This window comes from Puma concolor, chromosome C1, assembly GCF_028749965.1.
Source record: "Puma concolor isolate L17-30 chromosome C1, mPumCon1.1.hap2, whole genome shotgun sequence".
NCBI classification, from domain to species: Eukaryota; Metazoa; Chordata; class Mammalia; order Carnivora; family Felidae; genus Puma; species Puma concolor.
In genome coordinates this window covers 136,577,081-136,649,169 of record NC_141674.1, presented here as the reverse complement: position 1 = coordinate 136,649,169, position 72,089 = coordinate 136,577,081, and the positions used below count along the sequence as shown (strand labels likewise).

General features: G+C 37.3%; 1 long non-coding RNA gene across 1 annotated transcript; it reads left to right on the top strand.

Annotated features, from left to right (window-relative positions):
- The first annotated feature begins 44,847 nt into the window (after positions 1-44,847).
- LOC147578454 (uncharacterized) lies at positions 44,848-54,240 on the top strand. The gene is made up of 3 exons (XR_015255208.1): positions 44,848-44,990; positions 49,294-49,383; positions 53,348-54,240. It is a non-coding gene; the product is annotated as an uncharacterized LOC147578454 (long non-coding RNA).
- Positions 54,241-72,089: the final 17,849 nt, after the last annotated feature.

Sequence of the window (72,089 nt, the reverse complement as noted above, 5' to 3'; positions counted from 1 at the left end):
TTAAATTTTAAAAAGTACTTCTATAATTGGCTTTTTTCTCTAGAACAGTAACAAAAATAGTAGGAGTAATATAATAATATTATGGTGCTTTCTGGAATCTTTAACACACACACACACACACACACACACACACACACACACACACCCTTTGTTCCTTTGAAACATTCTTCACAGGCAACTTTTCAGCTGTGTCATTTTATTATTATAAATCATTATAACGCTAAATATTCTTTCACCATCCTGTTTTCTTAACACTACTAAGAATTCACCAATAATTGTGGGCTATTAGAAAGCAAAAATAAATATTTTTCTAAATCCATTTTTCAAAACAGAAGTGTGCATTTTCCTGAAGGGATGAAATAGAAATGTTTGATTAACTGACACTTAGAAATCATTCCTAAGCAATCTGTTAGAATTTCTTTCGCTTTACAATGTTTTCTGTTCTATGCTATCAAGAACGATGAATCATAATTTCTGGCAGCTAAAACCAAAGAGGGTGATAGGCTCTATTACCATCCTAAAAATATGCATGTCCTAATGCTCTCTTAAAATATGTCTTCTCAGAGATGTTTCAGATTTTCTCAGCCAAGCCAAACGACATTAACTAAGACCCTGGCATGAAGATTTGCTTATTTTAGTTTGCTTCACAATGTAACCATAGCAGAAAAATATTGCTACTCAATGGCAGATAAGTTACTCTGTCACATTCTGACCTATTGTTTGTTAACTCCACATGATGGATGATGGAATTGCTTATGATCACTAATCACTTTGATCATTCACATATGAAGACAAGAAACTAAGGCCACATTAGAATCCGTTCTTTTTAGGAGAAGGGAGAGCATTCCCTCTTTCTGTTTTAAAGAAATCTGGTTAAAATGAATTCAGCCCAACATCACTGGGAATAATTGAGAATAATTAACAATTTAAAGAAAGACAGCATAATGTGTCTACTTCAATAACTGATAAATTTCTGGGGAAAAAAAGTCAAAAGTGCTACTAACATATTTCTTGTGTTCAGCATTCCACAGGGAAATTTGACTTTAGTTGCCTTTTCCCTCTGAAAGCTTACTACAGGATTCCAGGAAGTATCTCCTAATAGAGAACAATATGTAGCAGCCTATTTAGCGGACTCTCCTAAAGGATGAAGAGAATATGCAGCAAAGGTCACTCTGAAGTCAACAGAGGGTGTCTTGTCATTCTGATGTTACACCTTTGAGGCAAAGGTCTTAATACCTTTTCAGAAAAGAAAAAGCAACAAAATGGATACTTTTCTCTGCTGGAGACAGAAAGAGGACAGGGGTCATGTAATTGCATATCTCTTGTTTGCATTGTTTCACCCATTTTCTCTTTTTTAATAGAAAACAAATTGAGCAAGGAAACACTGCCTACTGATTTATTTTAGGTGACTAGCATATTTAAATACTTCCCAAAACATAGGATTCTTTAAGCAAGGCAAAATGGAAATGTTTGATGAATTCAGTGGGAAAAAAAATCTAAAGAGATTTTTTTTTTTAAGTAGCAAAGGACAAACACAGAGAATTCTGGAAATCATTCTAACCTGATAGATAGGATAGGAAAAATGGAAAATAAGAAAAAAAAAAAGAGATCTCCAAGAGAGTCTAGATTTAGAGTCTAGAGAATAAACTCCAATCAGCAGAGTGAGAAACAGGGACAAAATATAAACTATAGACAAAACCCTATTATTTTATGCCAGGATCATGCCTAGAAACCAAGGTTTACTTATTGAATTATATCAGCATTATCCAAAGATGTTTCTTGAAACATGAATTTTATTGTGGGATTATAATGTAATGTCAGAACAACTAATTTCTATAATCAAAAAGTTGGGATACACTGGATTAAGCAATGTTAATGGGTGTCCTAACTATCAGACTTTCAGCCTTTAACATGCTAATGAATTTTATGACCTTCCAAGACAAACACGTGCCATGTTTCTCAAACTTATTTCACAAAGAAAATTAGAGAGAATGAGAGAGATGCAGAAATACAGCAGCTCTAGGGAGTAAGAGCCCATGGAACACTGATTGGGACTTCCCAAGAATTTGTCTGTCCCAACACATAAAATACACACATCATACTAACAAGGAGAAATAATTGTTTTTCCTTCAATTCATTCATTTAAATTTTCGTCATTTTCTGCATGAGTACTCTCCACATAGTATCATTATTCAATTAATTACATTAGTAATTATAATTCCTACATAATATTTTACTACTATTTTTATAGTTCCTTCTCTTCAACTCCTTCATAAATAAAAACATAAAAAGTGCTAAACGTACGATGCTATGTTAACCCTTACTTATGACAAAGGTCACAAGCAGAGTGACTTGGGAATACACGGCTACCTGTTTTGCTAGGAACTTCAAAACATGGCAACCAAAGGAACTTGCTTGATTCAAAATATGACACAAAGCATGTGGGTTAATTGCTTATGTACCTAAGACCTCACTTTTTTAAAGGTAATATACATATTTAAACTATTTTAAAACATCATCAATTGAGAACATTGTGACTTGAGAGATGTCAAAACGTAGGGAGAATGCATATCTAAAGAACAACAGGCTACAATATATATACCTGCAATAACAGAACAGGAGACGAGCCGTATGAACAGAAACCACATCCTAGAATATATACACAAGGAACTGCAGTCTAGAAGAAAAACAATCTGCAAAGCAGAATTCTAATAAATCTGAGCTCAGAAAAGTCAGGTAGGATGGATGGGAGGGGAGGGAAGAGAGGAGAGAGTACACCAGAAGACAGGAGGCAATGATGAATGACTCTCTCCCAAAACCGTACACAGAACTTCCAGAAGTGGGCATTTTCAACCCCTAGGCAAAACAGACAAATGGAGAGAAACAGTTCATTGCAAAATAGAATGAATGATCTCTTTGGGAAGAATGAGGGCAATTATTCTGGGTATGTTAGAATGCTAATTAATTACCGAAGAGAACTTTAATTTTTTTTTAAAGAAAGAACAGAATGATATTTAAAAAAAAGTAAATAATTATTAGAGCTCTTCAAGACAATTTTTAAACTTTGTTAAAATAAAAAAGTTTATAGTAGGTTTTAGCAGAAAAATTAGAAGAATAAAAAACAAACCAAAAATCCTCTCATATTTAATCTAAAAGAGAAAAATATTTAGATATAAAAGATCGATCCAGGAATAGCAACGTCTGATTAATGTGGATCAAGGAAAGAAAAGAAGGAAGGAAGGAAATTATTAAAGAAATAATAGGAAATAAAATCTTAAGAGTTATCAAGAGTAAGACCAAAAATGCCCACCAGGTGCCTAGCACAATTAATACAAAAAAAGTAAACCCACTCTAGACTCACTAGTATGAGAAGCTAGAATACTAGGAATAAAGATTTGATTCTAATTATGTTCACAGAGTCATTTAAAATGAGAAATGAGATAAGGATCAGGTTAGCATCAGACTCCTCACTGGCATCATAAGACGCTGAAAGAGAGTGAAACCATATTTTTAATCTGATTTTTATAACCACCCAAAATAGCTCAATTTATCACAGGACAGAATAAAAACATTTCCCCAACATTCAGACATTTAAAGAAAATGGATAGACCCTTTTGAGGGTATACATTTAGCAAAGTGAAATAAAAAAACAACCCAAAGGATTAAGGAAACAGTGCATTTAATTGGGAAGAGTCTTGATGCATACTCCCAGGCCAAATCAGAGCAGCAAGATTAATGACTCAAAAAGAATTCTCAGAGGGAAATGAGTGTGAGAGGATGTGTACAGGTAACTATGCACTATCACTGATGAAGGAAAACCCTAAAGATTGAATAAAGTCAGTTGGTGAAGGGTATAAAAGAAAAAACTGGGAAAAAATATCCAGTGGGAAAAAGACAGCCTCTTCAACAAATGGTTTTGGGAAAACTGGACAGCAACATGCAAAAGAATGAAACTGAACCATTTTTTTCAGCATACACAAAAATAAATTTAAAATGGATTAAAGACCTAAATGTGAGGCAGGAAACCATAAAAATACTAGAAGAGAGGACAGGCAGTAATTTCTCTGACATCCACTGTAGCAACATCCTTCTAGATATGTCTCCCGAGGCCAGGGAAATAAAAGCAAAAATAAACTACTGGGATTACATCAAAATAAAAAGCTTCTGCACAGTGAAGAAGACAACCAATAAAACTAAAAGGCAGGTTACTGAACGGGAGAAGATATTTGCAAATGACATATCTGATAAAGAGTTAGTATGCAAAATATATAAAGAACTTTTATAACTTAACACCCAAAAAGCAAATACTGTAATTTAAGAATGGGCAGAAGAAATGGACAGACATTTCTCCAAAGAAGACATCCAGATGGCCAAAAAACACATGAAAAAATATTCAACATCACTCATTATCAGGGAAATGCAAATCAAAACCACAATGAGATTATCACCTCACACTGTCAGAATGGCTAAAATCAAAAACACAAGAAACAACAAGTGTTGGCGAGGATGTGGAGTAAAAGGAACCCTCTTGCGTTGTTGGTGGGAATGCAAACTGGGAACAGCCACTGTGGAAAACAGCATGGAGGTTCCTCAAAAAATTAAAATAGAACTACTCTCTGATTCATATCCTAGAACTGCTTATTTACCCCCAAACTACAAAAACACTAACTCAAAGGGATACATGCACCCCTATGTTTACAGCAGCATTAGTTACAACAGCCACATTATGGAATCAGCCCCTGTTCATTGATAGATGAGTGGATAAAGACGTGATATATATACACAATGGAATGTTATTCAGTCATAAAAAACAATGAAATCTTGCCATTTGCAATGACATAGATGGAGCTAGAGAGCATAATGTTAAGTGAAAAAAGTCAGAGAAAGATAAATACCATATGAGTTCACTCATATGTGGCAGTTAAGAAACACAACAAATGAGCAAAGAAATACAAGAGGAAAAAAAAGAAACAAAAAAAGAGAGACAAGCCAAGAAACAGACTCTTAACTGGAGAGAACAAACTGATGGTTACCAGAGGGGAGGTGGAAGGGGGGATGGGTGAAATAGGTGATGGGGATTAAGGAGGGCACTTGTCATAATGAGTACAGGGTGATGTATGGAAGTGTTGAATCATTATATTGTACACTTGAAACTAATGTAACACTTTATGTTAACTAATTCTGGAATTTAAAAATGTTTTAAATATTTTAAAAAGAGAAAACCCATTTAATTTATCCCTGGAAACATTCTCCTTTGAATACTAGAGAGATAGTTGTATTCCATCCATAAATGTGCAGGAGTCAAAGGAATCCTAAGAAGCACTCTATGTCTTTACAATGAATAATTGAGCTACCCCCATAACAACGTAAAATGTGTTCATTGTTTTTCAACTTTTAGAATCAACACATACAGATCACAGATTTAATGTCTTCTGTCAGGAAGGTTACAGAAGAGAAAGTGTGTGTTATAAAGTAAAAAAAAATACAAAAGTAAAGGTAATACCTGTGATGCTGAATTGGAATTGTAGGTATCAGTATTAGGTCATGCTTTTAAATATATATCTATAAATATACAAATACATATGTATTTGTAATTATATATTACATATAAATGTTATATTTGTAATGAATATACATATCTTTATATCCCTATATAAATATACACATATGTGCATATAGATATGTATTTTAAAATAAATATATATGCATATGTGCATATGTGTGCATGTATATCTATATGGAAATATATACGGACATAAATTCCTTAGTTATGACCACTGAGAGGACCTAGAAATAATAACACACCAGGAACAAAGAGCAGACTTACCACCCAAACTCGATTTCCAAATATTATTCTCCAAGAATATATGGTTAATTCCAGACCACATGAGGAAAAGCATAGGATGAGCCTGAAACCTTTGGCCATGGCAAAAAATAGGAAGTCCTCAAAGAATGATGAGAATATATCAAAAGGACAGCTCAAGAGGTTTCCATTAGCTAAAGGTGAGCATTAAAATAATGATAATAGGTGATCATAACTCATATGCTCATAGGTGATCATACACAAAATAAGAATCCATAAATCCAGATTAATATAAACTGATTAACTAATATCTTTTAAGTGGGGATATGACAACCAGAGATAGCAGAAGCTGAGGAGCAGTAAAGGAAAAGGACAGAGTGCCACTGTCTTACAAAATAAAAGCAAGTGATACTGTCTATTAATGATGCAACAAGATATTAAGGTTAATATATTGTTTGAAATTACAGAAATGAGCAAAGGCAGAACTGTGAGTATCATTATATTAGGAATGCTATGATCTGTATTTGTGCCCCCCCCCCAATTCATATGTTGAAATCCTAACCCCCTCCCCCAAATGATAGTAGTGACAGACAGGGCTTTTGGGAGGGGCTAGGTCACAAGAGTAGCACCTTCATTAAAGGAATAGTGTTCTTATAACCAAGGCCCCCACAGAGCTCCATAGCCCCACCCACCATGTGAAGACACAGCAAGAAGGTGCCATCTGTGAACAGAAAGTGGACTCTCAAGATACTAAATCTGCCAGCACCTTGATCTTGGATTTCCCGAGCTCCCGAACTGTGAGGAATAAATTTCTGTTGTTTACTAGCCACCCAGTCTGACGTATTTTGTGTGACAGTCTGAAGGGACTAAGACAAGTAGGGAGAGGAGAAGGACAAGATGCAAACTGTCTAAATCCTTAGGTATTAGGTCAGAAAGTTAATAGGAAAAATAGCAACGTAACCATATTATTTAAAAATATGTACATAATATTTTTAAGCTTAAGAAACTGCAATGATGCAAACGTGTTGCCTTTAAAAATGATTTGCTGAGAGCGAGGAGTGAAAAGTTTTGGGACCACTGCATTTTAGTATAAGCCTGAGCATATAGTTTCATTTTTGAGCTTCTGCATTGATTCCTTTCATGAAAGTTTTAAGAAATGTGGGTATTCAAAAAAAAAATGTGGGTATTCATACATATATCCAAACTCCTACTTCCTTCCCAAGGTCACTATTGTTTAGCATCTTTGGAAGGTCTTAACCATTGTTATAGTTATTTTTCAGCCTTACTAATGGTTGAAATATGAGCGTCATAGGTTTATGGGTTCTTCAAAAAGAATTATGCTGCCTTACACTTGCTCCCAATTTGCCCCATCCAAGCATCAGGTATTACCACACAGCTCACATGTATTGGGATTTGATAACAAAAAATTAATAACTTGGTGAAATCCCCTTTCATCATTACAATCTTCTGGTTAGAATTATCTAAAACTTTTCGTTTTCTTACAGTCTTTTTCTATCTTTGATAATTTCAGCAACTTGTTGGAAAAAAATTACTCTGTATTATATTTTTTGTCACTTTGTGTGCTTATTTTTATTATTTTAATTTTATTTTTAAATTAACAAAGATTGAAACTGACTTTTTTTTAGATGTATACTTCTGAGTTTTAACACATGAACAGATTAATGTTCCCACCATTGCAATTAGGATATAGAACAGTTCCGTCACCTCAAAAAACCCGCCTGCACCACCCATTGGGGCTCATTCTGGTGCACTCCTAACCCCTGACTTTCCACCAATATACTTTTGCTTTTGAGAATGTCATATACATGGAATCCACAGTATGTAAACTTTGAGGCTGAATTCTTTTACTTGGCATAATGCCTTTGGAATTCATCCAAGTCGTTTGGTATCAATAATTAACACCTTTCTAGTACTTAGTAGTATTCCAATATATGGATGTACCACGATTTGTTTTTCCTTCATTTGCTGAAGAAGATTTGTGCCGTTTCCAGTTGGACACCAATATGAATAGAGTCATTACAGACACCCGTGTACAGGTGAACTTCTGTGGGAACATAAGTCTTCATTTTTCTAGGAAAAATACCTAGGAGTCAGATTGCTATGACAAACAATGCAGGCACGCTTAGCTGTTTTCCAGAGTGACTGTATCATTTCACATTTCCACCAGCAGTGTACAAGAGTTCCAGTTGCTCTACTTCCTTGTCAATGTTTGGTATTGTCAGTATCTTTATTTTATCCATTCGAATAGATGTATACTGATATTGCAGTCTTTCTGCAATGTTTGGTATTCTTCAATGTTTGGTATTGTCAATATCTTTATTTTATCCATTCGAATAGATGTATACTGATATTGCAGTCTTTCTATACTGATGTTAGCTTGTAGGTGTCCCATAGCAAGTTGAAGAAATTTCCTTCTATTCCTAATTTGCTGAGAACTTTTATTATGTACGAATATTGAATACTGAAAAATCCTTTCTTGCATTAATTAATATCATCACAGGGGCGCCTGGGTGGCGCAGTCGGTTAAGCGTCCGACTTCAACCAGGTCACGATCTCACGGTCCGTGAGTTCGAGCCCCGCGTCGGGCTCTGGGCTGATGGCTCAGAGCCTGGAGCCTGTTTCCGATTCTGTGTCTCCCTCTCTCTGCCCCTCGCCCGTTCATGCTCTGTCTCTCTCTGTCCCAAAAATAAATAAACGTTGAAAAAAAAAATTAAAAAAAAATATCATCACAAGATTTTTTCTCCTTAAACTATTAATAAATGGTCTGTACTATTTTTACTTCCAAAACTTCTGACACTAAGTATGTGGGGTTTTTTTCTCACACCAATCAATCCTCCAATGTTCCAGGCACCAACTAGGTGCCCTACAATTCAATTCAGTTCTGACTAACTGTTTGGAGTTAGCACTGGGAACCATGGGTTTAAGGGCTCAGTCTCACAAGCCTGCCATCACTTCAGATGCCATCACAAGTATTGGGTGCCCAGGGTACCCACACTTCTGTTCAATTTGGCTTCAAAGCAGGGGGTTCCCATAATCCCTGCCCTTTCCGGTTCAGTAATTTGTTAGAACAGCTCATCAAACTCAGGAAAGTGCTTTAGTTATTCTTACAGGTTTATTATAAAGGCTGCATTTCAGAAAAGCCGAATGGAAGAGATGCACAGGGCAAGGGATGGGAGAAGAAGGGTGGTGCATGGAGCTTCTAGTACCTTAATGTGTTCATCAACTCAGGAGTTCTCTGACCCCTGTCATCACATTATGAAGTCATGATTGATTAAATCATTGCCATTGTTGATTAACTCGATATCTAGCCCCTCTCCCCTCCTTAGAGGTTGGGGGGCAGAGGATACAAGACTAAAAGAGCCAACCTAATCATACCTAGGTCTTTCTGGTAACCAGCTTCCATTCTGATGCTATCTAGGGGCATCCAGCCACCAGTCACCTCGTTAGCATACAAAAGATATTCTTCTCACTCCAGAGATTCCAAGGGTTTTAGGAGGGACAAAAACCCAATACATATTTATTATTATACCACAGATGGGTTTCACTGATTGATTGTCAAATACTAAGCCAACCTTGAATTCATGGAATAAATAAATAAATATTCTTTTATACATTACTGGATTTGATTTGTTAGTATTTTTGGTGATATTTTGCATCTATATTTGTGAGAGATGTTGACCTATTATTTTCTTATATTGTCCTTCTGTTTTTCATATCATGGTAATGCTCACTTCATAACATGAGTTGGGAAGTGTGTCCTCATCTTCAAGAGTTAACGTAGCCTTGGTTTTATTTCTTCTGTATATACCTGATAGAATTTAGCAGTAAAAGTGTCTTGGCCCGGAGATTTATTTTTCACAGGTGTTTAATGATGGATTAAGTGGCTTCATAATTATAGAACTATTATGGTTATTTAATTTATCTTAAGAGACTTTTTGGAAATTTTTGGTTTGGGGGAAGTTTTTCATTACACCTAGCTTATTGAATTACATACATTGATCTATTTATATTATTCATTTTTTATCCTTTTTATTTCATCAGAGAGTGTAGTAATAGCCTTCTTTCATTCCTTACACTGGTAATTTGTTAAAGTTCAACAGTTTGATTATGATTTTTCTGAGTGTGAATTTCTTTGAGTTTATCCCTTTTGGAGTGCATCAAGCTTCTTGAATCTTTAGGTTTCTGTCTTTCATCATATTTGGGAAATTTCCAGTTGCTATGTCTTCAAATAATTTGTTCTATACTATACTTTCTCCTCATTTTCTGGGACTCCTGTAACATGAATGTTAGACATTTGGTATTATCCCAAATCTCTTTATTTTCCCCCCTTTTTTCTCTATTCCTTAGATTGCATAATTTCTTTTGATTTATCTTCAAGTTCACTATTTCCTCTTTCATCTTTACTGACCGCATACAGTGAGGGTTTCATTTGTTTATTTATTTGGGGTTTTTCTTTTTGCTTGCTTATTTTTGTAGAGTCTGGGTTATCATAGCTTTAGTTCTAAAGTTCCCATTTGGTACTTCTTTATATCTTTTAGTTTTTTGTTTAGACTTTCTCTATATTTGCTTCAAGAGTGTTCATCCTTACTTATTTGAGCACCTTTATAATAGCTACCTTACAGTATTTCCCAGATAACACCAATTTCTTAACTATCTTAGTACTGGTGTCTGTTCTTTGTCTTTTCTCATGTGAATTGGATTTTTTTTTTGAGGGGGGAAGGGGCAATAATTCATTGCTTGCCAATGAATTATTCATTATATTTAGACACTTTGAATGTTATCTTATGAGACTCTCTTATTTAAATCCCATAGAAAATCTTGATATTTTACTTTAGTAGGCAATCAACCCAGTTGTTTTAGACTCCATGTTATAACCACCTTCCTGTGGTTTGTGTTTTCAACATACATTTCAGTTTTCAATACCTTTGCAGCATTATTTACATCTGTCTTCTGTGTTTGCCACTCAGTGGCCAGTTTAGGACCTGGGCAGTTGCCCATCTCTTAGTTCCATTCTCAAAGTATGCTGTATATTGTTCACGATTAGATCCATTCATGGGCAACTCAAGTGAGTGCAGGAATTTATAAACATTTTTGTGGGATTGCTTTCCCAACCCTTGTATATCCATGATCTCTTTGATACTTTGTGATTCCCTAGGACTCCCTTTGCAGTTCCCCAGAAATCTTGGGCTTAAGTTACCCACCCTGACACAAACTTGCCATGACTGTATCTGCATTCAGGGTCAAGCGGAAGGAGGACAAAGAAAGAAAAAAAATATTGAATGTTCTCATCCCTCAAAGTTTAAAGCACTTGTGGGCCCCTGTACCCACCACTGTTTCTACCACAAGACCATTCTCCTTGCCCTGTTCCTGCAGCCAGAACTAGAGGGCTTCACCCCACATTCTCTCTCTCAGTATGACGCTAACTTCCATATCTTGTACTACTTGAATCCAGGCTGGGGTATACTAGAGGGGGAACAAATGGTAAACTCGCTCTTGGTTCGGTGGTACTTCAAATTCTAGTAAGATCCTCAAGCAGCTGTTCCATGCATTTTGTCTAGGTTTTATAGCTCCATTGACTATGAGTGACAAGTTGGACTGGAATCCCTAAGTGCTTATTCTTTCAGTTAAGCTTATGAAAATCATTGTTACTTTAAAATTAGTTTCTATCAACAGCTTATCTGTGTGTGTGTGTAAGAGAGAAAGAGAGAGAAGGGAGGGAAGAAGAGAGGGAGGGAAAGAAAGCAGGAAGAGAAGACCAAGAAGGAAAGAGTAAGGCAAGAGAGAAAGATAGCCATTAATCTCAAACACCTGACTGGAGTGAGAGGAAGGCAACTTCTTTAAGATATGACAAATTGTTACTCTTGTCTGGGAGAGAGATCATTGTGAGAAAACCAAATTTCTTAAATGTACATGTAGAAGTTGTACTCTTCATCACACAATTTTTGCCAAGTGGAGTAAAAGCACCACTTTAGTTTTGAAAAAATAAATAAGGCAAAAATTTAATTTAATGCTTATCCTGAAAACTTTAGAGGTTAAGGTGGAGAATCCTTCCTTAAAAAAAGCTTTCAGGGTGCCTGGGTGGTTCAGTCGGTTAAGCCTTTGACTTTGACTCAGGTCATGATCTCATGGTTTGTGAGTTCGAGCCCCGCAAGTTCGAGCCCTGCGTCGGGCTCTGTGCTGACAGCTCAGAGGCTGGAGCTGGCTTTGGATTCTGCGTCTACTTCTCTCTTTGCCCCTCCCCCGCTCATGCTCGGTCTCTCTGTCTCTCAATAATAAATAAACGTTAAAAAAAATTAAAAAAAAAAAGCTTTTAAGAGGGGTGCCTGGGTGGCTCAGTCGGTTTAGCATCTGACTTTGGCTCAGGTCATGATCTCAACATCCGAGGGTTCAAGCCAAAGGTCATTCCCAAAGGTCATTAAGCCAAGGGATGAAACATAACATAACCTTGGGGAAGGGGTTACATGGACAATTTAAAATGTATTCCCAGGTTTTTCTGATAAACGGCAATGGGCTGAGAGTAGAAGTTTTGACTTTAAAAACTTTCAATTCACATATATCAGATGTTTCTAAGTGTTTAGACATTTACACCTCATCATATAATTTTATATAAAGATTAGAAATCTCTATTCATTATGAATTCCTTTAATCTTAAAAGCATATTTAAATGGTAAACCTACTAAAGCACTATTCATACCTAGAAGACTATTGTGAATAAATGACTTAATTTTAAAATTCAAAACTGATTCTTTTTCTATGTATATTTTTCCCATTCTATTGTGTTCTTCTTAAAATGGGAAAACCAGAATAAAATCCTCAGTACTTCAGAGCTAAACACTGAATAAGGATAAAGTAAAATTTTCATTTTGCTCATCATCTGTAGGTGTTGTGAAGAGGGGGGATTTTAAGAGGTTGTGTTCATACAGAAACCCAGAAATATGTAAATCTTGTCTTGCCCCAGCCACCTCTCATCCCCACAAAATCCCCATGGAAGTACATGTATAAATAAAAATGGCAGAGCTAGGCAAATTAACCTTCATTATTAACTTGGACTTCGGTCCCAATGCCTAAGCAAAACCAGAGCTCTAGTCTGTTGGACTGATCAGTGGAAAACTCCTTTCTCCCAATTATAAGCAAAATAGAGGCATAAACTAAAGCATACTGAATGACCCACAATTTTCTCTAAGCCCACATTAAGATTTCAGAATTTACTACTGACTCAACATGGGCTGGTTTTGAGACTAGCCATCTTTTCTGAAAGGAAAGTTAAGAGTACTTGTCCCAAAAGTTAAGCCACCACTCCAGCGTTCCTGGGCCAACACAAAAGTCAGAGCCTATCTGCGTTGTGGAAAGAGAAGAAATTTTCCCTATAGAAGAAACTGAAAACAACTGCAAAGGCAGGAGTGAGAAGTGAAATGAAAGAGATGTGACCAGAGATAGGCTTATCTCCGATTCTCCACCTATCTCCTCAGTTTTAGATTCTTGAAACTGACTGATCCAGGGCGCCTGGGTGGCTTGGTCGGTTAAGCATCCGACTTTGGCTCAGGTCATGATCTCACGGTCCGTGAGTTCGAGCCCCGCGTTGGGCTCTATGCTGACTGCTCAGAGCCTGGAGCCTGTTTCAGATTCTGTGTCTCCCTCTCTCTCTGCCCCTCCCCTGTTCATGCTCTGTCTCTCTCTGTCTCAAAAATAAATAAACATTAAAAAATTTTTTTTTTAAAAAAGAAACTGGCTGATCCTTAGGGAGAAGTAAAGATTGATACAAAAATCAACAAAGAGAATATTCTTCCCCGAGAGGGTATTCTCCATGAATTGGCCCAGCGTTTTCTTACCTTTTAAGTTTTTTTAATGTTTATTTTTGAGAGAGAGAGACAGAGACAGAGACAGAGACAGAGACAGAGTGTGAGTCGGGGAGGGGCAGAGAGAGAGGGAGACACAGAATCCAAAACAGGCTACAGGCTCTGAACTGTCAGCACAGAGCCCGACGTGGAGCTCAAACCCACGAACTGTGAAATCATGACCTGAGCCGCAGTCAGACACTTAACCGACTGAGCCACCCAGGCGCCCCCTTACCTTTTAAAAACACTCATCTCATTTGTCAGAGAAGTATCCATATAACAATTCTCAGATTCCTAACCTTAATTACAACTGAATGGCCAAACTTCATCTTTAAAAGTAGAGACTGTGTTGTTTCAAATTATATACATGGCCTTGAACCGGCCCATAGTGAAATTAATTGGTTGCTCACTTTTCTGCCAACTTGACAGCCAAGCAAAATCTTGCACCTGTTTTTTTCTTTATAACTGCATTCTGCCACTGTATGAGTTTCCTACTGCTGCTGTAACAAATTACCACACACTTAATGGCTCCAGGTCTGTGAGCTAGATGAGGTCTAGGAATTGAACATGAGGTCATGAATGCTCACGTTGGTGATTTGAATCAAATTTTTGTGAACCAGACTCTTTCCAGGTATGAGAAGCAGCACCTTAGTTAGCTGCACATCCATTTCATCCCTAGAGATTCCACGATAGATGAACCGTTGCCATAAGTCCCTGTGGGTCACTCTTCTCACGGCTTCATCCTGGCAGCTCATTAAGATGATTACACTTATCTTGTCTTTGCTAGATAGGCACTGGCCTGAGGCCCCTATCACTCTGTGAGTCCATGATTCCATTGGAACTTGAGTGCTCCAGTGCCAGTGCAGCCCCTGCTGCTATCTCTCCAGCCTGCAAAGGACAGACATTAGAGAGGTTGGTGTTTTGCCTTACCACCACATTTCTGAATGTTCAGGTGAGGGGGCCTCTTCATGGGGACATGGTGAGTGGGTGGCTGCACAAATTGCATATACTAGACTCATTCCAACATTCACATCTCCCTGGGCCTTTGGACTCCTTCTGCTATAACATTCCAGGAACACTCCAGTATTTCTTCCTCACTGACTCTATACCACCATTGGGTATAGTCTTCAGTTCACCATATTTACATCATTCTCAGGTGGATGAGCCAACACATTAAATCCCAAAACCCAGGAAAAGGTAACTATATGGATGAATTTGACCCAGTTGAATCTTACAGTTTTCCTCTCTGGCTTAAGACCCTTAGAAACTATTCTTATATATGCTACACAGACTCCGACCGATAGAACTTGGCAAGGTGCTGAAACTCTTTGATATAGACAATTTCCTCTGTAACCAGGCACTGTACTTTTTCATTCCAGTGTTCCTGTGTACCCCATTCTACTACTACTGTATGGATTGTATAGCCATAGGCAATTGATTCCACATATATGAGCCTCATCTTTAAACGCAAGTAACAATACCTTCTGCATAGTGTTGGTGCATGAAAAATAAATAAAGCTACTAACACAGAGCCCAGGATGTAAGAAGTGCACAGAACATTGCAGCTTTTTCCCTGCTTTAAGGATCAACCTTGAAGCAAAACCCCCAGATACAAGCAAAAAAAAAAAAAAAAAAAAAAAAATTCAATGGAGAATTCAACCACTTTATTAGATTACTTCTTTTCTTACTTAGGACTAAAGAAATCTTACTACAAAAAAATTACTTCAGTTCATTTTAGCCTATCTCACACATAGCAGGTACTTCCAAATACTATTTGTGAAATTAAATCCTAATCCAAAACTTGAATATGTGTAACTGTCCTTAGAATTCATTCTCCTTCAAGCATCTATGTCTGAAGAAAAAAAAAAAAATCCATAGGATTTCCAGATTTACCAGTAAAAGACAAATGTATCATAAATTGGTATTTTAATTACTCATGAGTGGGATTGATGCTGAGCCTTGAGTGTACTTAACAGGTTTTGTTTTTCATGAAAGCCTTCATTTCCGTTGACATTGGCAATCAGATTATGAATCTTAGCTCCAGTGCGGTAATTATGTCAAACACAGCTTGGGAGGGTAAAAGTGTTCAGTAGAGAGCATTTGCCCTTGTTCAGAAGGAACAAGCACAGAAAGGATAAATGGCTACTTATCAAATTCATCCTACTCGGGGAATGACAAAGTTTCTGTAGAGTCATAGGAATATAACTGCTGTTAGAAACCTAATTTCCAACTTGTACAGAAGAAGGAAATAGAAGGATAGAAACAGTGGACAATAGAAATTCATTTATTCACTAACATTTTATTCTCCTATTGCCTAGAAGAAAGTGTAAACATACTGTCTCCCCACATGTTTTAATTTATACTAATACTTTCACCAATTAAGTTGTTGGGGAACGCCCTTTTAAAAGCTGATGCATTTAGGACTAGCTTGCCATCAACTTGTGATGTCAATGTTAATTGCTTTAAGAACCTACAGTTTGAAGAAATACCCATATATAAGTGTTGCCAGGGCTATGATCATTCTTTTGGGAAGCAACTTCCTTAATAGCAAAAAGGTGCAATGTATAAACACATATTCTCCAGTCATCTTTTAGAAATTCACTCATTCCAAGTACTTCTCCAAAGTGTAAAATTGAGATACAAAATAACCATTCCATGATGTGCTTCAAAAATGTACCAGATGTATTTCTCCATTCTTGTGGGAACCTGTGGATTAGCCTTCCCACGTGAGCTATCCCTATGCAGGAAAATCATTTCCTCTTACTTTTCCCACAAACTCTGTTGCAATTTGCAGGACATTATGGGAAATTTGCCACACTATGTGGGACACTTTGGTCTCTTGCTGAAATTTTGTAGGCATGCACACCCATGGTTTGAAGCAGGGATCAAGATACTTGCTTCATATGATAAGATCGAACATATAATGTTTCATGAGGGGACCAGGAGCCTGCCTCTCCTTTCCAAAGTCATTAGAACTGACAGTACAGCCCATTCATTTAGTCAAACTGCAGAACAGAACAGCATAACCATTAGCTACAGATATCCCTGCTGATTTAACACTGCTAGAGACTGCAACATCACATCTCTGCACTGCCAGGGAGGAAAGGATTTGGAGAACTCATCCAAAATGGGTTCTCTTCTTAAGAGAAACTCAAACTCCACCATTCTGCTTGCTCTGAGTGTCACAGAAGTTTTGAGCTGCTACAAATCCTTGTAGTGGTGGCATTTTATTCCCCTGGTAGGCCTGGGGAGACCTGGAAGCAGGGAGAGAATTGCTTTTAAACAAGAGCCTCAATTGTCTATGTAAGCTAGGTTTCCATTTATTCAAGGAAGAAATCTATTTTTAAGTCAATTTTCTCTTGAGAAGTAACGATTCCACTTACAGGGGAAAATGTTTATGAACCTGAATGTATAAAAAGCTCAATTTTATAAAATCCAAAATTTGCAAAAAATATAATTTACAGAAGCTTTAAGAAACATTCATTGTTTACTTCAGGTGTTTCTATACTTGTTTTGTTTTGTTTTTTTCTCCAAAAAATACCATAAAAAATACATCAAAGTATAAGAAAAGTCCACTGGGTGTATGTATCTAAAAGTAAGTGCCCAATAAAAATAGTTGATTTGGCCAATTTCAAGTAATCAGTCTGAGCTTCTCCCTGTGACTTCTGTGCTAGGACTGTGAGTCACCAGGACATAGAAGTTGTGTCTATATTATAAAAATGACCAGATATATAATAAATGAGATCACTAATCACACTAAAATGTAATTGATCTAACCATGAACTGAGATTGGCTATTAATAGGAAATAATAGAAAAAAATTAGTCTGCACATGATGGTTCAGTGGCAATCCTAGAGACATAGGTATTATCAGAGATGATTCTAATTAAAAAAAAAAAAAAATCTAAAACCCTGAAAAGTTATCACAGTGGTCTTCAAGAATCTCCTAAGACAAGAAGAAACTATTGGACCAATTGAATCCCACCTCTGAGATATTTAAAAAATCTTAATAGTAAAGAAACAAAATGATAAACACTTTGAAAGAAGCCCCAAATTTCCCTAAACAATTGTATAAAATAGTTTTTTTTCTCATGTCTCCCTCGTCCATCAACCCAGCCCTCTCTTGTCATTTGAAGCTTCCCCCCCACCCCCCGAACATAAACACACGAACACACACACTAGTTCCACTCAAGTTACGATAATAAAGATCTACTTAACCTAAATAAATAAAAATCAATAAATTTAATTGACATATTTTTAGTCCTTTTCTTACTTAACCTCTGAAAAATCACAGCCCACTCTTTACTAGTCCCTTCTTGAAACATCCACTTTCCTTGTCCTCCATAAGTGGCCTCCTACTTTCCCTTCTATTCTGGTCAATCTCTGTGAACCATTCTCTTCTCCCTGGATAATGGTGTTGGTGTTAAGTCACCCTCTCTTTTCAATACACACTCTTCCTACATAATCTTTTTAAACTTATGGAGAAAATTCACAAACTTAACTCTTCAGCCTAGACCTCCTACTTCAGGTAACCAACTGCCTTGATGTGTTTATTCAGTTCTCTTACAGAACCACATCTTTAAGTTCTCTGGAACTGATCTCATAGTAGTTCTTTATTCTAAATTTGGTTTTCTTCCAACGTTTCTTGATGGTACCAACAGCGGTCCAGTTGTGCAAGCCAAAAACCTGGGACCACCTTTAACAATTCTCCACCAGTTCTTCCTCATATAACCAATCCATCTGAAACTACTATAAAATTTCCCCCTGATGTTTTATGAGTTCATCCATTTCTGTCCATCTCCGGTGACACTACCCTCAATCACACTATCATTATATGCTATCTGGACCATTAAAATGGTCTCATAATAGCTTTCCACTTCTACTCTTGCCTATTCAAACTAAAGCCAGAGTAACTGAAGTAAACAAATAAATTTGATTATATCACTTAGTGCATAAAACACCTCAGTAGTTTCCAACTGCTCTTAGATAAAGCTCAAGACTCTTAATGGTTTCCCTGTCTACCCATGTCACTAGCATATTTTCTATACTCCTCCTCTCATACTGTCTTCTTCCGGCACACTTACCTCTTTTTCAGTTCCCATACATACTACATTCCATCTTGCCTCAGATGATGTCCCCTCTGCTGAACACTCTTTTCCTCTTGCCTCAGTCAATTTTTCCTACAGATCTCAGGTTTAATGTCACTTCCTTGGAAAAGACTTCTATGACTTCCCTGTCCTAGGACTTGCCCATCATATGTTTTTATAACAATATCCCTATACCTCTACATTGTGGCATTTATCAGTTATAATATGAAAGTTATCTGTGTGATCATGAGATGTATATATAAGCAATAAGCTCCATGAGGTAGGTGAAGGGTCTCGTATTCACTGCTCCAACATACTGCAGGTCAATATTTGTAGAATGAATGAGTGAATTAGTATTTGTAGAATGAATGAATGAATGCTGAATGAATGAGTGATGTATTCTGGGAACTCTTATTAAACAAGGATAGATACTCACTGAAAAACTCGACCAGCCCAACAACAACTAGCTAAAGTGACCATAGAATCTGACATATTGTTAGTAGTGATTAAAATGAAGATGGTGACAATAATACTGATGATCATGGCAATGTTAGTACTCAATGAGCTTTATTTGGCACATGGACAAAATACCAGTGTAATCCTCATCATAACCCTAGAAGTAAATATTCCTGTCCCCTTTTTATAAGGACACTGAAATTCAGAGAGATAAAGATGTTTTGTTGAACTACTATTATTAAAATTTGATGTGCCTCTCAAGTATGTTTTTACTATTTTTATCTTTCAGATAGAAGAGTATTCCTAACTTCTTTATCAATCCAATAATACCAAACATTTTATATTTAGTGCCCTACAGGGAAACTGCTGACCTTTAAAAATAAGCTTATTCACAAACATTTCCAATAATTTAAGTGCATTGTTGTTCATCATTAGTAAGTGGAACTCTGTTTTTCAGTACTGCAAAAGCACTTATTTAGAATGTAATGGTCCAGAAAGTTAAGTAGTGAGTTGACTCGAGTTTTTTCTTACTATAATGTACTCTCTAAAAACCTAGCCAAATTATTGCTATATATATAAAGGTTTAACTTTCTATTAACACTAAAATAGAAACTATTCCTGGTATAGAAGGTAGGACTATAAAAATGTTGATTATAGGTCTATCTAGAAATTAAGAGTGGATTAATTATTCACTTGACTCTGTTGTACATGTCTCTGATAAATGTTTTCATATTTGTGATTCCAAAAGAAACTGTAAAAATGTAACTTCAAAACACACTCTGGTAATATAAAATGTACCAAAAAAATAAAAATCAATAACAATAATTATTCCTTTCTTGTACACCCACCTTCATAGGCCTCTAATCACTTTCAATGACATAGCTACCCTATGGTCAAGCAGAAAAAGTACTGATAAACCAAAGCCGTGACTTCTCAATACAAAGTAAACTCTAATAGTTGCTGAGCTCTGTAAGTGCCAGAAAAGTTCTCTCCAACTTGGACCAACAATCCAGGATGATGTTGTGCAATTTTTCCAAGATAGGTGCAATTTTCCTCCATCTTCCCAGCCTTGGTTGATTATAAATTATTTTATATGAATCTTCTGTCATCTAAATTTTTAGAATATTTCATTTACAATATCAACTATTTGGATAAACCTGTGAAAATGACAGCTGATCCTGTTTTAAGAAACGTGTCACTCTGTCTCACAAGAAGTCATGCAATACTGAGACCTAATGATGGTTTTACAACTGTTTTCCAGCATATTTTTACATTGCATGCATTTTCACTTCCAGCCATGAAGCCAGTACTTAACAAGACAGAAAATTAATAATTCAGCTGAACATGTTTAACCAGGTAATGCAGTCACATGCTAACTCCCCAGATGATTGAGCTTTATTTCATCTTCTAGATAGGGATTTTAAGTCATGTGATACTATGACCAAGGTGACAGGGATTATAATGCGCCAAAAAAGTACAATAGGTATACACCTCAAAAGTGCTTTTCTTCTGTATTTACACCAAATATGAGAGGAGGGGGAGTTTGGGGAGGAGGATGCCAAACTGACACCCCATGCGTAACTTGTTCCACTGTAGCTGGTTTTTTGCAGCACATATGGCTCATACCATACTGATCTGAGATCCCTCCAACACATAGAAATAAGCAGAAAAAGTGACGAATTAAGTGTTAGCCTTCACTTTGAGTTTCCTGCCTTTGGAGATTTTTCTCTAAGAGTATTATTTAAAAGTTGTTAATTTCCTTTTATAACAGTTTTTTTTTTTAATGGAAGAAATTCCTCATAGAAGTGTAAAAGGGATGGCAGAATAGACTATAAAGGTTCTAAAGATGTGTTAATACTTAACTGTGGACTTTTTGAAATGCAGATTATGCAAATACTCATCAAGGTACTTTGAAACATATTATTGATCCAACGGACTCTACTGATTTTATTTGGTGCTATTAGAATCTGCTTCTAAACTGCAGATTGGGTATTTTAAGTAATACTGTTTACCTAGTAGATTAGAAGGATTCCGCCAGGGCTATAAATATATATATATATATATATATATAATATATATTTATATTTATATTTATATTTATATTTATATATATAAATAAATAGTTAGAACATATGTTGAAAATTAGCAGTCCAAGGCCCAAGAAAAATCTTTATGCACAACTCTTCCTCAGAGCAGACAGAAATCAAACTGCAGTTTAAAAACCAGATATACCTTCAGTGACCCACCATCATATTTAGCATTAATAGACACTGTCTAATTTCCCTTAATATCAAGTCATCAGGCAACACTTGAATCTATGGCAAAATGGTTTGGGTCTCTTTCTTCCCTGAAAAAGTTTTAAACAACAGATTCCCCTAGAAGCAGTTAGTCAATTCTAAATTGTCTTCTAGATAGTTTAGAGCTTAAAAGAACAGGTTCTAACCAAGGATGACAAGTTTTACCACCTTGAAATGCAAAAACCACTAGGCTTATAATTTCAGCCCTTATTTATGCTAGGTTACCATGCATGTCAAAAGAGAAATACAGTTTAATCACTTATTTAGAAGATAAAAAAGATAAGATGATTTTATTCACCTAGAATACTTTAAGTGAATGAGTAAACCTTATGGAACATGTACAAAAACCATGTAACTTTTTCTCCTTTCATATGTTAAAATAAATTATAATTTTCAAATCAATGTATTTCATAGTTAGAACCTCTCCTTTTTGCATTTCATACAATAACTACATAATAGATATAACAGTTTAAATACAAACATATTTTCAAGTCCTAAGTCTGGAGTGACAACTTTAAATTATTTATCATTCATTCATGAGATTCTGGTATCTCTATGCAGTATATTTGTGTAACTGGACAGAGGGATTTCCAAGACAATGAAATGCAGAGAGAAAGAAGGACTCAACAGTAAGAGGTATATTAGGATCAATGCTTACTCCAGTTACAAACGACTTTTTCACTTTTGAGTGGTGGGCAAAATAGTCAGGAGTGGATTACTCAAAGCTATTCCTAATCTGAAAATGTTTGTGCTTGTATACTTCATGCATCTCCATGTGGAAGGGACGAAAATGAATGAAGAAGAGATACAAAGCTGATTCAGAAGTCCTAATTTTGACCATAACCCCAACTGTTGGTTACAAGCAAGACTGCTTGAATAAGATTAACAACCAAAGTAACAGGGGAAACCCATTTTAAAAGCATATCTGGAGCCCTGCTTTTGAAAGGAGGACAATATTACGACAATCTTTACAAACAATAGTTAACTCAATAAATATACTGAAAGTAAGTACATATGGATGAAATTTCCCTGACATCATTTAAAAATAATTAAGGGCGGGAAATACTTGGGATAGAAAGCATTTGGAATTTTATTGAAAACAAGCCGTTTGTAAAATAACTGGAGATGTTTAATGAGCTTAAAATGTAGGCGTGTTGGCACATCTTCCTTTTGGATTAATAAACTTTTTATTACTAGAGCCTGGTGGGTACACATTCCTCAGATCTAGTGTCAGCATTACCCTCTTTCAAGAAAGAACCCTGGAGCCAGCCATGGACCACATCCATAGTATCCTTAAGTACAGGAAATCCTGGGAAAACAAGGGATGGCAGGGGGAGGATCATAGCAAAAACATGGTCATATAATGATACGATTTTTCTCATGCATTGAATTGGTCTTAGAAATAATCAGCATGAGAGAAAGGACTTGAACTTTGGATTTATAACCAAAATCACATTCTTTCTCTAAAGGTCTAAATGATTTTAAAGGTACCTATCCTGCTAGAATAACCTATAATCAGTGGGTTTGAGGCAATTTAAAAACAATGATACAAAAACAAAAGGTCGCAGACTCTTGCCTACCTCTGTGTCGATCACATTCTACAAAATGCTAGCTACTGTGGGCATTGTTTTCTTAAGTGTAGGGCCCAAGGAGTTTACCAAACAAAACCTAATTTAAAAAAACAAAACAAAACAAAAACAAGAAAAAAAACCCTAAGAGGGGTGCCTGGGTAGCACAATCTGTTAAGTGTCCTACTCTTGATTTTGGCTCAGGTCATGATCTCACAGTTTCGTGGGATTGAGCCCTGCATTGGGCTCCATGCTGACAGAGCAGAGCCTGCTTGGGATTCTCTGTCTCCCTCTCTCTCTACCCCCCTTGTGCTGTCTCTGTCTCTCTGAAAATAAATAAACTTAAAAAATTAACCTAAGAAAATAGAACAGCTTCCCGGTACCCATGACTTAGGATACAATCCATAGCTTAAGGTCTATTTGTACATCAAATTTTCCTTTTGAATCTTCCATTCCCCCAAACAAATGTCAAATGTATTCAGAGTTTATGAAACAAAAGACCATAAGTGGGAGAAGGCAAATGTTCAGGAAGAAATGAGACTTCAAATAGGCCCTGAGACACGGATAGGTTTCGGGAGGCAGAAAGATGAAAAAGAAAGTAAGATACGCACCCCCCCCCCCCCCAAAAAAAAAGAATCAAGGCACAAAAGTGAGTGTGCTGAAGATAGGGAGAGTAACTAAACCAGGGTGAGGAGTACTTTTGAGGAAACTGAAATACAACAGTGAAGAAAATGTAGGAAGACTACAAAAGGCCTTTTAAGCTAAGCAAAAAAGCCACGACAATAGGAAAGAGATCACAAGTTTTGTGTTTAGAAGTGTCATGATGGAATGCAGATCTTAGATTTATTAGTATAGAGGTACAAGGATGTCAAACGGATTGAAGAGACACTTGAGGAAGGAAAATGAACTCGGATATTATTGCAGAATCACAAGCATATCGTGATTGGAAAGTAGGATGTGTGCTGGCAGCTACCAAAGCCAACAGAGCAAGAAACTTTACCAAAGTGTCAAAAGCCAATATAGTCAACTAATAAAGAGAGATCTTCACCTAGTAAAATGGGAAAAGCATGGACTGTGGACTGAATTTAAATCTTCACTTCATTACTTATTAACTCTGTGACCATAGTCAGGTCACATAATCCCTTCAATACTTTAGTTTCCTGATCTGTAAAATAGACATAAAAATAGCTACCATGCAGAGTTATAAAAAGTAGGAGAGGAAATGAATATAAAGTACCTGGAAATGAATGAATGAATGAATGAGTGAATGAATGAATGAATGGTAGCTGTTATTATTAAGAAACCATAGAATTTAAAAATGTGGGATATTTGTAATTTCCATCATGACCAAAAATGTCTTTAATGATCCTCTCACTGACCCTAACAGATATTCTCCAGTGGAAAGAAAAAAGGGAGAGGGAGAGAAAATCTTAAGCAGGCTCCATTATCAGCGAGGAGCCAGATATAGGGATAAATCTCACAACTATGAGATCGTGACCTGAGCAGAAAGCAAGACTCAGACCCTTAACTGACTGAGCTACCCAGGTGCCCCTTGATGAATACTTTTAATCATCACTTGCAAAAATGTGAGTCATTTTATATTCTGTTTCTTGCTGTTACTCTTTTTCAAACCAATGGCTGCTAAGTAAGTGAGAACTTGGCAGGATGAACAAAACAGATGCAATTTCAGGGACATGTGGACCCTGACAAAGTAAGAAAATAAAATTTCTAATATTGATTGGTTTTTGCTTCAAGAACTCCAGGTATTCTTGCTGTGTTTTAAGCATTTCTTACAGATAAAAATAATAGATATCACTGCTTTTTTCTGTCGTTCACTTTTTATTTTCATATAAATAGGCTATGGATATTATAAAGATCCTAAGATACTACAAAAGCCAAGGTTGATCTCATCTTTCTGGTTGGAGAGACCTTGTCTCCCCTTTTGTGGGTGTGACAATCCTTCAACAGCCCAGAATGCAGACATTAACTTTTACCCAAAATGCACATAGCCATACCTTTCCATCTGTTAATATTCCAGAAACCAATGCCGCTGCCCTTCAAAAACTTAAATGAAAAATATGACTTCTCTATGTACGCCAGCACCCAGGCCTGGATTTTAGAATTATTAAAGTGGTTCATTTGCTATAAAACTCTGCCTTTATCCACCCTTCCCAGTAAAGGTAAATTTCTCATCTTAAATAATTTGCAGTCTATGCAAAGGAAACAATCAACAAAACTAAAAGGCAACCAACAGAATGGGAAACGATATTTGCAAATGACATATCGGACAAAGGGCTACTATCCAAAATCTATAAAGAACTCACCAAACTCCACACCCGAAAAACAAATAATCCAGTGAAGAAATGGGCAGAAAACATGAATAGACACTTCTCTAAAGAAGACATCCGGATGGCCAACAGGCACATGAAAAGATGTTCAACGTCACTCCTCATCAGGGAAATACAAATCAAAACCACACTCAGATACCGCCTCATGCCAGTCAGAGTGGCTAAAATGAACAAATCAGGAGACTATAGATGCTGGTGAGGATGTGGAGAAATGGGAACCCTCTTGCATGGTTGGTGGGAATGCAAACTGGTGCAGCCGCTCTGGAAAGCAGTGTGGAGGTTCCTCAAAAAATTAAAAATAGATCTACCCTCTGACCCAGCAATTATGCTACTAGGCATTTACCCAAGGGATACAGGAGTGCTGATGCATAGGGGCACTTGTACCCCAATGTTTATAGCAGCACTCTCAACAATAGCCAAATTATGGAAAGAGCCTAAATGCCCATCCAACTGATGAATGAATGAATAAAGAAATTTTGGTTTATATATACAATGGAATACTACTTGGCAATGAGAAAGAATGAAATATGGCCTTTCGTAGCAATGTGGGTGGAAATGGAGAGTGTTATGCTAAGTGAAATAAGTCATACAGAGAAAGACAGATACCATGTTTTCACTCTTTTGTGGATCCTGAGAAACTTAACAGAAGACCATGGGGGAGGGGAAGAAGAAAAAAAAAGTTAGAGAGGGAGAGAGCCAAAACTTAAGAGACTCTTAAAAACTGAGAACTAAGGGTTGATGGGGGGTGGGAGGGAGGGGAGGGTGGGTGAGGGGTACTGAGGAGGGCACCTGTTGGGATGAGCACTGGGTGTTGTATGGAAACCAATTTGACAACAAATTTCATATTAATAAAAAAAATAATTTAAAAACATTAAACTGAAAAAAATAAATAAATACATTATTTGAAGTCTAGACACCAACTTCAAAATCATTCCCTTAGATAGCATCTTGGCTGAGCTTTATTCAACACCTCTATTACAAAGAGATATTAAAGTTGCCTCTTACAAAGCTGGTGGTTCATTTCCATCTGGATTTTAAGAACAGAGGAAAAGAGGAGATGATACTGTATTAGGATAATGCCTTCAACTGCTGCTTAGTTTCATGTCATTTTTAATTACACTTTTAACATCAGGTTTCGAGGTGCAGACTTTTATGAGTTATAATTGGTAGTGTCTCTTTTCTTTAACTTTTAGCTTTTCTAATAGGTATGTAGGATATCTCACTTTGATTTTATTTTGCATTTCCCTATTGACTAATGGTGTTGATCATTTCTTCATGTTTATTTGCCATTTGTACCTCTTCTTTGGTGAATTGTTCAAATCATCTGACTGTTTTGTTTTTATTTGGTTGATTTTCTTGTTACTGAGTTGTAAGAGTTCTTTATACAATAGTTCTGAATACTAGTGTATTACCAAACACGTTTCATAAATATCTTTTTTTTCTCAGTAGGTAACTTGTATTTTCATGTTTTAACATCATTTTTTGAACAAAAGAAATCTCTTCAGATTAAATCTAAATTATTATTTTTTTCTTTTATGGTTTCTGCTTTTTGTGTCTTATCTAAGAAATGTTTGCTTCACCCAACAGTCACAATGATTGTTTTTCTATGTTTTTTTTTTCCTAGAAATTTTACAGGTTTAGTGTGTGCCTTTAAGTTTAAGATACATTTCTAATTGAGTTTTATAAATGGGTTGAGGAATAAGTCAACATTAACTTCTAGCACTTTATGGGGTATTCCAATACCATATATTGAAAAGACTACTCTTCCTCCATTGAATTACCTTGGCATCTCTGTCTATACAATTGTCTATAGATAGTTGTATGGGTATATTTCTAGGGTCTCATCCTTTTCCAGTGATCCATATGTCTGATCTTTCACCAAAACCATGCTTGTTAATTTCTGTAGCATTGTGGTTAGATTTTAAATCACGAAGTGCGAGCCATCTACTTGTCTTATTCAAAATTACTTTTACTATCATAGGCCCCTTGCTTTTCCATGTGCATTTTAGAATCACTTGTTGATCTCCACATAAAATCCTGCTAGGGCTTTTCTCGTGGTTACATTGAGTCACTAGATCAAGCTGAGGAGAAATGACATCTAAATATTAAGTCTTCCATTTATGAACATGGTAGAGCTCTCCATTTATTTTAGTCTTCTTTGATGTTTCTAAACTGTGCTGCAGTGTGCAAATAATGCAAAAGTCTTTTTAGTTTTTCCATAAATATTTCATGCTTGTCAGTGTTCTTCTAAGTGTTACTGCCTTATTTCAATCTCGATTTTTAACTTTTCCTTGCTAGCGTATAGAAATGAAGCAGATTTTTATATCCTGAGACCTTGCTAAACTCACATACTAGTTCTTGTAGTCTTTTTGCAGATTATTTGGGACTTCCTAGGTAGACAATATGTCTTCAAATAGAAATAGTTTTATTTCTTCTTCCTTAATCTATTATGCCTTTTATTTCTTATTGCATTATTGCACTGGCTAGGAACTCCAGTATCATTTTGTGTAGGAGTGGTGAGAAAGGATATCCTTAACTTGTTCCAGAAGGTAGGGGTAAATAATTCAACCTTTCACCATTAAGTATTATATTAACTGTAGATTCTTTTAGAGGCCCTATAAGAGACTGGGGATGCTTTCTTGTATTCCTAAATTTCTGAGAGTTTTATTAGGAGTGAATGTTGAATTTAGTCAAATACTTTTTCTGTATCTATTGAGGTGACCATAGAGTTTCTGTTTTTCAATCTTTTGATATAATAAATTACATTGATTTTCAAATGTTGAAATAAACTTGCTTCCCACCAAGTTACAATGTATTATCTTTTTTATATATGGATGAATTTAATTTCCAAGTTGTGAAAAACTTCAGTGCCTTTGTTTATAAAGGATATATTCTATAGTTTTGGTTTCTTCTTAAGACTTTTCCAACTACTAGTGTCAGGATAATGCTGGCCTCATAGAATGAGTTGGGAAGTTTTCCTCCTCTTCATTTTCTGAAAAATTGGGGATGGAGTTAGTATTATTTCCTCCTAAAATGTGTAGTAGATTTCACCAATGAAACCATCAATAAATGGAACTTGTGTTTTTGGACCATTGTATGCATTGTATGTGTATTGGGGGGGGGGGGGTATTTGTTTAAGTAGGCTCCATACCCAACATGGGGCTTGAACTCACAACCCTGAGATCAAGAGTCACATGCTCTACCAACTGAGTCAACCAGGTGCCTCTTTTTGGACAGTTTTTAACAGCAAACTTAATTCAATAAGTACAGACTTATCAGGGTTATCTATTTGTTTCTGAGTCAACTTTGACAGCTTAGGTTTTTGAAAGCAATTGTCCATTTCATTTACCAAATTTATTGGTATAAAGTTGTTCATTACATTCCCTTACTGTCCTCCAAAAATCTGAATTTTCTGTAGTGACGTCCTTTCATTCCTAATATTGGTAAATTGTGCTTTCTCTATTTCTTGATCAGTTTGTCTAGAGGTTTATAACATTATTTGACTTTTTTAGAAAATCAGCTTTTAGGATTTTGGCTTTCTCTTTTGTTTACCTGTTCATATCTTCATAATTTTTTTCCTATTTTTTAATTTGTGCCTGATTTGCTCTTCTCTTACTCCTTTCTTTAGGTGAAGCTTCCATTATGGTTTTTAAATTGTTCTTGGTTTCTAATCTAACCATTTAATGCTATAAATTTCCCTCTAATCACTGCTATGGATCTGTCCCATAAATCTTGATATATTCTGTTTTCATTTTCATTCAATTTAAAGTATTTTCTAATATCCTTCATGACTTCATGGACATCTGTCTTCCACTATGAAGTGATTATTTGGGGGTGTTGAGCCAATCTAGTCAGGAATTGAGCTGAGTTGGGTTTTGTTGTTGCTAGCTAACTGTAACTTCATTAATCCTCAATTTTCACATCCCTCTAGCAGTTAACTGATGTCACTTTGGGTTGTGAGTGACAGCTAGAGTGCTAAGTGGTTCTTCTCTGTCCCTGCTCTCTCATCAGCTTTCAGCATAGTACATGGGCCTATACCACACCAGGGTCTACCTCCATGCCCTGACCCTCCTTTGCTATTCAGCACTGGGTTCACAGGAAGCTAGGAAGTTCTCTCTTGTCCTGGTCCAGCTTCAGTCTTAGGCAGGGTCTCTATATATGGGCCTTCTCAGCATTCCTGGCCCTCTGACTCATGGCAGCAAAATTCTACCTTGTATTTGCACTAGTCCTTGGAGTTTCCTCCTCTCCCCCAGAAGTAGCACATCTCTATTTGTTTTAAATATAGGATTTTGAGCCCAAGATGGATTTCTGCTGCTCCCCTAAGAGGAGGAGTTTTTGCTTCTATATTTTTTCCCACAAAAATGGATTTTTGCTTGGTTCCTAAGATATTATTTCCTATTCCTCCTCCAGAAACAGACAGGTTTTGTTTCCACTTCTTCCCCAGAAGAAATACCTGAACCTAGAAGAGAGGATCTGCTGCCCCTTCCTGTCCAGGTTTTTCCTTTATGAGAGAAAAGGTGCAAAGAAGCAGATTTGTGCCTGCTCACCCCCCACAGCAGTTAATCACCACCTTCACACCTTTGAGTGTGAAGAGTCAATTGAGGAAGACCCATTGAGGAAGACTCTCTCTAGACTTAATACCTTCCTCCAAATTTGCTCATGAGAAACTAGCAAAGGTTAATGCAGAAATGCTTCTGAATGAATATAAACTCCCTTTGTGTCTGGAGCCCCCATTTATTCCCAGATAAGACCTTTCTAATGTGATAGATTTTCTGATGTGTCAGTTTGGTGAGGATATAGTCCTCGGTTGCTTAACCAAACCCTATCTTAATTGTTGACATAAAGGATGTTTGCAGATATAAGTAAAATCCATAACCAGTTAACTTAAATAAGGGAAAGTATTTTCGATAATCTAGGTGAACTGATTAGAAAGCTTTAAAAAACAAGGCAAAGGCTTCCCTGAAAAAGAAAAAAAATTTCTGCAACCGAGTAGCAGAAAAAGGAATTAAAAAGATCCCATTTACAGTTGCACCAAGAAGAATAAATACCTAAGAATACACTTAACCAAGGAGGTAAAAGACCTACTCTGAAAACTGCAAAACACTGATTAAAGAAATTGACGATGACAAAAACAAATGGAAAGATATAACATGCTCATGGATTGTAAGCATTAACATTGTTAAAATGCTCATACCACCCAAAGCCATCTACATATTCAACGTGAACACTAGCAAAATTCCAATAGCACCTTTCACAGAACTAGAATAATTCTAAAGTTTGTATGAAACCACAAAAGACCTCGAATAGCCAAAACAGTCTTGACAAAAAAGAATAAAGCTAGAGGTATCACAATCCCAGATTTCAAGATACAGTACAAATCTATAGTAACCAAAACAGTGTGTACCCAGAATTAAATCTATAGTTAAGCACTCAATTAATTTATGACAAAGGAGGCGAGAATACACAATAGGGAAAAGACAGTCTTTTCAATAAATGACTGGGAAAACTGGAGCTATACGCAAACGAATGAAACTGGACCACTTTCGTAAACCATACACAAAAACAAACTCAAAATGTATTTAAAACCTAAATGTGAGACCTGCAACCATAAAATTCCTAAAAGAAAACACAGGCAACAATCTCTTGGACATCAGCCTTAGCAAATATTGATGGATATGTCTCCACAGGCAAGGGAAACAAAAGCAAAGTATTTTGGGACTACACCAAAATAAAAAGTTTTGCATAGAAAAGGAAACCATCACCAAATCAAAAAGACAATCTACTAAATGGGAGAAGATATTTGTAAAGGTTATATAGGATAAAGGGTTAATATCCAAAATATACAAAGAACTTATACATAGAACTCAATACCAAAAACACAAATAATCAAATAAAAACTGGGCAAAGGACATCTATAGATGTTTCTCCAAAGAAGATACACAGATGAACAAATACCTGAAAAGATGCTCAACATTGCTAATCACCAGGGAAATGCAAATCAAAACCACAATGAGCTGTCATCTCACATCAGTCATAATACCTAGTACCAAAAAGACAAAAATAACAATTATTGGCAAAGGATGTGGAGAAAAAGGAACCCTCATGCCCTATAAAATGTAAAATGTAAATTGGCATCACCACTGTGAAAAAGTTATGGAGGCTCCTCAAAAAATTAAAAAATAGAACTACCGTATGATAGAGTAATTCCACTATTGGGTATTCACCCAAAGAAAACAAAAGCACTAATTCAAAAAGATATAGGCAGCCCTGTGTTCATGGCAGCATTATCAATAATAGCCAAGATATGGAAGTAATTCAAGTGTCTATTGATAAATGAAAGGATAAAGATGCATTGTGTGTAACACACACACACACACACACACACACACACACACACACACACACACTGGAATATTAGCCATAAAAAAAAGAATGAGATCTTGCTACTTGTGATGATGTGGGTGCACCAAGAGGGTATTTTGCTAAGTGAAGTAAGTCAGATAGAGAAAGATAAATACTATATAATTGTACTTATGTGTGGAATCTAAAAAAAAAATACAGTCAGTCTTAAATACAAAGAACAAACGTGATTGTCAGATGGGAGGTGAAAAGGAAGGGATGAATGAAACAGATAAAGGACATTAAGAGGTACAAACTTCCAGTTATTAAGTAGTAGAGATGAAAAGTATGGTATAGGGAGTTTAGTCAATAATACTGTAATAATGTTGTATGGTGACAAGTGGTGAATACACTTATTAGAGTGAGTATTGAATAGTGTATAGAATTTTTGAATCAATATGTTGTACACCTGAAACTAACATAATATTGTCTGTCAATTATACTTCAATAGTAATTTTAAAAAGAACACACAAAAAACAAGAAGGTGAAAATTCTATTGTTGTCAACGGCAGGAATTCTTTCTTTTCGTAGTCATTATATATTTACACATTTTTTTTCGTCATCACTTAGACAGTTTGTTTTTATATCGTGGCTATTGTGAATAACACAATAATGAGCATGGAAGTGCAGATAACTCTTTGAGATAGTGATTTTATTTATATATACCCAGAAACTGGATTGCTGGATCATATGATAGTTCTATTTTTCATTTTCTGAGAAATCTCCACACTATTTTCTATAGTGGTTGTACCAAATTCCATTCCCACCAACAGTGAACTAGGGCTCTCTTTTCTTCACGTCCCACAATATTTGCTACCTATTGTCTGTTTGATAATAGCTATCCTACTAGATGTGAAGTAATATCCCATTGTGATTTTCATTAGCATTTTTTTCATGCTTAGTGCTCTTGAGCAGCTTTTCATATACCTTTTGGTCATTTGTGTCTTTGAAAAAATATCTATTCAGGTCTTTTGCCCTGCCATTTATGAAAATGTGGATGAACCTGGAGGACATCATGCTAAATGAACTAAGATAAGTGAACACACGAATATAAATACTATATGACTTTACTTCTATGTGCAAGCTAAAAAGGTCAAGCTCACAGAAGCAGAGAGTAGAATAGTGATTGACAGGGTTTGGAGGTGAGGGAAATGAGAAGATGTTGGTCAAAGAATATAAACCTTCAGTTATAATATGAGTAACTTCTAGTGACCTAACATACAGAGTGTTGAATACAGTTAATAATACTGTACTGTATACTTGAAATTTGCTGAGAGAGTAAATCTTAAGTATTCTCAGCACAAGAAAAGAAAGAAATAGAGAGAGAGAGAGAGAGAGAGAGAGAGAGAGAGAAAGAGAAAGAAAGAAAAGAAAGAAAGAAAGAGAGAGAGAGAGAAAGAGAGAGAGAAAGAGAGAGAGAAAGAGAAGGAAAGAAAAGAAAGAAAGAAAGAGCGAGAGAGAGAGAGAGAGAGAGAGAGAAAGAAAAGAAAAGAAAGAAAGAAAGAAAGAAAGAAAGAAAGAAAGAAAGAAAGAAAGAACCTAAGGTGATGGATATGTTAATTAGCTTGATCACAGTCTTTACTTCACAATACAGGTGTATCAAATCATCATGCTGTACACATTAAATCTATACGATTTTTATTTGTCAATTATGCATTTATATTGAACATAGCAGGAGGTTGGGGGAGAATAAAATATGCCTGTGGACAGCAATTTAGGTCTGTTGCCTGTTTCATACTGACCACAATCTTCCCTTCCTGGAGGCCTGCACTATGGATTTTGAACTTTCTTAGCCAGCTACCACAATCACCTGATTCATTCCTTGTGACAGACTGATAGCTGGATGGATGGATGGATGGATGGATGGATGGATGGATGGATGGATTGGTAGGTAGATACATACATACATACATACATACATACATAATCTCCTACTTGTTCTGCTTCTTTGGTTGAGCCTTGATGGATACAGTTCCTGACTTCAATACCCTTACATTCAAGTGGGAGGAGACAGATAATAAACACATAAAAACATTAAGAGTTGATAAATAATATGAAGAGAAGGTAAAGACACAGACAAAAGACTGTCATCTTAAACAGAATGTCAAGGAAAACATCTGATGATATGATCTTTAGGCAGAAACTTGAGTGAAATCACAAAACAATGCCCTATATGTGTTTGAGAGAAAAGCATTTCTAATCTAAGGAATAGCAAGTACAAAGCTCATGAGGTGATGGAACACATAGTGTGTTTAGGCAGGAGAAGGATGGAAGGGCCGAGGTTCAGGCAATGACAGATAAAATGGACGAGTTAAGGTCAAACAGGCTCATGGGGCAGACGCTGTAGGGCTGGAAGGTCATGAAAGGCTTTTTGGGTCTTGGAGTGAGATGTAAAACTCTGCAAGGTTGTTGAGGTAGTGAGTAGGCACAGGTTAGAGGGACTAGGCTGCTGGGGAGAAAGCAGACCATATGATGGAAGAGTCGAAGCAGGGTGAGTAACTCCGAAGCAATTACAATATTCCAGGAGAGGTGATGGCAGTGTGGCCCAGAGTGATACAAAGGGAGAGGCCAAGCACTGGTTGGATCCTCTGTATATTCTGAAGGAGAAATGAGAGATTTACTCAAGGATTTGAATGAGGATTGTGAGAAAAAGCAGAGAGACAAAAATGATGCTAACCCTTCAGGCCTGAGCCGCACTCCCTTGAAAGGCTTTCCCTCATTCCTCATGTCTGGATTCGGGGGTACCCCAGGGCCCTGCTCTTTAGACCGCACAGAGACTATCGCACCACCCCATGTTTGCCTGTTACCCTTCTGTGATTCACTCAAGATTGCAGGTTTCTCCAGACTATGGACTGTTGACATCTTGTTCATAACTTTATTCCTAGTACCCAGTGACATTCAAAAGCATGTGTTGAATGAATGGCTCTTTTTTTAATGTTTGCAGTTCATGATTAGGAAATTTTATCTAATAATTATATTAATTTCAACTGATTTGTTATATTTGATATTATGTTAAGTATGATCTATTTTGTTGAACTTTATTTTCATAAATTGCTAACCATTTATAATTTATTTTCACTGTTTTTTTTTTCACCCTTTCTTCTATCTCTACTACAGTTTACTTCTTTTTTCCACAAATTTGGATAAAATATTTTCATGTTATGGAGAACTCATCTGTGATATCTATAGACATTTTCCTTATCTGTTTATATTTCAGTTTTCATATTTTTGATATGTAGCAGTATCTTTTTTATTTTCATTTTTAGGAGGTCAAATTTATTATTTCTCTTTTCCTTTTATACCTGTAGAGAAAAACTGTATAATTTATTATATTCTTCAAGTTTTTATCGTTTGATTTTTTTTTTAATCTCTTTTTTCTCTGGGGATTTATTTTGTATGTGGCACAAAAGAATTTACTTAAACTTTTCTTTCTCTAAATATGCACAAAGTTGAAAAGGACAGTGAGTTTTAACCTGAGAAACCTCCTTTCCAATTTCTCAAGGTCAAGAGTGGCCTATTTTGTGTTATTTTTCAAGTGGTAACTAATGTCCTTATTGTTTCCAAAACAATACCAGCTGTCCCCATAGATGATACTAAAATATGAAATAATGGCATTCTTTATTTTAGAAGATGTATCAATACAGATCAGATGTTTCTTTAAATTGGTTTACTGAGCTAACACTACTGCAAAATTTAGAGTTTAAGGACCAACGCAGCTTCAGCTTTTCCAAATAATCTTCCCAGCTCCCAAGGCACTCCAAACTGATAGAGCTAAAAACAAGAACTTTATTTTGGTACAACCATTCTTTGAACCTGGGCAATTTCTAGGCATTCTTATGTGCTCAACAAAGACTATCTTGATAGAATTGTGCTTATTCTACTCGTGACCTAAATAAGGCTTAATTCAATTCTTTAATAGCATAACACTAGTCTACTGACACATTCTTAATTTAGCAGAGCCACAAATAATGGCTTTCTTAGCTTTTTTTCTTAGCAAACTAAGAACAAACCTTCTTAGCTTTTTTCTGCCTGTCAAAATTAAGCACAAAAGGGCAACGTAAGAGTGGGAAACAAAAAGGATATAAACACAGAGAATTTTTCAAACTTTAAAAACTAATAATAAATTTGAGGGCAAAAGTTGACTACTCTGCCAAATGTAGGACTTCACATAGTTCAAGGCCCTGAATCCCTAGGGTTACAGAAATCCCAAATACAACATATTTTCTATTATTAGATTTTTCTAATTTTAATCCTGTTAAATTTTTGCCTTAATAAAAATATGGAGCTTCATAAAGCCAGTTTATAAGATCAGAAAGTTTTCCTGTGCCAGACTATTTCAAATTCCAACTCCAGGTTTTAGTTAAAAAAAATCAAATCCATAATCAACTTATCCTAATTTTTATCAAAATGAAAACATTTACTGAGGAAGGGAAGTGACTGAGAAATATGCTGGAATTTCACCTTTGTCACTTCCATTTAAATCAAATAAGAGAGCGTCCATGTGGCTTTCAAAGGTACAAATAAAACATGTTAAGAATTTTAGCTGACTGCTTAATGACTGGATTTCTTCTTATATATTATTAACTTTTGAACCATAAATCTACCTTACATCCTAGAATCTCGGCATCAGGGCACTCAGCTAAAGTTTAAATGTTCCCGCGTAGAAAATATCCTCTGGTAAAAGATCTGAGGAATGTTTAATGACCATCAAGTGACCAAGTAAATCATCTGAGAATTCCACCTTGTACATTTCATAATGATGTACCTTCGCAATTGGTTCAATATCCAAATAGCCAGAGCAAACAAAGGGCTTAAAAATGAGTGTGTATATTTCATCTCAGAGATGTCATAACATGAATATTTAAGTTAAATGATCTTTCATAAAAGCAGCTTCTTCAAAATATTTGAATAAAAACAAAATTTGACCATGTATTAGAAATAATTAGTTCAAAAAGCCCCTTGTTTAAAGCAAAAGCAGACAAGGACAGACTACAGACTCTACATGTTGTCACCACAGCGCATCAGGTGTTTTTACTTGAATACATTTCTTTGTCACGCAGGGGTTAGAAAAGAACACTTCTTTTCTTGCCAAATTTGAGCATTTGGCTTTACAATCATGATCACATTCAGGTCATCAATGGGGACTATGACCGTGAAAGTAACATTGTGCTATGGTGCATTTTAGATGGTTTATTTAAATCCTTCTTCTGGTGGGCTAACAAGATCTTTTGAATCTAAAAATCAAGTCATTTCAACAATAAGTTTAAAAATGTACACAAGTGTCCAGAATTCTGATCACCTAACATCTGACTGTAATGATCATTTTAAAACACTTTTAACTGCCAAAGTCCTGGTTCCCCTATCACTCCCAAGCTGAAACACGATAAATTTGAGGGACTCTAATAATTTTCAATCATTGTGTACTGCACATGCTCAGAGCCGATCACTTCCAAATTCAAGCGCATATAAAAATTTGAAGAGCTTCAATTATTTTAAATCACCATGTGCCGCACAGAGAGAGATCTGAAATTGTTGTAGTGTTTCACATTTTTTTAAGTGCTTCAGTTTGGAAGGGAGTCAAGCGGCATTCCAGCATTGAGGCACAAGACACATTGGCCTATTTTGACACCCTAACACTCATCACAACTAGAAAATATATACCCAAAAGCCAAGGAACTAGTTTTTTTCTCCATTACACATTTTGAAAAGCGAGGGTCTTTTAAAACCCAAATAAACACTCCGTTCAATTAGGAAACAGCAAAGTGAGAAATGTCCTGATTATCAGATCAGGCCAGGGCAGAAAGATCCAAATGGGTTTGCAAATAGTTTTTCCCTAAATTTAAGGCAATACAATGGCTGAAAGAGACTCACAGCTAAAGAAATGCAAGAAGTTTCCGAAAACACAGCAAGCAAATTCATACACTCCTACAGCTGAATTTTAATTATCGTGGCATTTTTCCCTGCACCAAGATTTTCCTTGCCCCAATTTACCCAGCAGAGCTCACTTTCTAGTTCCCCCCTGGATGGATCATTGTACAGCATTATGTTTTATCAACACTCTCGCACCACTTTTTCTATATTCTCTTTGTTTGATTGTGGGAGAAGTGAGCACTTTGACATTTTGCACAGCTCAGAGTTCACTTTCAACATCCAAATCCTTAAAGAACCCCAAAATTATGTCAGCACAATCAGGCTATTTAAAGATGGCCTTTCTTCAGCATTCCCCATCTTTTCATCCCAGTAAAAAGTTATGGTCTCCTTTGTTGCCTTTGGGTTTTCACGTATTTTTGGCCTGGCAGGGCCCAGAGAGCAGGATGCTCTTCATAATTCTGCGTCAGGGAAAACATAATGTCCTGTAGTTCGTGGGGGGGTGGGGGGCGGAGAGGGAAGGGTAAGGAAAAAAATGAAAGAAAAAGAGCCTGAAGGCACTGGAATAATTAAGCAAATGCAGGGACAGCTGTGGCAGGTCCCGGGCAGAACTGGCTCCACTGAGCTGAATTAATGACATCAGCAGCCCAGTATCTCCATTAACATTTGATCATTAATTATTACCCTCTGACAGTAAGAGCCTAAACCTTCTTAGCAGTGGCCTGTTATTAATCCGCCTTACCTGCCCGGAGCACGGGCTGCTCGCCTACCTCGGTGCGGTTGGTGGGCTGGTTTTCGTTTCTTGTTTTCTTAAACTTCAACTATTGCTTCATTTACTTGGGTAAACGGTGATGACCATCAAATTATAAATCTGCTTGGATTGCTGGATTGTGTGTTTTTTTTTTTTTTTTTTTCCATCTAAGATGGGGAGAGAACCTACCTGGACCTGTTGCATTCATTTTCTTTGTCCATTTTACAAGGGTCAGGGGACACGGTCTACCTGAAGAACAGCGCAGGACAGCAAAGAAGTAAATCGTTCACCACTGTCCCCTTACCTACTGGGACAAGAGCTTTTCAGGTTTTCTCAGAATCCCATTCTTGGGGCTCTGATCATCAGAAATAACTGTCTTCTCAGTTCTAAAATTCTATGCCTAAAACACTTAAACCAAAAACACAGAGAAGCTCAATTTCATGTCTGTATCATCAAATGATTATCTCAGCAAATTCTGATAATCCTTCAAACAAGTCACATTCTGCTTTCCAATGACAATTACTTGAATTTTATCTTTTACAAATTAAAGAGTAATGGCATATCTATATCTAAATGCTTCTGGCGAACCTTTCAAACTTGTCAGGGCTTTGGTAATTTAATATGTGCATGCATGCACACACAGAGACCCAATCTACACATGTGTACACACACACACACACACACCACAGATCATCTATAAAATTGCAGGAGAAAGATTAGGGAGACAAAAAAAAATCAAATGACTTATTAATGTTTAACAATGCCCCAATTTCTCTCCAACAAAGGTTTGTCCTTACCACGTGACAGTATGTCTCCATCACTGGTGAGAAAAAAAAATTGGGAAATGCAAACAGAAGCTCATGTGTTAAGTACTCTCCTCCTGGCAGCAGACCTTATACTATTAGCGTGATAATTAACCTTTACCAAAGAAGACTTCATAGAAGTCTAATACATTAATTTGCTGATTGTTCTTTTCCTGCTAGAGACATAATCCAGAGTTCACTACCTAGTCATAAACATAGACACAATATAACTTAATAGAGTGCCTGCTACAGCTAATGACCCTGAATAGACTGAGAAAATCCCAGTGCCTTTAGGACTGTAGAGCATACTCTCCAGCCCACAGAAGGAATCTATGTATATCTCTCCTCTTCAGCAAGGAAACAACAGTAGAATCAGATCTGACCAGCAGTCTCCATTGGACCCTTTTTTTTGTAGGTCACTGGCATTGGCTCCCAGGTGGCAGGCAGTGTAGTTTTTTTCTGAGAGGAATGTGAGAAAGAAATCTCATGCTCACCAGCCAAACCCTCAAAAGAGCCTTCCTCTCATTTAGGGACAGACCTCTGTTCTCCTATTCACAGTAGCTCACTGATTAGTCTTTCATGAGGCTCCTCCTGGGTCCTTTGGTCAACTCATGTGATTCACTGGGCCTCTTTATTGGAAACTATTACTCAGAAATCACCTTGGACACAGAGCATGTGGAATGAAGTCTTTGATTAATACAAGTTCTTGGTTATCCAGTACAATAAAATTATAAAATGAAAGAAAAAGTAGTTTAGTTCTCTCGTCAGTAAAAGTACTAGAAAAAATAAACACCATGGTTCCTTGTAAGCCAAAAGTTGTGATTTTCATTGAGACATGTCATTTGCATAACTAAAGACAGAGTGGTACCGGAAGAACATAAAAAGAAAGACAAAGTAACCAGGACTAAATCTACTTAGTAAATTAAAAAAAAAAACCTGAATGTCTTAGATATACAAGGCAATTTTGTGATGGAGGAAAAAACAATCAACATTTCCTATCTATGCACCATTTTCTTCAAGCCTCATGGGAATTATTATCATAAGTTATCAATCTTTCTCATGGATTCATCAAGTTAGCTTTCTTCCCTAAGACTCTCTCTTACTCTACATACATTGTAGCAATTCCTAGGATATAGCTCAATTTCTCTTCATTTCAGTAATATGTTAAGTGCTTCTACAATCATCCCAACAAACGGGCCAAACACTCCCACCATAGATTTTTCTGGTCTCATAGACTCATATATGCTCAACTTTTTACAACTTTCTTATAAATTCACTCAAGTCTTCTCTTTTAACATTACCTTAAATAGATTTGAACCTGATGATGTGTGTGTGTGTGTGTGTGTATATATATATATGAATATAATAAATATATATATACATATTTTATATATATTTGTGTTTCCCTCTTTCTTCCATAACAATAACATTGGTAGTTTGGATTCTTAAAAGTTCTATCACATTTCCTCTAGCTGATTATAGGTGGTACCTGTTCCCACTGCAATTTCTCTATAGTGTCCCTGACTCTTAAGTCACAGCGAGTCAGTCACCCAAGTTCACGTCAGGATCTCGAGCCACAGATACTGGCTTGCAACAATTCTCCCACCGCATATAATCAATCCACATTAGAACACACTTAAGAAAAAAGGAAATGGACGAACGCAAAGCATTAAGGCACCATCTTTATGATATTTATAACAAAAGGAGCCACATTTTCCATGGGTGATCCTTAAAGAAACAGTCACTATGTTAAACATTCTCCTATTATAGTTCCTTATTAAATATTTTCCTGAGTTTTCTTCATCTTATACCACATTCACAATGACTCTTTAAAGAATTAAAATCTTGCATTTTGATTACCTCTTTTTTTTTACATTTAGCAAAAGATTACAGAGCAGATATTGTTTGACATTGAATTTCTGTTAACATGTCCTCCACTGGAGCATAGTTGTACACATTGTTTCAGAGCTAACATAATGGGGAATATTGTCAAAGAGGGCTGTGTTTCAAGCCAGATGGTTTATCTGCCGAAACAATTCTCCCAGTAGAGAAATAGTGGCCGCACAGTTGCAGTAGTGTTCATAAGCCTAGTGCAGTAGATTCATTTGGCACCCACATTTTGGAGGCAAACAAAAGTGCGGCTTGTGTGAATCTCAGACTCAGACGTTCATAAGTGAAAAGGAGTTTTCTGCAATTGCACATTGTGCCTTATTGTAAAGGCAGTAGTGTGTTTCTATCAAAAACAATATGCAAATATGATTTTTGAACTTATATTAATAGCTTCACCCACACGATGCAGGGGGACAATACTACAATAAATTGCTTCAGAGAATATCACAGTCTGGCCCAAAAAGGGCCAAGTTGCCATACTTGCGTTGAAAGCAAATGTGTTACCAAAATTCAGGTCCACTCTGTCGATTACAATTTGAAAAAGACTAGACATGTGTCATATCCTGGGCTTGTGGCAAAAGATCAACTGTTACCATTTAATGAGCCTACGAGAAGTCACAAAGTGTTCTACCAATGTGGCCATGCATGGCTCTTTGATGTACCTTCTCAGAAAGAGCTTGACTTAAAATCTCATGATTTTCAAAGGCCCTTCAAAAGAAACCTTGGTGGATCACGGCCTTGGGCTCTCGACCCAACAATGATCTTCAGAGGTATTGCCACACGCGCTGGGAACCTCGCCCTCCTTTGTCACAGGATGGGCACTTCCCAGTAGACTAACACTGCCCACATTTTAAAAATAAAACAGAAGCGTTAGAGGACTCCAAGAGGGGGTTACCATGCTCTAAAACGTCTCAAGCATGCAGAGGGATGGGAAAATCCCTGAGATTCCAGAGCTGGAAAAAAAAAATAGCACATGGGAGTTTCTAAATAAAGACATTCTTGGGTATGTTGGGGAAGTTGGTAGCAGCTTTGCAACTCTCTCCCTCAGAGACTATTTTTGCTTGAGTGAGCTAGTGAGCGAGTGCAAGGACGCCTGTGCATGCCTGTGCCCTTTCATGCTCAGAGAATTCAGTGAAAAGTGATGGCGTTTTATTTTCGTGGAGAATAAGATGCCTTTTAAAATACATATTATTTCCCCTGGAATCATTGTTATCCTTGATATATTTCATATCTTAATAACTTTACGTAAACAAACTATGTTATCCACTTCTGCACTTAGGATGAAAGAAGGCTTTTTTTTTTTTTTTTTTTTTTTACAAAATAACGAAAATAAGGTTAGAACTGTGATCTCCACAAAATAAGTTACACTTTCTTCACACACAAACACACACACACAAATTTGTGGCCCATAATAAGTCTCAAGCAGGAAGAGAAAAAAGAAGGGTAAATACTAGAAGCTGAATTGCCCTGAAATTAACAGGTTAGCTGCAAAACCCAAGATGCTGTAAATATTCACATTTTATCTTTCAGGGCCCTCGAGTATGGTAAATTCAGATGAATAAATTTCACTCCGAATTAATGTCTATATTAAATCCAAATAATTGTTAGACATGCATGCAAGATGAAGACTGTCACATGTCTGTCTCCAAAACATACCATTAAATGAATACCGGTGCACAAATCAAAATTAAAAATATAAACACCTGCCAGTTACCTACATCATTTTAGAGGCTATCCCAAGAGGCTCTCTTCCTTAATACTATATATGCTGCGTCTTGATCTTTTTGAGTGAGGATTTGCTGGCATGACATTTAATGCAGGCATCTTATACTGGCAGAATTGTGGGATTTTTTTTAAGTGACTGCTTTGGGGGTTTCTCATTTTTCTTCTTTTCTTCTTTCCCTTTTTCATTTTATGAATGTTGTCATTCACTAGCAGAGAGCTTGTAAGACACCGTGGCCTAAGGAACGCAGATCCCATCGCATTTATAACAGAACTTTTATAAACATTTAGTAAAGGATCTAATATTTTATATTTTAAAACAAAGAAAAATCCTATCAGGCTAGGTATGTAACGCTCTAAGGGTTTATGTGTAATTAATGCCAAAACTCTTTAAATACTCCCATGTCCCGAATACCAGGAAAACAGCCAATTGGTTCAGCACATCCTTGGAGGGGGTGCCTTGTGTGCTCTTGACATTAGGCACTGCTTTGAATGACTTCACCAAGCAGAAACCAAAATGTATATTTTTTCTAACTTTTTGGTAAATAGTGTTATCAAAATTACATATATGAAATCCAGAAGGGAGGGGAAACAAATCTTTGATGGACAAGTTGAAGCAAATTCAAATATTTGTAGCATCAACAGCAAACTGGATATTTCCAGAAAGTGAACAAATTGAATTATTCATGAGGCCAAAGTAAGTCAATACATCTTTATCTTAACCAGATCCTTTCTAATAGTTTGCATGGTACAAAATACGCAGTATAATTAACATTTACAAATGTAATATGTAAACGGAGAAGAAAGACTAATAATTTGGTAAATCAGTTTATTTGTAGTATAATAGTCCTGATACACTATCATATTTTCAAACTGATATACTCAGATCCAAAAGAAACTGTGCACGGATATGGGAAGCTTTGAAGAACACGCAGCACATCAGGAACCAGATGCAAGAAAGGGGGTTCATCCCCACCATTTCCAATAGAGAAGCTATAATGGCTTCATATTGCCTTTTCCCCCTTTCCATTTTATCTTTTAAAAATCTTCATTTTCAAAGAACATCTATCCCCGCCCACATGAGGACAGTGGTGGTTGTATGATCACGTTGGTATCTTTTTTTTTCCCCTCTCAATATTTATCACAAATTTAAAAAGTGAACTCCCAAGCCAGATAAAGCGGGGGGGAGGGGGGGGAGGGGGGGAGGGGAAGAAATCTACCCAATTCTTTAATAATGGAGTGATTTTTGAAAGGTACTAAGTGTTGTGCTCTGCATGGGCCCCGCAGATTCCCTCCCCCATCACCATCACCAATAAAAGGGTAAGTCATCACATTTTCCGTCCTACATCAAATCTATGATATCCTTCCTACATCATAATTCTAGAACCAAACTGGTTTCCAAAAGGGATGTCTCCAGGCTGTGCCAGTTTGCCAAGATCTTTCTGGTCAGGATCCTGAGACTGTGATTTAGCCCTGCGCTCTCCAAGCATGCAAAAATACAGCCATTAGAGACCTGAGCCATGCTTCTCCATGTGGCCTGAAGTTTCCAGGTGGCTTGTGTGTGTTATGATTGTGCCTGGCCTCAACATAAAAGCAAATTGACAACCCCTACCTCCCCCGAGCCAGTGCCAATTTTTAAATAAAATGTCTAGTGGTGATTTATTGCCAGTGCAAACTGCCAGACTGGCAGCCCCATTTACCTACTAAGCAGACAAATCAGTAAAAGCTATGTCATCCTTGCCCAGTTTCCCCAAGTATGTTCTAGAAGGCGTTCCAAATTTCATGTTTATTCTGTTATAAGATTTCTTATTTGTGTGCATTAGAAAACAAAATATCCAGTTGACCTTCCTGACTTCAAAAAGTTGTTATTCATCCCTTGAGAACTTCCTGAGATCATCCAAGCTCATTTTCCATAGATCACAGACTCTTCCATTCAGATAAGAATGGTTGACCATTAATCACCTGGCTTGAATATCAAACAGGGCTGCAGAACTGAAAGAATTTCTTTCCTGCATCTAATATCATCTCAGGGGCATGTTTCCTACCTCTTCCCCAGGGACCAAACACCTGCCTTGGCGATTTTCAAGAGACTTCTCTGCCTTATTCCTCTCCAGTTCATAAATAACAGCACCTATTCATCAAGGTATAATTTTTAAATGTAATTTCAGATCTTTTTTTTTTTTTTTTTTTTTTTTTTGGCTCTCTCCACCCCTATCATTCCCTATCAAGCTGCTTCTTTCTTGCCAGGATAAAGTGCATGAGATTTTTGCATGGCTCTGGTCAAAAGCATTTCTTTTTATTCAGGAGTAGAGTTCAAAGATTGCTACATGTAATGTATTTAAAAAGAAAAGGAAAAAAAATCCAGAGCTATCAATCCCTATTTCTTTAAGATCACAGACACGCTGCTCTGATGAATGAAACCTCTTCCAGTCTTACTTAAGCTGCTCAGAGTGACTAGTTATCAAGTCAATGAGAAGAAATCTTTTATTTCTTATCTTGATGCCTCTGTGTCATTGTACACAAAATGCAGAGCCGTCTATATTTCATCAACCATTTCTTCATGTATTATTTAATAAACTGTTTAGAGCATGTCTAATTACAAACATTTATTATAGAACTCAACCCTAGAAATGTGTGAGAATATGCTAAATTGTTCCCTACCTAAAGTTTTAATGAGAGTATAATACCTCCGGCCCATATGCTTCAAGAACGTTATCCTTAATTATGTAACATGGGTATTTTACTGATATCTGTTAACTGCTCAAGCAGCTGTGGTTTTCTGCTTTTTTGCACAGCTCGGGAGGAGCAGTGAGTTCAGTTTCCCCTTTTTGGGGGGTTGCAAAATCCATACCCCAAACAGGTGTGTGCAATCACGAACCGCAGTGATGAACCCAAACTGCTGCCTTTCTAAAAATTCCACCAGCCGGTGACACACGCTGGTCAAGGTTGCACAACCTTGTTTTCCACCGGTTATTTTGATGATTCATTCCCCCATGGGGAGGTGAATTTTCAGCCATTGTTACTTTGCTCCTGTTTCTGATAACCAGAGGAATCACTTCCTCATTTTGATGATTTCTCTCTCCCTCTCTTGCTCTGGCTCTCGCTGACTCCTTGTTTCCTTTTTTAAGTTGGATTCTGATCCTTTGCTCGGTGCAGCCTGAACCGGCTGCTCTCTCCTTCATGGACAAGGGCCAGGAGAGGGGAAGTTAAAAGAAACACTTCCACATGAAGCAGGACGCTTTAAGTTGTTACTTCATTGGAGTAAAGATACCTGGATGATCTGTAACTATAAAGCAATAATTCACTAAAAATATAAGAACTCAAAGCAATAAGTGAGTATTGCCTACTTCCAACTAGTGCCCTTGGAAAATTACATCAATTCCATCGATTGCTTTAGAAATGTTGGTGGAACTGCCACCAAAACTGAACCAGGTATGTTGCCTCATATTGCTTTGAATGTCAAATGTGCCAAATTGTCCTCTTTAAAAGGGTAGGTTTGATTTTTGCAAACATTGAAAGTTTATCCAGAGCCAAGTCTGATGATAAATTGATCGTCTTTGCTTTAAATAAGTTTGATTACTAAATAATAAAATGAGCTCTTTGTGAGAAATAAAAAATGAATCTAAAGAAATTTTGAAAATGTCAGAAAACATCTTGAACGGCGGGAAACGCTGCAGGGTTAAATGTAGTCTATCCAACCTGACTTCCCTGGATAAGTCAGCATTCCTTTGTAAATTTCATACGCTTGCTAAAATGATACCATATTACTTTGCCCTCACGTCTTGACTTTTCTAGAAAATAGAGCAACTTAATTTCTTTTCTAAGAAACAACAGAAATATAATAAGAAACTTTATGCCTAATGAAGGACATCTACGTAGATACACGAGCACATCTACCCACTTCACATTCCTTTAAAGGTACGGGTTTTCTTTTACTAGGAAGTCCTATATCCTAATGGTAAGAGCACACGTCATGGAATGTGATAATTCACATACATTAAACTCAAATATACCACTTGCTATCACCTTGAGCAAGTAACTGGATTTTCATGAACATCAGTTTTCTCATTTGTTAAATGTGGAAAATAAACGTATGCTTTGCGTGAATATTGTGAGGATTAAGTGTATGAAAAATCTCAAGCAGAGTGCCCGGCACATAATAGATGCCCCAAACATGGTGATTTTTGTGATAATGACATTATTATGCACCATTGTTCTCCACTGGAGCATGTACTCCTGAAGAGCAAGTACTATGTCTCAGTCATGTCTTTTACATCCAGCATAGTGTCCAACATGCAGTAGGGCTTAAAAATTGTTTATTAAACTAGGCTGAATACATTGTTTTGTTTTTTGTTTTAAATATTTGTTTATTTATTTATTTATTTGAGAGAGAGAGTAGGGGAGGAACAGACACACACACACACACACACAGAGAGAGAGAGAGAGAGAGAGAGAGAGAGAGAGAATCCCAGGCAGGCTCCACACTGTCAGCACAGAGCCCAATGCGGGGCTCAAACCCACAAACTGTGAGATCATGACCTGAGCTGAAGTCAAAAGTCAGACACTTAACCAGCTGAGCCACCAAGGCACCCCCGAATACATTCTTTGACTACACCTGACATTAAAAATTGGAAATAAAAAGTAGAAGATCTTAAATCAATTTTTTGGAAAAATAGTCCAGAGACACCATGATCTGGTTCAGTTTATAATATATCCCAAGTCCATTGGTTATCAGAATAAAGAATATTTGTAGACATTTTTAAGTATCTGATTTCTTGGGGGCACCTGGATGGCTCAGATAGTTAAGTGTCAGAATCCTCATTTTGGCTCAGGTCATGATCTCACTGTGCATGAGATTGAGCCCCATGTTGGGCTCTGCGCTGACAGTGCAAACGAAGCCTGCTTGGGATTCTCTCCCTCTCTCTCTCTGCCCCTCCCCTGCTTCTGCACAAGTGCATCCCCACGCACGCTCTCTCTCACTCTCTCAAAATAAATAAATAAAACGTCTAAAAATAAGGTAAAAGATCTTATTTCTTGATGTAACCCTTTCCTGCCCTATTTAGCATTTTAGAAAACTTTATTTATTACTGCAAAATGATTTCATTAGAAGTAACCACAAACAGGCTCTAATCAGGTGACGCTAGCCAAACTAGTTAGATTGAGTGGAGAGTACAGCAGAAGTCATCGATGAGCTGCCAGATGGGGAGACGGTGGGAGGAGAACTTTGGGTAGGAAGAACATTAAGCCACTACTTCTATAATTCTTGGTAGCTGCAGGGGTGTGGGCTCCATAAGGGCGGTGGGGCACTGAAACAAAGTCACACTTCCCCAAACACAAACACAGTGTGGCGAAGTCTCCTCTTAACCTGTCCCAGGCACAAACCTACTGCTTGGCCCTCACAAACCAACCATGCAAAATGACTCCCACAGGGACTGGCCACTTAAGAAGCAACTGTTGTACGTATAAATGAACAAGTATCATTTGGTCATCATTTTAGTTTTCCCCATTTTTTTCCTTATTTTCCCTATCTTCTGACCATAAAAATAGATGACTCTGGGAAAAAAAAGAAACTCAAAGATGAGACCACACTGGACTCAGTAGAAAATTGTACAAGCCATCCTTTGTAAAGCAATCACTATGCTTACGTAAATGCAATTGCTATACTTACATAAATTTAAAGGTAGAAAGCTAGATTGTGTCTTTCAAGTAATACCTTGCTACGGTAAGTGAGAGCATTATAACTATCCTACAACAACCAACAGTCGAGTCTACCTAACCTCATTGGATCACACTGGTCTATACCGAAAACAGAAATGCAAATTTCTATGAGAAAGAAGTACGTACTCCATGAAATGAATGCTTGGGCTCATAGACTCCTTTCAAAAGGATGAACAACAGAAGTACAACATATACAGGTATCTTCAACTCTCCGCCATCAATAAAAATTCTCCTTTAAGCTGTTCACTTGTACATATCGGTCTTGCTTCTTGGCAAGCACCTGGTTACGGAGACCATGAACAACACATTCAATTTGCACATAGGTACCCGCATCGAAAAAACTTTGCTTTGTCACGGCACTTGGAGAAGAAGTTAGATAATTATGTTTAGGAGAATTGCAAACAAGGAACAGAAACTTGGGACTTTTTTTTTTTAAATCTTAAGTTGGAATCCCATGACCCAAGATTTTGCAAGTCCTGAAGGAAATTCAGCTCAGGCAACGAAGAGTCTTATGATATAGAACCCTGCAATCTCTTAGTAGTTAAACCCCTGATTCATACAGGAAAATGAGAATACTAATAAGATGGAATCCCAGAATTAAGTTGCAAAAGAGAAATACACAGCCTAGCTTACCTGACAATTCATCGTCCCCTGTTCTCTAGTCTCATAGCTTGGGATCGACCTTCTGTTACAATACTTCTCATGATTTATGTATATGTGCCCTCCAGGCTGTGAGCTGCTTCAGGGAAATGACCAAATCTTATACTTCCCCGTATCCCCAACTCCTGGCACCGAAATTGGCATAGATGAAATGCTTGGTAAGTATTTGTTAAATAAATAAAATGGCAAGGAAGTGTAGGTCTTATAAAGAGTGTATCTTTGTATAATAATGCATTCTGTAGCTCAGAAACAAACACAACATGGTAAGCAAATATAGTGAAATCTCTTAACATAGGTGCAGGTAGCCAGGCTTCCTTTGTTCTCCCTTGCCCATTTTGAAATTGGCCCCATTTCTCTCGCCCCGCTTTTCTTCAGCCTGATGTTGCTGGGAAACCACGTATTTGTCACTGGAGTGCCATGGCTGGGGGGGTCGGAACTGGGGAAAGAATGAGATGGTACACCCCTGTGAAACCTCTCTGCCTATCCTTAAAACTCTGCCTCTCAAATAGAACTACAAAGTTCCCAATAACCAAGCCCCAGATAAAAATACTGTTTCTCCCGCTGTCTATCCACCTCAATCAAGGGCAATACCATTCTAAATTATGCAAGCCAAAATCTCACGCATCATTAACTTCTCCCTGTCTCCAGTACCCTATAGCTAATCAATTAGGAAATCCCTGTTCATCCTACCTTCAAAATATGTCCGCAATCCAACCACTTCTCATTACCTCCTCTGCTATAAACTTGGCCCAAGCTACCATTACCTTTTGTGTGGATTGCTGAAGTAGGCCTTAACAGGTCTCCTTGTCCACCCACAGTCCTGTCTTACTAGCAGATAGAGTGACCCTCTTCAGGCATAAGCCACATCCTGTCATTCCTTCAATCTGAATTCACCTATAGCTTTTGATATTACTCAAAAGAAAAGCCAAAGTCCTTGCTGTGGCCTACAGGGCCTCTACCCCACCACCCATACCCATTAGCTCTCTGAACTCCCTGATTTCTCCCTCATGTCTCTGCTTGAGGCACACTAGCCACAGCACTGTTCCGATAACAGATCATTGCACAAAACGTGTCCCTTTGCCTGGAATGACATCTCAGAGGACCAGATAAATTGCCCCTTATTTTCTTCTTATTAAACAGGATCTTTTCAATGAGGCCTTCCCTATACATCCTATCTAAAACTTTACCATCCCTCCCTAATACTTTATATTTTTTCTTCCACTCCACTTTTATCCTTAGCAACTTTCACCACCTAACAAAACATATATTTTCTTTATTTATTCCAGTTATCATCTGTTATCCCCACCAAAATATAAGTTCTATCATGGCAGGTATTTTTCCCTTTATTTTTTAACTACCGTATCCCCAGAACATAGAATTTTTCCTGATATGCCCCAGTTATTCAGTGAATATGTGTGAATAAATGAATGAATGAATGAGCCTCTAGGCATTGACTTCATTTATAGGATTCATAGACTCATCATTTATGTTTGATTTTTCCTAATGAGGTGGCACATTGTACATTTTGAAAGAAACAGTACTTTGAAACTTGTTTAAGACAAATCCATTAATAAAATGAAATATAACTACTCTACTATTCTACTATGAAGTTGTATATTAGCTTACCCAGAAGAAGGAGTTCATAGGAATTTTCAAACTTAGGTCATGGGAAGGATTAAATGAAATAATATAGGTTTAAGTATTTTTTAAAGGAAGTAATAAGAAAGCAAAATTATCTTTACTTTCTAATAATGAAATCTATAACTAAAAGAACCTAGAGAATTGATTGAAAATCTATTAGAAAACTCTAAGAATTAAGTAAAGTAGCTGGTTGCATTAATTTAAAAAGTAAATAGCATTCCTTTAAAGAAAAAAACAACCCATTAGAGAATATCATGGGTGGGGGGGGTGGAGGTAGAAGGGTTTGGGGGATGGATCCTGTTACAGTAACAAAAAAAATGAAACGCTATTAAAAAATTAAGATTTTTACATGAATAAAATGTTAGAATGTTATTAAGAAAGGTAAAGTAACTTAAATAAAGAAAAAGATATGTCTTTATGAAATTAACAAAAAAAAAACCCACCCGTTTTAGTACCTATCGAAATGCACGATACCACTTTAGGCACTGGGGATACAACAGTGAATAAGAAAGATAAGACTTTTGTCTTCGTGATATCTCAAAGGCACTAAGAGTTCAGTCTTTCCAAAACCAAACTCATAATGCACTCTCTCAAATTCAGTCTTACCTCAGTGACTCTCATAGCTAAGAAAGACACCACCAAGTATGCAAGCCAGGAACCTGGCATTATCTCTGATACTATTCTCTCCCTTACCATTGATATCAAAGCCATCAACAAGTCCTATCCATTTCCTCTACTAAACATTTCTTGTATGTGTCTCCTCCCCATCTATTCCACCAACACCTGAACCTCGATCATCACTGTCTCTTGCTGGACAATGACAATAAGCTTCCTAGCACTATCTGACCTGTCTTCAACCAGATATCTTAAAGCTAGCAAATGTAATCCTTTCTGAAAGAAAAATGTTTAATCGTTCCTCATCATTCAGATCTTAAGTCAAACATCAGTTCCTCATGGAAGACATTCGTGACTAGTCACAGGTTCTTCAAGTATCACGTACTACTTTAGTTTGCCCCTTGACCCAGGTGATACCCTCTATGAGGACAGAAACCATTTGTCTTCGGGTTCTCACTGTATTTCTAGTGCTTAGCATACGATTTGGCACATAGTTGGTGCTCACTAAATAATTGTATACAGTACTGCTCTTAGATCTGGCTAAGATGGGCCCTTGTTATAGTCCTATTCTCTAGAGCCTCCCTCCATTACCCGCCCACCCCCCACCACCACATACACAAAAGAGAACTTAAGAACATGCAGACACTCTGTTGCGAGACTTTTCAGCACATAGCATGGTGCAACCCATAACGCTGAATATCCAGTCTCATAATTTACACACTTTAGAAACCAGACAAATGCTTCTTCTCATTCCTTTCTCTAAATTCCTCACACAAAAATGTAACTGCGGATGCTTGAGGATTGGGTTGACGCTAACATTAGAAGGAAACTGCTTCAAATGAGTAGCAACTACACAATTAGGTAAGAGAAAAGACAAATTAATCATCTTGTCAAATCCTTCCTCTCAGACAGTATGAATGTAAGAGATTCTTGCGAAAACAAGTATCATTTCCCAGAAGTGTCTAGCATCTTTCCTGCTTCTTTTCATGTTCCAATGCACTGCTCTGGAAGTCCTCACAAACGAACACAGTATTGAACATGAGAATTCTTCACATGTCAGGATGGCAGAGTTGAAACCAGCTCAGGGTTGATGAAAGTGTGAGGAAATGGACACTCTTTATTATTGCTGGGACTTTCATACGACGTTACGTTTTTAGAAAGTAATTTTGAAATATACTTCAAAATGTAAAGTCTTACACCCTGGAGAGGCAATATATCCCAGTGGTTATGAGTATCTGCTCTGGATCCAGAAAGAAGTGAGTCATACCGTGATTCTGTCACTTCCTTGCTGTGTGATTTTTGTGCAAGTTTCTTAACCTCGCTATGCCTCAGTTTCCCCCTCTGTGAGATGGTAATAATAATAGTACCTACCTCATACTTCCTAAAGTTGTATCCTAAAGGGAAACTGCCTATATCCTCCTCGTCATCATTATTATCACCATTAGAGCAACGCTTTGTCTATATAATTTTATCTTCACAAATGGAAAACACTTGCAGGTAGAGGTCATAAAAAGTAATGAGGTAGATCCATATATGATCCTAGGGAAAGATGTTCATAATAGACTATTTAAATAAAGAATGTTCCACAAAAACATCTATGATCCTACTTTAATATCATCTACACTGTGATTTATAAAGTATGTGTGTACATGTAAATACAATAAAAAATTCTTAAAATGGTGCACAAAACTGTATGAAAAGTGGCTATATTTGGGAAAGGATTTTGTTAATGATTTTACATTATCTTATACTGCTTGAATTTTTACATAAGCATTTACCACTCTTACTGTTAAGACTTTAAATCTATTTAAAAAAATTTTTTTTTCAGTTTTAGTCTTTAAAGTCACTAATATTCACCAGTTCCAGGATATCTCCTCCTTTGGCACAGGGAACGATGTTTCACTCCCCGTTGCAGCCCAACTGAAGCCATGTGACTACTTCTGGCCACTGAACTGTGAGGGAATGTGACATGTGTCACTTCTGAAACATTACCAGTCTCTATCTTTTTGTACTGAGGCAAACCTGGATGACATCTGATGGGGCTATTGTGGCTATTAGGAAAAACCAGCAGAATCTCTTACCACAAATTGAAAAATTGTATTTATATATTTTTTTTCTGATTCTCCAGGTCTTAAGGGAGACCTACTTTTTGTATCTTAAGGAGATCCTCCTACTTTTTTTGTATCTTGAGCTAGTGAGGTGTACTGTGTCATGGAAAGATCTTAATAAAAGTTTATTAATGATACTATTCATTATATCCCTTCCTAACTCCAAAACATGGAATTGCAAATGCGTAGTGCACATTATTGCAATTTAGAAGAGTATGATGCCTGCTATATTTGAAAATAGATAAGAGATTAAAGGAAAATAAGTAATCACCGAATATTTTTGGAATTCAAGTGCATTTGGATTATAGCAACCTCTGTATGTAGCGTGTATTCAATAGGTAAGTTTCAAATATCTATTTGTACCAGGAGCCAGGAAAACAGGTAACTAAAGACTCAGAACCAGATCTCACCAGATCCACAGACTAACTGGAAAGGAACTCCTGGAAACAAGTAACCAGCAGATAAGCGGCAATAGTGCAATGCATAGGGTGTTATGGCTGGATGAAGAAGCAAGGGGCGATTTATTCCTGGTGATCCAGGAAACCTTCAAGAGGAGAGGTGCCGCTTGAAGGAGGTTGGGGTCAAATAGGCTATAAATTTAGTTTGGAAGTTCAAGCGTGTCCCTAATAAAGGTGTTTAAAATAAACTCACGTTAGCCTGACTTTGTTTACGGAATAGAACGGAGCGAAATGTTTTCAAACTATGTTTGCACAAATTTTTCCATGAAGATGAGCTTCTATTTAATTTGGCTCTACCTAGAGTTAAATAGAAGTATTTGTACTGCTGTTTGAATTATTTGATGACTTCTCATTAGGGATTGGTAAACAGTGGTTTAATACTTTGAACACATGAGATTCAGTCCAAAATTAGATTTATGGCAGTCTGGTAATTTAATTGAGAGCCATGCCTATAGCTCACAAAGCCAGAGGTGTGATCAAATTGCATATCGAGCAGTGGATGGGGGAGCGATGCTCACTCAGCATGTCGCGCTCTTACCTTGTTTCACCAGTTAAGGTGTAGGTAGAAAAACTGCAGGTTAAATTGCAAACACAATAAGGCATAAATTACATGAACCCTGATATTTGACATGCATTTTATCTCCAGGTACCTCTTGAATAAAACTTTTGTCAACAGAACCCAGAATTAACAACTGCCCCCCCCACCAAATCTGTAGTTAATATATTGTGCGAAACACAAAAACTCAACAGGTAGAAAGTATACACCTCGGTATATACTGAGTATACATAAGTTTATATATTTCCTCAGTATATATAAGTTTAATGTATACAATCAAGAACTAAACAGTCCTGTGTCCACTTTGTTGGACTCTTTGTTATGGGGTAGCTTTCACCTGGGTGGCTCAGTCGGTTAAGCGTCTCAGTTTGACTCAGGTCACTATCTCACAGCTCTTGAATTCAAGCCCCAGGTTGGACTCTATGCTGACAGCTCAGAGCCTGGAGCCTGCTTCGGATTCTGTGTCTCCCTCTCTCTCTGCCCCTGCCCTGCTCATGCTCTGTCACTCTCTGTCTCAAAAATAAATAAACATTGAAAAAAATGTATATGGGGAAGTTCTTAATCATGTAAACATAGATATCACCACCAAATGTGATCATCTATATGAATATTTTCCAACCTCATTGCAGGGACTAGCAAATCAATAATTTTCTGCTCTCCCACATTCCTATCTGGTCACACTGACGTTACAGCTGCGTTCTTTATTCTTTCCCTACATTCTCAGGATCTTCAGCAGAAAATATGAATGTTTGCTGGCCAGACATTTAATCTGGATTGTGATTTATAGGTCTCAAAACAGTACCTGACTTTTATTGTCCCCTCTCATAAAGTGTTCAAGTCTTTCTTCAGATTTTAAAAATATCTATGTCCTGGCGCTCCTGGGTAGCTCAGTCGGTTGAGCATCCGACTTCAGCTCAGGTCATGATCTCACACTCTGTGAGTTCAAGCCCCACTTCGGGCTCTGTGCTGACAGCTCAGAGCAAGGAGCCTGCTTCGGATTCTGTGTCTCCCTCTCTCTGCCCCTCCCTGCTCATGCTCTCTCTCTCTCTCAAAAATAAAGATTAAAAGAAAATTGGGGGATGCCTGGGTGGCTCAGTCGGTTAAGCATCCGACTTCGGCTTAGGTCATGATCTCGCGGTTTGTGAGTTGAAGCCCCGCATTGGGCTCTGTGCTGACAGCTCAGAGCCTGGAGCCTGTTTCAGATTCTGTGTCTCCCTCTCGCTCTGCCCCTCCCCTGCTCATGCTCTGTCTCTCTCTGTTTCAAAAATAAATAAAAAACATTAAAAAAATTTGTTTGAATAAAAATATTTATGTCCTTAGAAATATATTTGTATCCTTAACCCAGTAGTTCTACTTTTTCAGAGCCATCCTGAAATATATATATTAAAATATATGTATATATATGAGATGCAGTATGCTCATCAAAACTATGCAACAAGATGGGATTATAAAACAGCATATCATGCGGCTATTAAAGATCATATTGAAGAGTGACAAATGATCAAATATTCACTCACTGTATATTATAAAATATCAAAGATAGATCAGATTACAAAATGTTACATATAGTATGATCCCAAGTTAATAAACACATGCATAGAGAAGACCAAAGAATGGGTTACAAAATGTTAACAGTTGCCATGTGTGGTGAGTAAACTTTTTTTTTCATTTTCTTATTCATGTGTTTTCAAATTCCCTAACATTTCCTCAATAAACACATAATTAAAAATATAAAATATATACTCATCGGCAGAGTTCTGCATCTTTCTCCAGGGTTTAGGAAGTGAAGCCACTAAATGCAATCACTTCTTAAGGAAAAGGAAACACCACCCGATGATACTCAATCACTATTTAATATTGAAAGGAAATTATTTTGAAAAACTTAAGGCCTCATCCACGTCAGAAAAATAAGTATTGCTCAAAATCCTGACACTAACACTAAAATGTGTCTATCTCACAACAAGGCAGTCAAACGCTGACTCTTCAGCTGTAAAGGCCATGTCAGTTCCTGTTGACTCAGATCCTCTTTGGGCTTGCTGTTCTAGTCGAATTTAACTCAGCTTTCTACAAACAGTAAAGATGAGCTCAAACATTTCCAACAGCATTTGGCCAGGCTGGACCAGGACAGGTGATAACATGGAACCTCACCAGGACAGTCACCCCTGAAATTAGGAGACAGAAGTCTGACTGCCCTTAGAAATGACAGGCCCCTTCTAGACCTGAAGTTGTTCAGTTCACCGGTTTCCAGACTTTCCCATTTTATTGGCCTATATGCAGTGAAAATTAAGATAACTATGGAGTTAAAAATTTTATTTTGCTACCTTTTATTCTCATCATAATTTTATAAAAGAAAGCACATTTTCATGTGAAAAAATTAGGAGGGCGTGATCCCAAAATGAAATATTGGGCTTCTCAAGAAAAATCATTTTAATTACACTGCAACATATGTGTGACACTATCCACTGAAAATATTATCCCCAAATGGAGGTGATCCTTGGACTGGTATTTCAGAGTTCCTGAAACAGCCAATATCTAGTGATTTCTCTGAGAGGTGAAATTTCCCTCAGAGGCTAAGGTGGTTTCATTCTTGAACTGAGGAATTTGCCATTAAACAAACCAAAGCACAAACATTTAGTTGTTCACCCAGGATTGATATACTCCAGAGAACAATCAAGGAATTGCTTTTCTGATAATCCATTTTAAATCTTTTCTGGAGGGTAAAAGTAGCATCAGAGATCTACCTCTTCTGAGAACATTACATCCATCATCATGAATTTTGGGTTTTTAGAATGTTCACGATAGAACCTGTCTCACAGTAAACTCAAATTCTTAAGCACCAGTGTCCTTTCAGTCTTGCTGGAATCCTCTAGACTAGGTGAGAGCCAAAACCAAGATATGTGTTGTCCCAGGACACCTAAAAAACCAAGGGGCATGAGGCAAGTTTACCCTGAGGATTGGTACAGATACATTTTATCTCCATAAGGCACAGAGCAGCAAATGACCATAAAAGATAAAATTTCAGTTCCAACTCTCACTTCTACATCAGCAAAATCTGCTCATCTGGGACACAGATCCTTTTTCCTCATTGTCCTCATTATTTCCAAAGCCACCCAGATCATCCAAGAGTCTTCTAGCCAAATCCTGACGCACTTATCCTCGTGTGTACATGACAGAAAGATAAACTGATCGCTCACTTTTGTTTGTCTCAGAATCATTACGTAGTAGTTTAAAGCCAATGAAAGTTTCAATAAGAACCCAGGAGCGAAATAAAGGTAAAGTAAAAGGAGATTCCCTGCAGATGGTTGTTTTCTGCTAATAAGCTTTAGGTAGTACTCAGACAAAGGTCAACATTTATAATCATATTTTCTTCATAGTTTCTTAATCCAAATTCAAAGGTAGTGGTTTCTTTTATGAATATTTTATAAGATCAGAATAAATGCAACATTTTATTTGGATTACACCACTCAGAGAAAGGGGGAAATAGAGAAAGGCCAATAAATCTTGAGGAGTTAATTATTTATACGGAGAAAATTTACTTTGTATGTTGTGACTTGTTTTATTGGTATACTGCAGTTCAATTTAGATTAAGAAGCAGAAAGATTATTGTTTCCCAACAGAGACATATCATAAATAAATACAGCAGAGAATTTTTTTTTTTTTTTTTTTTTGGTATTTGTGCCAAACCATCCACAGATAATCAAAATAAAAGGAAGAACACATTCCTAAAATTCCTCAAGTTTAAACTCTTGAAATGGCATTTAGCTACACTTAGCACCAAAAGTTTAATAGTGGAGCTAATCAGATCAGGCCCTTTATCTAGAGGTGATGCCAGTTGGAGGGCTAGCATCATAATCATCCCATTTTTGCTAAAATGTTTACTGGCTTTCTGGTTCATGTTAATTTACCAAGAAAACCGTTCCAAATACATCATCATTCTGTGGACAAGACTGTGCGCTCATGTAATATGACACTTTGGTTACCAGGAAGGTCTTGTCATAATCTGAACTACAGATCTTTAATAAGCATTACTGGCAATACTGGAGTTAAAATCTCTGCTAACAGAAAATAAAATACTAATAAGAGAACACTTTAGAGCAAAGTTTCATTCCCTTGCATGAAGTAGGTACTCAAAAAATATTTATTGAACTAGATGGATGGGTGGATGGACAGATGGGTGGATGGATGGACAGATGGGTGGATGGATGGATGGATGGATCACAGGAACACTTATGAAGCCTAATCACTACAAATGTCAATCCCACAGCTTTTGGAGAAGTCCCAACCAATGCAACGCTGCGACAATTTGTCTTGACCCCAAGAAAAGCTACAAACTTATGACAGTTATAAAACAATGCCAGTTATAAAACAATGCCAGTTATAAGAATGCCCCCTATTTGGGTGTTCTCTAGGACAGAAATACATTTAGTTTAAAATCAAATTTGACCTCTAAACCCACCAAAGTCTACTCTGTCCTTGGGTCTTCCCGGAGACACAGTCTGCTACGAATACACCTAGGAAAGATTTCCCCTATTATTTGCAGACCTCAATTAATCTTTTAATTTCCCTCCAGATTTATAAAAAAATCTACCATTTATTGATCCTTAAAAATGTACCACCCACTATATAATAGACTTCGGATACATGAACTCATTTGATGCTAATAAAAATCCTATACATACATGTACTAATTCAACATGGATTTATTAAGTGCCTTCTATGTATAAGGCAGTGCTCCAAGAATTTAGAAGTTATTCAGGGACAAAAACAGACAAAAATCTCTGCTCTCATAACACTGACATTTCAGGCAGGTAAGAAAAGGGGTAAACAGCAAGTCTGTTTATTTTGTCATAATCATCCTTCCTTTGAAGATGTAGTAAGTAATGTTCAGAGAACTCAATAGCTCCAAAGAAGACACTGACAGCATATGACAGATTTGAGGATTCCAATCTGGGGCCCTAGCCCCAAAGCCTGTGTTTATAACAGACCACAGGTTTAGGCCATACTGCCTCCACTCCTAGAACTGAGCTAGCATGGCACCAAGTACTGGAGTTCAAAGTACACTGTCCAAGGTATGGTGTGGTTTAACTGGCTACATGGCAGACATTGTCAGATGCCAGTCATCTTCACATCTGTGAATAAAGCCAAACTTGTCTGTCTCTCCATCTGTGATCCATAACATTCAACTAAGATCAAAGGCAGCCTGGCAAGCTTCCTGTCATGGTACTTAATGCAGTTCCACTCCAACCCCTTGCAGGCGCAAGATCGGATTGGATTACACTTCCTCCTCCCCTTCTGTTACACAGGAACGTGTGACTGGTTCTGCCCAATGCGTTGTGAATATAAGCGAACGTGTCACAGGACGGAATGTTTAATTTCTAGTTCACTACCTCTCAGAACTATCTCTTCCCTCTTACATTAAACCTAGAAATGTTCAAAATGGTGGTGGCTCCGTCAGCGTGGAGCTCTGAGTAATCAGTCAGCAGAAACCCTGTGCTGATGTGTAACGCACAAGGAGCGTGAGTAGGAATAAACCTTTGTCATTTAACCCAATGGAACTTTGAAGATTTTTGTTACACAGCACAACCCAGCTGATCCTTCTTTCAGCTTCTTTTCCTCTTAATCATAATGATTTAGCAGTAAAGGTAAATTGAGTTAAAGTGAGTATCTGACAGTCTAGAAATTAACCAGATGATACCTGGTAGAGAAGACATTAGAAAGTGAAGAGAAAATACATACAGAAAATCTTGAAGGAAAATAAAAATGTTATGAGAAAAATATCTTTAAAACACTAATAAGCAAGGAAAATTAATGCAATGAAAAAATAGAGAGATTCTTATCTCTGCTCAAGCCCAGGAGTTCTCACCATGTATACTCTCACTATTAAATAAAGAAAAACGGAAAAAGTTGACTATTTAGTTCCTTAATGCATTCATTTCTTTATATTTTTCTCATCAGCTGTGCCCTTCCTCAATTAAAAACACTCTGGGAATACAACATATAAGTGCCCGCTGTGTTCCTGAGTGTCAAAATCTTGAATAAAATTGAAAAAAATCAACATGACTTCTTCAACACACAGAGCCAGAAAGGAAAGCCCCCAAGAACCAAGACACCACCTGCATTTACATCTTCCAAATGAAAAGTGAAAAAGGAACAAATGTGGTCTCATTACTTTCCATCAAGGGCAAGATTCTTACCACAACAATGCCTATTGCACCAGATTATCAAACACAGAATCACACTGTAACTTCTGGAAAATACAGAATATATATGCAGCATGGAGCTAAAAGTCCTCCACATAGGTAAACCTCACCTTGAATGACTCCGTTGTTACAGACAAAAAACAAAAACAAAAACAAAACAAACAAACAAACAAAAAAACCTGTATCATGAAAGGAGGGAAACTGAATAATAGGGACAAGAGAAACTTTCTGTATTAAAGTTTCCTAAACCAAAATCATCCTTTTAATTTGTTTTAGTTTACCGTTCTTGAACTTCTTAATTCTCATCTTTTTAAGTGTAAGTTGCATTTACATCCGTGTTAAAGTTTAGCCTTCGGATGTAAGAAGTCAGTTTCTGGCAGGATTGTATTAATACCTAATTTATGATACTGGGTTCAAACACTTCCATTACTCTAAAAAGAAAAGAGGAAGATTATATAATAGGCCCCGTTTTATGAAAACATAGGTCCGCGGCCATAGATAAGAATAATTGAAAGTACCTAAAAGCTGGTATTTCCAAACCCATGGGAAAACTGTTCTTTGTATATCAACAAGCTACAGGTGTCATCCACATCCTTAAAGTGTCGTCGGTTATGATGTAGACAATGAACGCTTTGCAGTGAGTATCCCCATAGAACAGGCAGCATCAACAATCAAACCCTGACTGATGTTAACCGGCCAAAAGAGAGAGACTGGGCTAATCTGTGGAATTATAAGAACCTTTAAATTCAACCAGATCTATTCCCATGACCCCAGTCCACCTGAATTGATGTTTTTCTGTACACATTCCTCAAATAAAAGTTCCGAAGTAGATAGGACCGATTATACAAGTCCTATTTCCTTAGGCACACTTTTCCAATTAGAAAAAAAGCAAGACTTAGGCAAACTGTACCAACCAAAGAATATTCAAAGATATACCTCATAGACTTTAAGTGCCCATAAAGCTGACTACTCCATAAAAACAATCCATGTACTTGGAATTGTTAAATATCACCTTCTGGATGCGTAATGTAATACTTATGTTTTGCAGATAGTTCTTGGCTAAGTACTTGTGTCACGCTCTGCAGATAATTCTTGGCTACAATGAAAGATCAATCAGACATTTCTCTCCACAAATTCATATTAACATTTAGTTTGGTTCAATTGGACAGAATATTAATTTGATGAAATGTGTGTATCCTCCAGCTATATGGCCTGGTGGTATTCACTTTTTGTAGCCCTGCCGTAGAACATACTCCTGATCTTAGACAGTTCTCTATATCCTCTCTGAAATATTCCCAGTGCCAACGTAGTAACTGACTCATCATACACAATTAATATATATATATCTGTGAGATGATTCAGTGTTTTTAGAATTATATGCTATGTGTTATAGAGGGACCAATAGGAAAAAGAAGATAAAGGGACATACTTACTGGATACCTAGGATGTGGGAGGCTCTTTGAACGCTTTATATGTTGTCTCACTTGACGTGACCCTGCGGACATTATGTCCGTGATGCAGATGAGGAATCCAAGGCTCAGAGAGTTTAGTAACCTGAGCAGAGTTGCCAAGTTATTAAATAACAGATGCTACCTTAAACTCAGGTCTACCTGACTCCAAAGTCTATGTGCTTCCCAATGTACTACAAAGCTTAACCTCGCCTATCCCTACACAACAAAACCCATTTTCCCGTTTCCAAACCCTTGGATAATGTCTGCCAACAATGGATCATTGCAACAGGCACATTTGTACTACACACGCTTTCACATCAGGTTTTTTCCCCCTAACTGGATGTCCTTCTTCCTCCCTAACCATGCAAACATTACTCTCCCTTCTAAAGCCCTTTTCTACATGAAGTCTCACTTCCCCACCGGCCCAATCCTCTCTCGATGTGAATTGCACAATTTAGCTTCTGTGAGCAAAAGTTAGTTTGGGTTATGTCCTTTCTTGAACTGTTTTCTAACCAGATGATTATGTCAATCCTGGTCACATTAGAAGTTCTTGTATTTTAGGTTTGCTTGGTTGTTTGTTTTATTTCTCCAATCTTTCTCATCAGTGCTGATATGTCGCAGTATAGTAGAAATGCTTCATAGCTATTGAGCATGCTAAATCTATGCCATGATAATTATGTCTCCATCTTCAGGAATGATATTATTTGATTGTTTTTATAATAAAAAATTATATCAAATTGGAAGTTAGGAGACTTCGGTTGACATTCTATGCAATAAACTAGTGCCATTGGGACAAGCATCTGAGTTTCTTCATCTGTAAAAAAAAAGGATTAAGACTAGATGTTACCTAAACAGAATGCTTATTCTTGTAGATTTTAAATTGTGTTTCTAGAAAGAAAAAGTAATTCTGAAAACAAGAGTAACTGTGGCCATGCACTTTTGCAGCCAGGGTAATCCAGATTTTTCTCCACCCAGAGACATTTCTCCCTTCAGCATCTTCCACATGATCGGTAAGGGTCAGTAGGTGCAGTATGGAAAACACAAACATTAACAGAAGCTCTTTTCAAATTATAGCCAGTTTCCCAAAGCAAATTTCCATCAACTTACCCAGATATATTTAACACATGTGTTTCAATAAATATGATTTGTTACCCAAAATCACAATGGTGTCTATTTTTTATACTCAGACTTCCACCTATGTGCAATGTTCCAGGAGGAAAATCATATGCTCACATAAGACCTGAGTCAAAGTTAATCCCATCCCGCCAACCATCCTGCCTTTCCTTATATTGTAGCTTCTACTTAATTCAGTCCACGTGTATTATGGGTGGAAGATGGATTCAAACTCTTTAAATGGAGACTTCATCAAATTTACTATTAATCTAGGAAATACTTGGTTTTTTTAAACTTTATTTTTTATTTTTTAAAATTTACATCCAAATTAGTTAGCATATAGTGAAGCAATGATTTCAGGAGTAAATTCCTTACTGCCCCTTACCCATTTAGCCCACCCCCCTCCCACAACCCCTCCAGCAACCCTCAGTTTGTTCTCCATATTTATGAGTCTCTTCTGTTTTATCCCCCTCCCTGTTTTTACATTATTTTTGTTTCCCTTCCCTTATGTTCACCTGTTATGTCTCTTAAAGTCCTCATATGAGTGAAGTCATATGATTTTTGTCTTTCTCTGACTAATTTCACTTAGCATAATACCCTCCAGTTCCATCCACATAGTTGCAAATGGCAAGATTTCATTCTTTTTGATTGCCAAGTAATACTCCATTGTATATATATACTACATCTTATTTATCCATCGATGGACATTTGGGCTCTTTCCATACTTTGGCTCTTGTTAATAGTGCTGCTATAAACATGGGGGTGCACGTGTCCCTTCGAAACAGCACACCTTTATCCCTTGGATAAATACCTAGTAGTGCAATTGTTGGGTCGTAGGGTAGTTCTATTTTTAGTTTTTTGAGGAACCTCCATACTGTTTTCCAGAGTGGCTGCACCAGCTTGCATTGCCACCAACAATGCAAAAGAGATCCTCTTTCTCCGCATCCTCGCCAACATCTGTTGTTGCCTGAGTTGTTAACGTGAGCCATTCTGACAGGTGTAAGGTTGCATCTCATTGTGGCTTTGATTTGTATTTAGGAAATACCTACGTTTAATGTAAAGTCACGTGTCACAAGTGAACCTTAAAATCAAAACAGCACAAACCATAACTGTGAGAAGTATAATAACAACTACAGTGGTACACAGCATTCATGATAAACCAGTTGTTTCCTTTATACTTGCTTGCTTTGATTCATTGCTTCACTTACCCATCCACTCACCCATCCAATACGAAGTTCCTGAGCATCTACTGTGAATGAGCAGCCAACCAGCTGCTCAGTTTCAATTTTATCATATTAGATGATATGCAAGAAATGATTTTACTTTTAGAACCTGCTATATAAATGTAAACAAATAGGCAACTCAAAGAACGTTTAACTATGGAGGGAACGCATAAAAAGCCTTTTATCTAATTTAATGAAAAAAAAACCCCAAAAGTCGGAAGAAAAGAAGGGAAACTACTTGGAGTGGGAAAGATGTTAATTTGATCTGCGTGGGAAGAGAAAATCATGGTTGATAATTTGGGTAAAGTCATGTCCTGAGAAATGACTGAAAAACATCCCATATCAACAGGTATTCTATTTGAAAGAAATAACCATAGTTGTTCATTTAGTTATATCTTAGCTTTACGGGCAAAAAGTAAATTTTCCAACACTGTAGAGCCATTTCTCCATCCAATATTTCCTTTATGTCAGATAGCAGCCAAATGTGATTCACTAGAATTTTATTTTTTGCTGTATTATTTCCTATGCTCTATCCAATATGGACATATCTTCGTACAAATGCACTTGACAACTGATAAATTATTCAATCATTAATAGATACTCTACTGAGAAATCATTACATTTCTTGATAGGCTCAATTAACCTGACGTTTTGTCTTCAGTGAGTCACTGTTGGAGATCTTGGTAACACCAGGTTAAAAATGTATATATTACATCATGAAAACTAATGTCTTAGGTAAGCAAAAGTTTTATTTCTTGCCTTTACTGTGGCATTTAGTCTTCTGGCCTTTCATATTTTCAAATACTTTAGATAAACAGTCTTCTTAATTAAAGAGAAAAAGAAGCTCTAAAGCCCATAACACAACGTCCCAGAAAACTAATGCCCAGAAAAATTGACTTGCATGGTACACTGGGGCCCTGAACATTTCCAGAAAACAAAGAAGGACAGGAGATCTTGGAGTATCTTCTAAACGTGTTGACTTATTTTACTCAGTTTATACATGTGGAGAGTTTTTGGTTTTATCTTCCTCTAGTTAAACTTCACAAACCTAACGGCGGCTCTCCTGCTTCAAACACCTCCTATGTATCAAACATTTCACAGGATACTTCACCCAAGTTAGCTAACTTCCTTTATAAAATTTAGCACCCTCCAGCGCACATGCTACCATCGGCCCATTTTATGAGAGAGGAAAACTCAGAGAGGTTGAGTGCCCTATACTGGGTCACCCAGCTAGTGTGTGCATTTGGGATTTTGAACAGTATGGAGCTGGGCTTCCCGGACCTGTATTCTAAGGATCTCTGTTCTTCACCATACGCCTGGCTGATTGCCTCACTTGGCTAGAGCACAATGCTGGAGAAACCAGGACTATGTGTTAGAAACCCGTTTGGTCCGTTGGCTTAACAAGAAAAGAAGAGTTCTGCCCTAGGTGTGCTAGCATTGTGCTTCCTGCGTCGTTCAGGGAATCAGGCGAAACCGTCTGAATGGCCCGCAATAAAATTTTATCACTGACAGCCAAACACTTCGTGTCGAATTCATTGTTCTCACAGAAGAGAAGTAAATATCTCGGTAAAACACTAGTGTGCATTCCTATGAGGGCTGTTTGCTGGGACCTAGTACTTTCCAAATAAGTTTCTTTTAAGTTTAGTTTGATGAGAAATATAACTATCAACTTGCTGGGATCCAAGCAGCAGCAAGTTAATAATTACATGATTAGGTCGCCTCTCTAGGACTCTGAGTATGCGAAGTAAATAAATCTGTGACTTCCACCGAGTGGACTTTTCAAAGGAGGCACCATCCCATCAAATTATGTAAATAATTCGAAGCTTCCCCTCGCGCATCCCTCCCTGCTCTTTGTAAGTCACCCAACAATTTGCAAAAATAACCACGGGAAGTGTTTGGGGTGGGCTTTTGAAGATATTTTTAGTTAAAGTGGTGGAGGTTTAAAATACAAGCATGGGAGTGTCTGCCATTTAGAGAAATCACCTGCTCACACAGTTCCGTGGAGAAGTGGAATGTTTTAATGTGTGTCATTCAGCACAACATGTGGACTGCATTAACTCAGGTTAAAGCAGGTCACCCCACGTGACACAGCTGAGCCACAGATAATCGCAAGCAATACAACGCGCTGGATGCAACATAAATTTAAATGGGAGTAGGTTTTTCTCCTCAAAAAGAGGCAACAGCTGCTGAAGATAACAAAATGCCCACACTACCCCACACTGAGAGGGCTTTGTGCTTCGACATGGTCTGCATTATATGTAGGTAGTTCAGCACAACTATATTTAGGGACATCTCTAAATTTGAACCAGGAGCATTTGGGTGCATGGAATACATGCTCTAAGTGGGGCCGACCTCACATTTCTTTGTAATAATTTTTTTTCGAAGAATTTTATTTTTATTTCTTGTAACATTTGTTCATTTTTGAGAGAGACAGAGTGTGGGCAGGAGAGGGACAGAGAGGGAGAGAGAGAGAGAGAGAGACACAGAATCCGAAGCGGGCTCCAGGCTCTGAGCTGTCAGCACAGAACCCGTCGTGGGGCTCGAACCCACCAACCCCAAGATCGTGATCTGAGCCGAGGTCGGATGCCACGCAGGCATCCCACACTAGTGAATAATTTTAAATTCTAGCCTTCAAAATTAGAGAGTAGAGACCATTTGGGCTGCGACATGCTGGCTTCCGAGCCAGTAGGCCAAATATTTAGTATTCTAATTTAGGCTGCAGATAAAACACTCCAGGCAAGTGCGGGTGTTAAGAAGACTCAGAAATAAAGGAAAGAGCAGTGACTTAGGATAAAACTAAAAGCGGAGAGATGGCATTCCTGAGTACCACGACAGTTAATTTCCAACAAAATTCGTATATACGGTGTCACTGGCAAGCATTACAGTCCTGAGAACAGCGAGGGATTGGTGTTTGTTTACTCCTTCCTCCTTGGAGGATAGTGTAATATTATCATTTGAATTACCTTGACTCTGGATGCCACTTTTGACGTGCAGATTTATCTTCTCACTTAAGCCTCTGAAGAACCCTTTGAGTAGGAAGAAAGCAAATCTCTTCCAGATAAGCCCACCCACCACTAGTCACTCCCAGCATGACATCACACTCCTGCCCAAGCAACACTTCCACGTGTGTCTGTCCAGCTATAATTAACCATGTGCCGCTTATAAATCTATTTGAAGCACCAAAGTCGCAAAGAACATAAAGACATCTTTGCCACATCTCTTGCATTCATCAATAAATATGACTCTGTTTCACTGAACCAGCCTTTGGGCCGTATAAAAACAAGGTACGTATCTCGTGAAAGAGGTGAAATTTAGGTTTCAGGAACAATTTTTGGGCTAAAACAAGTGTAATGTCGCTCAATTCTGTAGGGCACGGTGAGCAGGTCTTAAACATAACATGTATTGACTGCTTAGTATGTGCTAAGCATATTACCTTACTACGACCAATTTAATCCACATGAGCAAATTATAATAGCAACAAGAAAAGCACACGGGGGCGCCTGAGTGGCTCAGTCGGTTGAGCATGGACTTCGGCTCAGGTCATGTCCTCATGGTCCGTGAGTTCAAGCCCCTTATCGGGCTCTGTGCAGACAGCTCAGATCCTGAGGCCTGCCGGGATTCTGTCTCCCTCTCTCTCTGCCCTCCCCCACTCCCTTTCTGTGTGTCTCTCTCTCAAAATAAATAAACGTTAAAAATGTTGAAAGAAAGGAAAGGAAAGGAAAGGAAAGGAAAGGAAAGGAAAGGAAAGGAAAGGAAAGGAAGAGAAAGAAAGAAAGAAAGAAAGAAAGAAAGAAAGAAAGAAAGAAAGAAAGAAAGAAAGAAAGAAAGAAAGAAAGAAAGAAAAAGAAAAGCACATATAGGCTAAGAAATTCACCCCAATTTAGCCAGGACGTGGCAGAACAAGAATTCAAACCGGATCTTGTTGATAACAAAACCACATCTCTCAAACAAAGACCCATCCTTTCAATGCCGTCTCCTAACCTCACCTACATGAGAACTCTCCATGCTCAGGCTAAATATATTTTCCTTGGAACTCACATTTAGTCTTCAAGTTCCTTAAAGTGACCGTATCATATTTCAACATTTTCAACACCGTAACTTCTTATGACCAAGGACTTTATAAATTATTGCTTTTTACCCTTCACATACCTACCTGTATGTTTGGCACAAAATAGGCACATAACGTTTGCTGCATTTAAACGTGCCCCCCATCTGTGCCCACTTGACTCTCCCCACTCAGGTCTCACAAATATCAGCGAGGCGGTTGGGGTTTGGGAAATAGGACTAGATTTACCGATGCCCCAGCTGTGCCTCACATTGGTTGTGTGGCACTGAGTAATTCATTATCGCGTTCCTCTGAACTTTGCTTTCCTCAGCTGTAAAATTAGGGTATGCAAAATCTATTTCACAAAGGTGAGGCATTGTCACGTTTTTCTTCCCATCGCTTTGTACTCCGCACAAAAGGCAGGAAAATTCCACTTACAAACGCCTGTGTATCTGCTACAGATATTACAAAGTTTTCTGGATTTAGGTATCATTCATTGATTCCTAAGGTGCCTCTTTCGTGCAGGCAGCCTTCTGGAGGATGGTTAAACAACAGGGAGCCCAAACAGATTCACTCTCTGCTCTCAAGGTAGTCATGGTCTAATGGAAGGCCACATGTTACATCTGAATATCATTCTCTTGTAACACTTTCATTATTAAAATATATCCACAGTTTCCATTTTTATTAAGGGAACTTTCAAGAGTCAATTTAATACCCATCAGATCTGCGATCCTAATAATTGAGATTTCTTATAAAGTAACAAGAGTAAAAATTATACATGACACCAGAAGTACAGTTGCCCACACATTTCTGAAATATTACTAGTCATGAGTAGAGCACTTGGGAATTCCAAAGCCTGTCACAGAATCATAGAAATGTTTTCAGTGTGAATATGTTGTGCTCAAAACATCCCCAGAATAGGTACAGCACAGCAGCGCCGGCCCTACTTTAACAAGATGAACAACCAGACAGACTACTGTAGACAACAGGGCTTTGGTCATCTCCATTACATTAAGGTAACAAGAAAAGAAAGAGAAGCAGTCCAGCACCTACATGAGATCTTACACTGTAGTAGATGTCATGGAATATTGCCTTCTCAATAGAAAAAAATCTGCATCATTATTGCAGAACTCATCGTGCTAAATATGACATTTATACCAATAAGTCTCTTAAACCTGGCATTATCTTAAGAATGTGCACACGCTAACATGCATCTCCATTTTGTAGCATTACACTTCTGTGTGCTTTTATTTCTCATAAGAGATGTGATGTGTTTAACAATAATAATTCCATAACAATCAATTAAAAGGAAACGTAAAGAATGGATTTTTCATAAGAAAGGAAGGAGTTATTGGCAATGGATTTCAACAAATTCCCTGGCTGGCTAAAGATATATCACGCTGGGCAGCAGAGTAGGTAAACCCTCCGTGGCAAACTTTCAAGGACCCGTCATTCATGGCTGTGCTCCCTCTGTCCTCCCTTCTTTTCAAATGCCAGTCGTGTATGGACGAGGCACATGTTTCTTCTGCCAGTGCCTGCTCAAGCAGACAGTTTACTAATTTGTAGCTCGGTAAACCTTTCACTGCACTGAGCACCTTGAGGTTAGCACATCTCTAATCATTATTTGATAACAGAAATCTGCAAGCATCACATCCCTAGTAACAAGAACATTGTATCTTAGCAACCAGCCTTGATATTCAAACAATTTCATTAAAGCGTAGCACCTCTTAGCAGGTGGGTGAGTGCGGGTGTTGATAAACATTTATAACATGATCAGCCATTGTGTTTGCCAACACTATAATCAGCATGACAATTTTATGAATTTGTTTACAAGCTCTCAGATAGCCAATCCATGTAGGTGAGCTACGTTTCAGACTGGTTAGGAGATCCAGATATCAGATCTTTATTTGAAATGGAGAGTTTCTTTAGAAACCTATCAACTGAAGAGATTGCCAAATTCCTTTCAGCGCAGAGACATCATTAATATTTCCATTGCGGTTTAATCTTCAAATAGTAGTGTTGAATTTAAATGCTCCAGGAGCAAGATCTGAGTGGGAACCTCAGCTACACTGAGACTCATAAGAATCACGTGAGGAAGTAAGTGCAGTTTAAATTTTTTTTTCTTCTCCAGATTGACAGAGCTAGCTGATACATCTTTTGTGTGCAAGGAACTATTACGCGAATGGCTAAAAGAAAACAAATAGGGTGAAACTCCCCTTTTTGAAAAGAAGCAAATTTTCAAGTAATTTACTACAATTTTTTCACATATTATAAATGTACTTAGACATTCATTTAAGGGACTACTGATATGTCACCATCATGGATCGGTTCAAACATGAAAAGCCTTTTCTCCATTTTTACTTCAATCTAATACCTCCCTACAGGATCCGGATTTGCACAAAATTTAATATTCCATTTTAAAGACATTTTAAATCTCTCTTCCTAACGGATGACCAGGCAACTATATACACATATTTTTTTAAATGTCCGCCAACCCCATGATCTTCGAAATTGAAAAGTCTTGTAATTTGGGAAGAACTACCAGAGCACAACTCTCTCTTGATTATATAACACGGCTCCTAATATGACTATAAGATCTCAAACCTGTGACCGTTCAAGTGTTACCAAGTATAAAGGTTCACTAAGGCATGCACTGGCAAATAGGTAGAAGAAAAACAAGGACTTTTCTGCTTTCTGAAGTTTGAACCTTGAACCTGCAGCACACAGTTACAACAGGGCCCCTAGGCTTCTCATCCCTGAACAAGCTATTAATCTACCTGAAATAGGTGAACTTCAGTGAAGCATTATCGAATAGGTAACAAGCTCCCTTTCAAATTAAAACCAGCCATGATGAAAAACAAGTTTGTTGACCTAGCTTGTTCACCGTGAACCATGACACGTCAGTTAATAACTACCACCTGGGTAACTCCAAGCTTCAACAACCAGCCTTACAATGTTCAAAAGATTTGGAGACGAAAATATGTATCACAGCCTGCAAGACCAACAACTCTACATTCAAATGTTGTTGGTAAAAAATCATCGGAAGAAAGAAAGAACGAAAAATGTCAAAAGTTGTCGTCTGAAAGCATCACGATCTGGGGATTCCTGTAAAGCAAGGATGGCAAAAAGCCTCTGAATTTGTGTTTATGACACCAGGTGGGGTGGGGAACAGTGGGAGGGAAGTAGGAGGGTGGGGAGAATAAGGAAGTGTTTGCCACACACATTAGGTAAACTGTTATACTTCATAATTCAACAGTTATGTCTCCTAATTTCCTGATGCTTTCCAATATCCATTTCTTGAATTTCGACCATGTGTACGGAAATTATTTTAGTCTGAGGGAAGAAAATAATTCAGCCTCCTAGGTGTTGGGGATGGGGAACGGGCACAGTGACTGAAACAGACACAAGGGGAATCTGGCATTTACATTTTGGTCTAGTCTTTAAACCTCTTTAT